The sequence below is a fragment of the Martes martes genome (assembly GCF_963455335.1).
Source record: "Martes martes genome assembly, chromosome: 8".
Taxonomy (NCBI): Eukaryota; Metazoa; Chordata; class Mammalia; order Carnivora; family Mustelidae; genus Martes; species Martes martes.
In genome coordinates this window covers 87,904,692-87,965,639 of record NC_137895.1, presented here as the reverse complement: position 1 = coordinate 87,965,639, position 60,948 = coordinate 87,904,692, and the positions used below count along the sequence as shown (strand labels likewise).

General features: G+C 43.9%; 1 protein-coding gene and 1 pseudogene across 5 annotated transcripts; one reads left to right on the top strand and one right to left on the bottom strand.

Annotated features, from left to right (window-relative positions):
- Positions 1-346: 346 nt before the first annotated feature.
- EIF4B (eukaryotic translation initiation factor 4B) lies at positions 347-33,402 on the bottom strand. 4 transcript variants are annotated; one of them, XM_080811119.1, is made up of 15 exons: positions 33,136-33,402; positions 23,668-23,805; positions 22,406-22,614; positions 18,837-18,953; positions 16,907-16,961; positions 16,276-16,410; positions 11,352-11,489; positions 11,075-11,248; positions 7,137-7,365; positions 6,164-6,261; positions 4,433-4,646; positions 3,839-3,894; positions 3,181-3,289; positions 2,827-2,899; positions 347-2,461 (listed from the first exon to the last, which is right to left on the bottom strand). In XM_080811119.1, exons 1-15 carry the CDS (start codon positions 33,146-33,148, stop codon positions 2,381-2,383), a joined length of 1,839 nt encoding a protein of 612 aa, XP_080667245.1. In that variant the 5' UTR covers positions 33,149-33,402; the 3' UTR covers positions 347-2,380. The 4 variants fall into 4 exon arrangements, with proteins under 4 accessions (XP_080667245.1, XP_080667246.1, XP_080667244.1 ...); XM_080811120.1 differs by having other exon boundaries at positions 3,181-3,286; positions 33,136-33,379; XM_080811118.1 differs by having other exon boundaries at positions 3,181-3,286; positions 6,149-6,261; positions 33,136-33,319.
- LOC308348403 (large ribosomal subunit protein eL37-like) lies at positions 26,707-27,000 on the top strand (annotated as a pseudogene). Its single transcript has one exon. The product of its transcript is annotated as a large ribosomal subunit protein eL37-like (transcript).
- Positions 33,403-60,948: the final 27,546 nt, after the last annotated feature.

Below are 60,948 nucleotides of genomic sequence, written 5' to 3'. Positions count from 1 at the left end.
TGGGTTAAAGCCTCTGCCTTTGGGGGTCCTGGGATCCCCACATCCGGTTCTCTGCTCTGCAGGGTGCCTGCTTCCTCCTCTCTCTCTGCCTACTTGTGATCTGTCAAATAAATAAATAAATAAATAAATAATCTTAAAAAAAAAAAATGTTAACACCAGGCAAAAAGGCTGGAGGGGAGTGGGTGCAAATTCCCAGTTCTTGGGTCTCAATAAACCTAGCTTCCCTTGGTAACCCCACCCTCTGTTCTTGCACAGAACAGACTAATGCAGACAGGACTAGAGAGATGGGGGTGGGGAGGCAACAGAAAGGCACAGGTATGTGGTCAAAAGAATTTCAGCATTAAGGTGAACTTTAAAGATCAGATTTATTTGGAGAAAACAAAAACAAACAAAAAAAAGCCCACAACCCAAAGGATGGGATTCCCAGGTATTAAGTCTACAGATTACAAATCATTTTCATAGAAGATATTTTGTACAAATTTTACATTTATTAAGGAGCGGGACAGAACCCGTTTCTGTGGAAACGGGGGCAGGAGGGGAGTGGGAAAAAACAGCTTTTTTGGATACAACCATTTGGAAGGAGTAGACCCGAAGAGGGCAAAACCTACCTTTTCAATGGTATTGAAACAAAAAAACCCAACAACAACAACAAAACACCAACCCCTTTCAGCCTTGGATATTTCTCTAAAAGCCACTTCCTGGCTACTGGCCAATCCAAGCCAATTATTTAAAGTTACTTCACTTGGTAAATCTTTTATATCCACGGGGTAAAGGACTCATTAGCTCACTGCTGCAGCACTCCACTGACATGTCTGCTGGCGGGGCAGGGTCTAACCTAGTACTGATGGGAGAAGGGCTCGCGAACAAGAGACCAAGGTGTCATACGGTCCCAGTATTACCCAAAGGACACTGTCCCCTGGACTGACAGTACAAAGGTGCACATAAAAGGAGGCAAGTTAAGCTATTGTGGTGCAACAGAAACCAGGACCTTGTTAAACAGTTCTCTCCATTATTTGTTCTCTCAAGGGAAGCTTAAGAAAAAAAAAAAAAAAGAAACAACAAAAACCCCCCTCAAAACCACCAAAAAACCACACATTGGTCGAGGCCACATTATAAATCCAAACACTGGTATGGGATTTCAGTGGAGAGAAGGAAAACTTAAGAACAAAACCAAAAAGCCCCATCGAGGTTGTAAGAACAGCTCACAATGTCCCTATTTTTCACCCTCACTCACCACCCAAGACCATTAATTCCAATTTTCTGAGGTGTAAAAGGGGTCAAAGAAATAGAAACAGGAATGCAGGAAAGGAGTGAGAGTCCAAAGACATGAAAGAGCCAAGATTTGCTGGAGAAGAGCCTGTGATTCCTTATTTGCTTCTGCTCCCTGGGGCGGACAGAGAAAGCCCAGGTCAGGTGTGTGGTTTAAGCAGAAGCTGCTTTGGGGGAGGTAACAGTGAAGAGTAGCATGAGGACAGGAGACCAGGACGAGAGCCTGTATTTTCAAAGCTTCAAGATTTCAACAGACTGTGGATATATGTGAACTTTCAGAAAGGATAGTGTTTAAGAAAGGGCAAAACCAGGACACAGTAAAGACTTGGTAATTCCCACGATCCTGAAGTGCTTCCTGCTCCAGTGTTCACTGGAGGTCATGCCATTTCCCCCAATCATCGGTGCAAAATAATTAGTCCCTTCCCCATAGCCTCTTTTCAAACTACGATTTCCCCGCTTATTTTGGTCACCAAGCAGTCCTGTTCTTTAGTGGTCCAGAGACTCACTCCCAACTACGCCCCTGGGGGGTAAAAATGAAGGAATCCCCCCAGGTGGCCCCAGGAACTCCGAATTAAGTAAGAGGAGGGGCAGGCAGCCTCCTAGAGACTAGAACTTCAGAGACTAAACCTACCTTTCCAAGGATGGAAAATTTATTCAGGTAATGTTTGAGAATTCATATATGCCACAACAGGATCATAAGAATTAAAAGGTAGAAATCTCACACTCTTCCTTAAGCCTGCCCTACTGCTCAACCAGGTTCCAGACACTGCATCGCTGTCACTGCCAGTCTGCTAAATGGAGGCCCCCAGGCACTAATCACACAGGCAACTGCATGTGTCGCAAAAATGCACAACCTCGCCATGAAAAGCTGTACGTCTCTTTCTCTCTGGCTACATTGGCGATTCTCCAGTTAGTTCAATACTTTAAAGGCTGCAGCAGCATGCAAAAGAATTTCATTTCATTTTGTTTTTTGTTTTTTGTTTTTTTAAAAAAAAGTTAAGAAAGGTCTCCAGGAGATGGTGAGTTTTATTGTCTTGTCTGGATAGAGGTTTGATTTGCTCTCGAATGTTCCAGGGTGGAGAGACTAGGAGAAAGCACAGGATGCAGAGGTCTATTCGGTGTAATCATCTCCCTCGTTCTCATCTTCGCCATCAACAGAGAGAGCAGCATACTTGCTTGCAGAACTGAACTTCTGGAATAAACGAGAGGGAGAAAATCACCAAGGCCTTGAATTCTCACATCAAAACCCAAGAAATGGCATACGGCTACTTGGGCAAAACGGAGGGGACAGCCCAGGCCATACCCACTCACTCACTCAGCATCTCCCACTGTAGAGTAGCTAGGGTGAGTGGCTCAGAGGCCCATGTACTCTTACTGAAGTCCCTCCACCACCTTTCATCTCTGAGACGGGATGAGAGGCACGAAAGGGAGAATACGGGAACAGTCAGGTGCATTTGCTATCTCGAACAAACAGCAGTGCCTGACTCCCCCCCACTCCCCGGGAGCCCCGAACATAAAGGAGTTCAAGGGCAGACAGAGGAAGCACCCAACACTTACGGAAGCTGGATTTTCTTCAGGTTTCTTTGGCTCAGGTGCAGATCGGGAGTCTTGATCCTTTTTGCCATCTTTCCTGCAGAGGCGTTAAGGGTAAAACCACATCTTTAGGAGAGGACTGTCCCGACTCCCACAGGTAGCCGGGAGGCACTGAACAGGTACCTCCAGTCAGCAGTCCTTGTTATCCGGACTTTCGTTTCTAGATTCTTAGAACTGTAACTGTCCATACTGGTTGACTTTCCTTTGTTTATAGCAGAAGATCTGGCAATGCTTGGAGGACCAAGAACAACTTAACTACAAAGACGCACGTACCTAGCATTAGATGAAAGATTACAAATGATGAGAGAACACTCATACCTATCTGACTCCTTCCAGTGGTCCTTGTTCCCTCCGTCTCCTGGGCCACGGCTGGAGTTCCCACTTTGGCCTTTTGGGACACTCACCCCATCTACTTTGTTTTCATCTGCTTGCGTGGAAACACAAAAATAAATGAAAAACAAGTAAAGTAACCACTCTCTTTGCCCTAGGTATCCCTTCGGCTGTAGAAAAGCATGCCTGTGTGTACCGAGGGAAATTCAGCCTCACCCCAACCCAGACTTCCTTCCCAAACCCTTCTTCCCACGTTCCCCTGCCCCTAAGTAAGACCCACTAAAAAGTTCCACAGTAGGGTTATGCCATCATTAACAGCAAAGTGGAAATGAAGGACTGTGACGCTGTGTAGTGACCTTGGCCTTAGAGATGGTGACATTTCTAATCTGGACTGAGCATGTTAATTTCCTTCCGATTCTTTTTTTTCCCCTTTCAAAGAAATGTTCTACCAGGAAAGGGCAGGGCACCATGCCTTCTCCGAAGAGACCACTCCTGCCCTCTAATGGTAAGAAAAAGCAGATAATCTAAGAATCTTAGAACACAGAAACAGATGCAAAGTTACACTAGAGTTCTGCATTTCATGAGTCCCCTCCAGGCCTTTATTGAGGCCTCTAACTATGTGAACACTGACTTCTGTTGGTCTTACCTCTCCTTGCTGGTCCTTCCTCAGGTGGTTGAGCTGGAACTACTTTCCCCCCACCACTAGAAGGAAAACATGTAATTATATTCGTCAGTCTTAGGGAAGGAACAGACAAGAAATGTATAATCATTCTCCAAATAGTAAACTTTACAGAGAACCAAAAATATATACTTAACATTGTGGAACATTAAAATACAGGAAAGACAACAATGAAAGCAATTATGTGAACACTCACGAAGTATGATGTCCTATAGGATCACCATGCATGCAAGGGGAGTATTTCTATTTTACAAAGAAGAATCCTAAGACTTAAGGAAGAAACGGACCCCCAAAGCCATGCTGCGAACTGTGGCAGCAGCAACTTCTGATTACTAATCTGGAGATTTCGAGTAGATGTCAACCAGTTATCAGAACTCCAGAAAACGGAATAATGGCTTCAATGAGCCCCCTCCAGCATACCACTGATTCTGAACTAAGAGCAAAGATAGCATAACTTAAAAAAGATGCTGTAAGGCCAACAGCTAGGGCCCTTTCCATTATGACATCACCATGCTTAAGATTCTACAGCTAAGCAACTGTTCTACTCCCAAGCTGACTCACCTGGTAGGGGATGGGTGCTCTGTGTCTGAGCTCTGCGATCGAGCAGGAGGGTTGGAACTTCGCTTTACCCAAGCATTCTCCTTTGGCGGAGGGGCTGGCATTACCTTCAGAGGCTGTTCAGATTTGGAAGGCTTAGAAGTTGGAGAGTGACAGTCTTCCTCCTTACTGGGTGCTTCATTTTCTAGAGACTTTTCACTCTCTCTCCTTCGTGCATCTGTGAAGTCAGAATAGGAAGGCTGCCTTATCAGGAAAAGCTATTACACAACATCTATTCAGGATCTCAAGAGAATGGAAAATGGTTCACACCCAAGCTGACCTCTTTTCACCATTATTCTTAAATACAGACCTGTATCTGGGGCCCAACAGATGAAATTATCCCCAAATTGGTGGTTACCAAATGTCACGCTGAGAAAAGTGACATTTTTTACTGATTCAAGAAAAAGAGGAAAAATCATGGCTCTTCAAGGAGAGCCACCTGACCTTTCCTAGGAACGAGTACTCTATTTTAGGGTTACAGTCTTTCTACGTTTTCAGTGCACTGTTAAAATGTCTGTACTTGGAGAGTATGTATCCTGTGTGGAAGAGGACCTCTGATGAACCTCAAACCCCAGGAACCACTGATCAAACTTCAATTTGGAGGCTCAACACAAACACATGCACGCAGATAGACACTTACAAAAAAACTCAGAACATACTTCTTTTTTAAGGGCACCAAGTGTCTCCTCAAAACTTGCCCAATTAAAAAAAAAACAAAAAAACAAAACAAAAAAACAAAAAAACAAAAAAACAAAAAAAACCCCAAAAAACTTGCCCAATTCTTTGTTCTAAGTGCAGCCTCCTCAGGTACATAATCAACCCAACCATCACACTCTCACCTGGCTACAAACAAAGGCATTACCATCCTGTTACTAAAAGGCTACCCCAGTATGAATAATTTCCAGAAACCTTCTAAAACACCTGGATGAATTTTTAAATCATCTCAGCCCAGAGCCATGCTTTGAAATGCTCAAGTACAGGGGCTCCTGGGTGACTCAGTGGGTTAAGCCTCTGCCTTCGGCTCAGGTCATGATCTCAGGGGTCCTGGGGATTGAGCCCCACATCGGGCTCCCTGCTCCCTTCCCTTCCCTCCCTCTCTGCCTACTTGTGATCTCTGTCAAATAAATAAATAAATAAAATCTTAAAAAAAAAAAAAAGTGAAATGCTCAAGTAAAAATCAATTTAGAGGTGGGAGGAAAAAACTTAAAAAACACTGGTTCGCAGTAAGGGAAGGGAGGTGTTATGATTTAATCACTTGGTTTCCAAAAACATTAAACATGTTTGTGACCAACTGATAAATTCAAGGAAGGAAGGAAGGAAGGATCAAGAGCAGAAGATCATCGCTTGAGACATTGCTCTGGTCATATGCTGACATCCAAAAAGGCTGGCGAGAGAGCTGTGTGACGGTGACTGTTCTAAAGAAAACTCTGGAACATCAAGACATAAAAGAAAGGGACAAACCTAACAGTCAAGTATACTCTTCAGTGGAAGATTATTAAACAGATCACCTAAGTCTCTTCTGGTGCTCATATGTCAGATTTTTCAGACCAGGACACGTCACATTCTGATCAATCTATGCTATTCCAAATAAAGCTTCCGTGACTCAATTTAAAACCCCAAAGTCTCTGCATAATTTGGTTATGGCTCGTTTATGGAAAGGGGCAATAACATGATACCCACCCTGGTCTGACTTACTTCTGCCAGATGTGGCCGAGGTCCCAGTCTGCGATGACTCACTTCCTGTCCTGGACCGTTCTCGTTCCTGAGTCTCTTCACTTCGCCAGCTTGGGTGTCTGTACAAAGATTTAAAAAATAGAAAACAACTTATGTCCAGCTCAATGAAGGCCACCCTGAACCCATGCTGACCCCTCAATAACTATCACTAATATTCTACCACGCTGTGTTTGTGGGTGGTGTGGGTGTGCACACCCTGTCTCTCTTTCTCAAACCATCTGAAAGCTGCCAACACTAAGATACTTTGGCTCTAAACACTTTAAGGACCAACTAGGGTTAAGAATATTCTCCTATATAACCTACAGCCTTACCCTTACTGGTAACCCAACTCTACAAGCCACTCAAAACTAGGCCACTTTTCAGAATGTTATTACAAGAGGTTTCTACCCTATTGGATCCAATTCTACCTTTTAATAACAAATACTTCAGTAATAACTCCTTTAACATACACCCAAGTAAAATTAAATGAAAAATATCTTACAGTCGATGTGTAACATAAGTGAAAACATTTTCTCTCTACTCTACCCCAGTAACCTGGGTAGGAGGCACATCCACTAACCTCACCATGGTGGGATTTTACTCCATACACTAAAGCCAGATTTGGTAATTTTTTTCTGAGTCAGATAAACTTTACTTATAAAAAAGGAACAGGCCATAATTTGCCCACTCCTATATTAAATCACTACCAATTTATACCTGTCAGAGGTTAAGGCCGTTTAAGCCCTTTTAAAAACTGCTAAGGCCAGGCAACAAACTCGTAGGGTTGACTGTCCATATACTGCAGCGCCCCTAGTGGCCCAGCCCATGTAAACTAACCGTTAGTAAGGGACAACCAGCAACATCTACAAGAAATTCCCAAGGGTGCCCTAGGGATGTGCTGCCCCGCCCATCAGGTGCCACCCCGCAGGAAACCTGTAATCCAGGAGAATCTCACCTCTCCCGGGGCCGACGGTCTAGTTTTGGCTCATCCAGCTGGCGCTGCAGCTTCTCCTGCTCCTTCTGCAGCCGCTCTTCTACTTCTCGCTCTCTAGCAGCTGTGTCAACAGGCTTTGCCCCTCCAAAGATAGAGGCCGCTCGACTGGACTGGGAGGTGCTAGCAGAGGAATCATCTTCCTTAGGAGTACTCCGAGGCTTTAGATTCAGTTTGGGTCTTTGGGGGGGACCTAAGTTAAATAAAACTCTAAGTAACAGTTTTTCAAAATCACCAGAAGCTGATGGCTCAAAGCCAGATGCCCAGACACAGGTCTAAGGAAATGCCGCATGGGATTCGCAGTATTGGCCTAGCCAACACAGCCAAGGTCAGTCTCTCCACTACCATACCCATGAGGCAGCGCCACACTGAAGGGAAGACTGGGAAAGGTAAACAGTCGTATTACACACAGTGAATCACCACAACTACTATTACCTGCAAGAAATGTCCAATTATGATAAACTTCTGAATGGAAAGTATCTTGGTCAAAATGTGGTCTGGAAGATGGACTACTTCAGGAGGCTAAGAAGAGCTCATGACAGTATCATGGGAAAGACTAGTTCCTACACACTTGTCTCTGTGTAGAATGTAAATCTGACAGTGATTCACAAAGCACTGACCAGCTGATGTAAACGCTAAAGGAATGTGATTTCCTCTTGGATCCAAGCTGTCGGAATCAAAATAAACTTTAGTGTTTCAAGGGAATCGTATTTCTCAAAATCAGTGTTTATCCTTCAGACATACAAAAGATAAACAAGATAAAACCTGCATGTCCCAACCACCCACCTGGCTTAAGTAATAAAACATTCTAAAATCCACACAGAAGGCTCCTGAGTATCTTTCCCCTCACGACATGCCTAGCTGTGTTCTGTCCTCTCATAACCACTATGCTCAAATCTGGGGCTTATCACTCCCATGCAGATCTTTATACTTTTTACTACGGAACACATATATGTATGTATCTGCAAAAAGAGGATCGTTTAGCAAGATTTACAATTTTTATTTTTTTACTTATTTTTTTTTTAAGATTTTATTTCTTTGACAGACAGAGCAAGCAGAAGTAGGCAGAGAGGTAGGCAGAGGGAGAGGGGGAGACAGGCTCCCCGCTGAGCAGAGAGCCCGATGCAGGGCTCGATCCCAGGACCCTGAGATCATGACCTTAGCCGAAGGCAGAGGCTTAACTCACTGAGCCACCCAGGCACCACAAGATTTACATTTTTAAAATACAGGTATGTTAAAGATTTTATTCCTTGACTTGACAGGGAGAGAGAGCCAGAGAGTAAAAGCAGGGGGATTAACAGAGGGAGAAGTGGATCCCCACCGAGCAGGGAGCCTGAAAAGGGGCTCAATCCCAGGACCCCAGGATCATGATCTGAACCAAAGACAGATCCTTAACTGACTGAGCCACCCATGCACCCCAAAATTTAAATTTCGGTAAGGTTTTTTTTTTTTTTTAAAGATTTTATTTATTTGACAGAGATCACAAGCAGGCAGAGAGGCAGACAGAGGAGGTGGGGGAAGAAGGCTCCCTGCTGAGCAGAGAGCCCGATGTGGGGCTCAATCCCACGACCCTGAGGTCATGATCTGAGCCGAAGGCAGAGGCTTAAACCACTGAGCCACCCAGGCGCCCCTCAGTAAGGGTTTTAAGCTGGCAATTTATATAAAACTTCTGAGATACAGCTTTTTTAAAAAAAGGATTTAAGTAATCTCTATATCCTATGAGGGGCTCGAACCCAGAACCCTGAGATCAAGAGTTGCATGCTCCATCAACTGAGCCAATCAGGACCCACCCCCACCCCTGAGATCCACTTTTAATATGTGTAAGTTTGCGAAGGGCCCATTAACTCCCCTTTTATAGGGTAAAACTGGGGATCAGAAAGAGTAACTCATTTAAGCCATACACCTAATATTTGGAAGACCAAAGGATGAAATCTGTATTATCAAACCAACTCTATGTTCCTCCCACTATAGTACACATAACGTCCTTTTTTTCTTCCTCTGATAATTTCCGTTTGTTTCAGCTACTCAAAAAATGGTAAGCACCTACATTACAAATACTGCGCTAAGGCCAGATAGATATATGACAGTTGGGTAGTTTTTAGTTCCTGCCTGCAAGGAGCACAATTTAATGGGAGGATCAGAATAAAAAAAGAGAACACAGTATGCTAAGCTCTACAGAACAGATTTATTCCCCCTGGAAGTTCTTAGACTGGGGCTGTTTGGGGAAGCTTGTGAAGGGCTTCAAAATGGGAACTCCTGAAAGTCTAGAAAACTTAGCAAGCACCTAATGGTAGGTAGCACTAAAGAGGTAAACTACAGGCAGAATAGTGAAGACCCCTGCATGTCGGGGGCACAAACAAATGGCTATCTTTCAGGCCAGGGAGAGACTAGGAGCAAAATAATCTAATTAGCTCTTGTTCTAGAAAGACAATCTGTGCTAGTGTGAAGACAGAATGAGTCAGGGAAATTTGTTAGTAATGTGGGTATAGCAATGAAGTCTGAATAAAACCAGTGGCAGTGACTCTGGAGCTGAGGGGGCAGATCATAGAGGAGGAGGCGCAGGGCAGGATCATCAGAAAAGAGAGATGAGGTGTGCAGTTACTGAGGGAGGGAAGAACGACGTGAGAGAGGAAAAGGTACGAGTCAAGGAGACCCAAAGTCCACACCCAGAACTCCACTTTTCTCTCTAGTAAAGTGGAAAGGAGAAACATTATCTAAACCAGATAGAATTCTTAAGACTGTATAATATCTGTGGGGTGCCTGGGTGGCTCAGTCAGTTAAGTGTCCGCCTTCAGCTCGGGTCATGATGCCGGGGTCCTGGGATGGAGCCCCAAATAGGGCTCCCTGCTCAGTGAGGAACCTGTTTCTTCTTCTTCCTCTGTCCCTCCCCCTGCTTGTGCTCCCTCTCCCTCTCAAATAAATAAATAAAATCTAAAAAAAAAAAGACTGTGATACCTGTGAGAGCACTCAGCTCACTGCTGGTGCAGAGTAAATGCTCAGTGTTAGTATTTCTAGGATGCAGCATGGGAAGAGAAGAAACTGCTAATGGCAATGACAGCAGTGCTTTAAAAATGAATTGTAAGTTTTGTTTAAAAAAAAAAAAACTTGGCACACAGGGCTAACATTGGGATGTTAAGGCTAGGCAAGCTGCTAAAAATAATTAAAGAGAGGGGCGCCTGGGTGGCTCAGTGGGTTAAAGCCTCTGCCTTCGGCTCAGGTCATGATCCCAGGGTCCTGGGATCAAGCCCCACATCGGGCTCTCTGCTCTGCGGAGAGCCTGCTTCCTCCTCTTTCTCTGCCTGCCTCTCTGCCTGCTTGTGATCTCTGTCTGTCAAATAAATAAATAAAATCTTTAAAAAAAAAAAAATAATTAAAGAGAAAAACTGGGTCAGACATCTTAGTTTTTGGATGATACTAATGAAGTCAGATGCAAGTATCAGCCATTTATTGATACTTTTTGAGATTTGTAACACAATAGTTTTCTATGTCATAACACGAGAGACTTAATTTTAGAACAGGTATGCTGATACCTCACCGTTAATTAACAATGATTGTGGAGTAATGGCACCGAAATCACCAACATTCAGTTTTTAATCCTGCTGTGCTAATCACTGCCTAGGAGACCATGTGGCAAATGTTCTCCTTTTCTCGTCTGCATATTCCATCAATTTTAACTGAAAAATCTCTATGCTAAGGCAACTTAGAAGAACTCAACTTTGCTCTATTTCCATTATGTCATCTTTGTCCCATGGTCTTTCTGCTGTGCTCTGCCACACCTTTTATAACATATAAATTCCATCCTGTTTCTAAAACCCACTTAAGGGGTTTGAGACATAACTGAAAATTTTCTAACCAGTTTCTCCAGTGGTCTGCTCTATTAGTAAGCAAAAGAAAATGATTACCTCTATCATCACGCCTATAGTCATCCCGAGAGTAATCATCTCTGGAGCTCCATGACCGATCATCTCGTCTGTCATATCTGTCTTCATAGCGGTCCCCGCCTCCTCTGTAGTCATCATCCCTACGGTACCCACTACCAAATGCTCTTCTGCCACTGCCTATCCTGGAATCGTAGCCTGTAAATATATCCCAAATTATGATCATCACACTGGAGGGAGCAAAGGCAAGAAAGGGGTTCTTGAAAGACAGCAATTTCACTTGGTTGTGTTTTGTAATGACCTCTGTCGTAGTCTCTGCTGCCTCGGTCATCATAGCGATCCCGGCCCCCGTATCGATCCATATCTCGGCGTGGGCCATCACGATACCCGTCCCGATACCCATCGCGGTATCGATCTGAATCATAACGATCTCGATACTCTAGAGAGAAAAAAGACAAGGTAATGTCATTCCCTTTTCTTTGACACCATTAATAGGAAGAAGCTTGATAGCCCATGAAGTCAATTTGATTTCATGAGTTCAGTCACTACTATGCTTATTTTCATGAAAGTAAATCATTTTATGGGATGCCTGGGTAGCTCAGTTGATTAAGAGTCTGCTTTTGGCTCAGGTCATGATCCCAGGGTCCTGGGATCCAGTCCTGCATCAGGCTCCTGGCTCAGTGGGGAGTCTGCTTCCCCACCATAGCCTGCCGCTCCCCCTCTGCACACATAAATATGTAAAATGCTAAAAAAAAAAAAAAAAAAAAATTACTTTAAATCCAAAGTGGGAAAATGTGAACTGAAATAAGTTTTTTTGGTATTTGATTTTAAAAATTTTCTCTGGTTATTCAATAAACATTGCCAAGCTAATAATTTAGGAATTAAGAAAGAGAAAAATCTCTATATATCTCATAATGAATTTCCAGCATTAAAGACTTAGATACACTAGAAGATAAGTGGAATCTGTCTTTTCTGATTGGTTCTAAAGAACCAAAGACCACTTAAAAAAAAGTTAGTATAAGAAAACACACAAACCCCAAAGCTGAGAGGCAAACAAAATGGGAAAAATATGTATGACACAGTACAGCAGATTAACTGGCTATCACCTAAAGAAGAGAAACTGTAATTAACAGGCTGTTTCCCACCACCAAAATGGCGAAGACTAAAAATAAGAGGTACTCTGATATTGGCAAAGTTTAGGGGAATAAGTCGATTCCTCTGCTGCTGCGGAGTCTAAAATAGCACAACCACTCTGAAAGTTATTTCAGAAATATACACTAACAGCTTTAAAATCACGTATACTCTCTGGGCCAACAATTCAATTTCTAGGAATTTATCCTGAGAAAACAACTGGGAATATTATAAAGACACATGTATAAGGAGGCTCACTGCAATATTTTTTTAAAAAAGATTTTATTTATTTATTTGAGAGAAAGGGAGAGAGTGCGTGCGCATATACACGAGCAGAGGTTAAAGTGAGAGTGAGAAGCAGACTTCCCAGTGAGTAGGGAGCCGATGTGGGGTTTGATCCAGGACCCTGAGATCATGAACTAAGCCGAAGGCAGATGCTTAATAGACTGAGCCACCCAGGTGCCCTTGCAATGTTGTTTGTGATACTGAAAAGTGTTGAGTGCACAACCTATGGATTAAATAAATCAGGGGGCATCCATACAAAGCAACCATTAAAAATGGAACAAGAAAAGTACTGACTGTACGTGTTCATGACACTTGAAAACTGTATTTTACACACATACATGAATAACAGTATCACAGGTGCCCAAATACCAGAAATTTGTTTAAGATTGTTGTAGAGCTCAGGTGGCAAACTACACAATGTAATAAGGCATTTATAAAAGGAGGTGGGGGCTAATTAGCTTTGGCTAACTTGCTAGATCTTCCACTTTTCTGAGAAGCTGGAATCCCTATTTTTACATGAAAAAAACCTCAATTCCCAAACATGAATCAATTAAAACAAACAAAAAAACCTTAGCAATATTTTGAGTTTAATAATTTATGCATGCAGACCAAACAAGGATTTTACTTTTACTACTACTTCCTTTAAAACAATGATTTAATTTTGGAAATGATTATCATTTTGTCTACATTCCCTGTTAGCTTAAATTTTAAGTTAAAGGACATGCTAATGTTGGCAAAACAATTATACAAAGGAGAGAATCTAATACAGAATTCAAAAACCAAGAATCAGCCTTGTGTTTATTTTGAAATACGTATCTGATTTCTAGAGCAGAGGAACTATACACTTACTTAGATAATAATAAAATAATAAGCTTGCTCTCACTCAAACAGTTGGCCAGGAAACATACAAATGTCTGCTGAGATTTTTACAGTAACATTTAGTTAACTACCCCCACCCCCAAGTCTTTTATGGGCCTAATACCTGGAATAGGAGTCTCTAAAACCTTGGCAGAGCTGACGTAGGGGCCATCACCTAGTCTCAAAAACTTGGCAGCTTTGTAATTCACATTCACCCTTTCTTGTTATCCATCTTGCTTGCTCAAAGTTCAAGGTTTCTTTTTTTGTTGTTTTTAATTTTATTTATTTATTTGACAGAGAGACAGTAAGAGCACAAGCAGGGAGAGTAACAGAGGGAGGAGAGGGAGAAACAAGCTCCCCACTGAGCAGGAAGCCCCACATGGGGGTTGATCCCAGAACCCTGGGATCATGACCTGAGTGGAAGGCAGACTCCCAATGGAACTGAGCCACCCTGACTCCCCACCCAAGCTCAAGGTTGAGAAAATAGTCCTGTTCTTTAATTCAAAACAGGACCCTTCGTCTGACTGCTTTCTCTTTCAAGAGTCATTTCTTCCAGTTAACAACAGAACCTCTTGCATAAATGTTGACATGAAAGGTAGTGCTCCCCAAGACTTTGCCTGGTCACAAAATCTTAATTGAAAAGTCAGATATAAACTTGATTCCTTCTTCCTTCTCTGACATCTTCTTAGGTTAGGGAGGACTCTTCAAAAACAGAATTCTATCTCTTGGTGCTTCCTCAATTTTATCTGGTACACACCTCACAAGGTGTCTCACAAATTAAAATACTTATGAACTGAGGTTGTTCTTTTTCTTTTTACTTATAAAAATATTTCTAACACACAACGAAGTAACAGACTTATGTACCTGTACTTATTAGCTTTGGGGGATGCCAACAGCTTGCCGTGTTTACTTCAGTTTTTAAATTTAAAAGTAGCAGGTTACAAATATAGCTAAAGGGCTCCCTTTACCCTCACCCAAGCTCATGGTGGTGGTTTGTTACATTACTATGCATACGTTTTTATAATTTACATATTAACACTGTATGACAGTTTTCAAATTTTTACACAATTTTGCCATTTCCCCTCAACATTATAGGTTTTGAATTTCATCTGGATCATTATGTGTATGTTACGTTTCATTATACGGAAAAATTTCTGTCATTTCTTTACTGCATTCGTGTTCTTTCTTCACATATTTCAATAAAGTTGCTGATTTTCCCCATGAAAGTTTTGTCTATCTTTTGTTGGATTTAGGTGGTGTATGTAAAAGTTGTTGATTCACCCCAACTCTTACCTAAGGACATTCTCTATTTCCCTTCTCCTTTCTCTAAACTATAGTTGATTTATTTGAGCACCATTTCTTTCCCCCAGTATAAAGAATGTCCAATGAGGATACAATTTTTGTCTGTTTTGTTCACTGCTATATCCTGAGCTTAGAACACTATTTGGCACATGGTAGACATTTATTATTATTATTCTTTTTAAAGATTTTATTTATTTATTTGACAAAGACAACACAGGAGAGCACAAGCAGGGGGGAGCAGAGAGGGAGAAGCAGGCTCCCCGCTGAGCAGCAAGCCTGACTTGAGGCTTGAGCACAGGACCCTGGGATCATGACCTGAGCCAAAGGCAGACACTTAATGACTAAGCCACCCAGGCGCCTGACATTTATTATTATTATTATTATTATTTTTAAATTTATTTATTTGTTAGAGAGAGAGCGAGCGAGCACAGGCAGACAGAGTGGTAGGCAGAGGCAGAGGGAGAAGCAGGCTCCCTGCCGAGCAAGGAGCCCAATGTGGGACTCGATCCCAGGACGCTGGGATGACGACCCGAGCCGAAGGCAGCCGCTTAACCAACTGAGCCACCCAGGCGTCCCGACATTTATTATTTTTGAAGTGAATGAATTTTCTATTATTTTAAAAGGTATATTAAAAAATTCCATTTTAACTGTTGGCTGCTAGTAATGCAACCAATCTTTTTGTACAATGCTCTTAACCCAGCAATCTTTTTTTTTTTTTAAGATTTTATTTATTTATTTGACAGAGAGAGACACAGCGAGAGAGGGAGCACAAGCTGGGGGTGGGGGGTGGGAGAGGGAGAAGCAGGCTTCCTGCCAAGCAGGGAGCCTAATGTGGGGCTTGATCCCAGGACCCTAGGATCATGACCTGAGCCAAAGGCAGATGCTTAACGACTGAGCCACCCAGGCGCCCCACTAACCCAGCAATCTTTTTTTAAAAAAAAAGGTTTTATTTATTTGACACAGAGAGAGAGAGAGAGAGAGAGAGAGAGAGATCGGTCGAGAGATCACAAGCAACCAGAGAGGCAGGCAGAGAAAGAGAGGGAAGCAGGCTCCCTGCTGAGCAGAGAGCCCGATACGGGGGCTCGATCCCAGGACCCTGAGATCATGACCTGAGCCAAAGGCAGAGGCTTAACCCACTGAGCCACCCAGGCACCCCTTAACCCAGCAATCTTGCTGAACTTTTGTTCCTTTCTTTATAAAAGGTCAGTTGGGTTTCTTTGTAAACAACTGCTCCTATTTTTTTTATTATTTTTTTTGGAGGGGCACAGAGGTAGAGAAACAATCTTAAACAGGCTCCACGTCCAGCATGGACCCTGGCAAGATGCTGGATCTCATGACCCTGAGATCATGACCTGAGCTGAAACCAAGAGTTGAAGGTTAACTGAGCCACAAAGGTGCCCCTAAAACTGTTTCTCAAAAGAGAGAGAAATCTTGATTTATTCTTTATCTGGCAAGGTCTTTTTTTTTTTTTAAAATTACAAACTTATCAAATTCTTTTGCCTCTATCAATTCCTTTGGGTATTATAAAATTTTGGGGGGGTATACTGCTCCCTCCCTTTATACTTATGTGGTCATTTACATTCATATACTTATCCTATTACAAAGTCCCCAGAACACAGAAGAAACTCACTTGATAAAAATGAACTTACTGTCTCCAAAACTATCATCACCTCTCCTCGGCGGGTAGTCATCGAAGCTGTCTGTGGCAGGACGTGCCCTCCAGTCTGTATCTGTTTTGTCAGAATCCCGATTTCTATCTCGGCCAAAAGAACGATCATCCCTGTCTATAGATATAAATTTAAAAACCACAAGTTAGCACACAAAAACTTCTGCCTAGTATTTCTCACACACCCAGACCCCACCCCCGATAGACTGGATAAATGAATCAGGCCCTTCTTGTTCTGCTAGGTACACCTCATCTATTTATTACGTATTCGTGTTCACCCAGATCAATCAGGGTTTCCCCTCTTCAATACTATCAGTGCTCTGGGCAGATCATTCTTCACTGTGGGGAGCTGCCCTATGCATGTCCTATGATCGACCACAGGATTCTACCCAGTAGGGGTCAGCAGTACTCCCCAGTTCTGATAACTCTAGATGTCTCCACGCACTGATAAACACCCCCTGTGGGGAAAAATCATCCTTAGTCGAGAACGAGTGCTCTCGTTTCAGGCAGGCCTACTGCTCTCCAATTCTATGAAAATTTTCTGGGAAAGGGTGCCTCTGCTTTGTCATCTCAGGACCAAAACAAAACAGGAAGATTTCTATCAGCTTTCTTACCTTTATCCTGTGCTTGATCAGCAACGTCCACTCGAATTCTCCTGTTACCTAGAGACTGAGAGCATAGGACCACATTAACCAACCTTTTGCCCCATTATGCACAAATCCCATGAGTGACCTTGAACGTCTGGGCATAGCAGAAGCACTGGGGGAAGGAAGATAAAGGAAAAACACTGTAATCTAGCCAACACTCCAATTTGTTGGCTAAAGAATCCTTTATAAAGACTTGAAAACTGAAATAACCCCTTAAAATTAACAAATTTAAATTGGGCTTATATCAACATCACATCAATTATCTTACTGTTTTTATAAAGCTATATTTCACAAAATATGCCTTTTAACTATCAAAGGCAATTTATCAAGTGTAATAAACTGAAAATAATTCCCAGGCAACTAGCTAATAAAAGGCATATTTGGGTCCAGAACAATGATTCATTCAGACATTTGTGGAGCTCCTACTATGCACAGCAAAGGTGCAACAAGTTCTTCCACTCAATATTACCTTTGGATAAATCAGTTTGATAAATCAGTTCCTCCAGGACACCCTCTGACTTCCCCTTCCCACATCATTATTTATACACTTTGAACCCAATTAATTCTACTGCTGATTTTTCCTCATTTCACAGTAGAATCTACAGCTGAAGAAGGGTAACAGCCAATTTTAGTTGAAAACACCCGGAATTATATTAAATGCCACTATGATGCAATCTCTAGAAACAAAGTAACTCCTAAGTCTGGACCATGACAGCATTTACATAATAGACAATTCAGTAAACTTCAAATAATAAAACTGTATGGTATTCTTCCCCTTATCCAGCCTGATGTTAAAAATTAGTAAGGTTAATAAAACCTGAAAATGATCTGAGAAGAAAAAACTTTGGAACAACTTTAAGCTTTTCATGTATTTCATTTTTTGTAATTTACTTCAGATTATCATGGTTGTACTCAATTACGAGAAAGGAGGAATACTGATCTCAATCTCGTCAAATGGCAGATCTGGACCATAGAGTTTTGGCACAAATGGCCCTGGAAACTGCCTTCTCAAGAAACAGTTAAGGGGTTTCTGGAATTAAAAGAGGAAAAAAAAGCCCCTTTCTTTCCCAGATAGAATTAGTTTGATTTTTAGTCACTAGAGGTTAAAAAACAAAACAAAACACAAAAGCAGGTCTTATACTAGAAACTTCCATAACTAACAGGTAATTAAATCTTTAAAGTATCCTGCTTGGGCTAGCTTAAGGATCACTGCATGGCAGAAATTACTCAAGTAACTTTAATTTGTCAGATTTAATCCCTGTATCCCCCTAATGTATTAATAGCTCAATATCCTCTCCCTACTAATCTCCTGTGTGTCTGGAGAGAAAAATATCTATGGGCAATGTTAAAAAGCAGAAGCACTAAATGTTGATTGTCATTTTCCTGCAGGAGATTCCTAGGAAAATGTATTACAAATGACATTCAACTGAGAAATGTTTCCAAACTCTCTTAAAATTATCAAAAACACTGTTAACTTCCCTGAAAACCAGATAATGCCTTTAACACTAAACTGATTAACATCATTTTTCTATTTGCTTTGATCTGGTCAGATTATTTTAAAAAGCAAAGCCATTAAAAAAAAAAAAGGCAAAGCCATGAGAGTTGAGACAAAGCTGTGAATGAATGAATGAGAGCTTCTATTAAAGACTTGGTTGTGGTGGGTTTCTTCCATTATTTTCCACCAGAGTACCTCCCTGAGTTATTGGAGCCTACTGAATTTGCTAAAGCAAAATGAGACCTGCTAGATTTTTGAATGTCAGGTGTTACACTGTGCTTTTCTTTGTAGATATTACAACAATCTTTGAAATAGCTAGTGACCCAACCAAAAATATATTGATAAATGTTAAGACTGGTTAGCTCCCACCTCAAACTCCCCACCTTCTTTTCTTTTCTTTACCTCTTCGTTGAGGCTCAGGGCACTGAGCAAAGAATCCAGGTCCTCAAACTCGGCATAACCAAAACCTTTCAACCTCTCTGGATTGCTGGGTTCACGAGGTAAACGCACTGCACTGATCTGAAGGAGTAAAGAAACATATTTCCCAATTGAGTGTTCTTGTTCATTTGTCTCCCCCCCCCCCAAACCACTGCATATGCAGTGAATTTCTCTGAAGCACACACAAGAACTGGGACATTTGGGTGGCTGAGTCCATTAAGCGCTTGACTCTTAATCTCAGGGTTGTGAGTTCAAGTCCCACAATGCACTCTACGCTGGGCCTAGAGCCTACTTAAAACAAAAAAACAAACCACAAGAACCTGGCTGTCTCCAGAAGGAAAACCGGTGCAAAGGGACAGAAGACTGACTTCGCTGTAAGCCATGGAACCTTTCCCATTTGAATAATATGAATTTAACCCTTAAAAAACCCAAAACACAAAAAAAATGAACATGAGTTCAGGGTAGTCCTTGCATCCCTGACTTTTGCCTCATTCTACAAGTCAAGTTTTCAGTTGTTTTTCAATAAAAATCAACTATCCATTCCACAATTAGTTTATTTTAGTCATCTCTTCATGCCTATATTATAGTTGGTTTTATTTTTTTAAAGGATTTTATTTATTTATTTGACGGAGAGAAAGAGAGAAATCACAAGTAGGCAGAGAGGCAGGCGGTGGTGGTAGGGGAGGGAGCAGGCTCCCTGCTGAGCAGAGAACCTGATGCAGGGCTCGATCCCAGGACCTTGATTTCATGACCTGAGCCGAAGGCAGAGGCTTAACCCACTGAGCCACCCAGGCACCCCCTTATAGTTGGTTTTAATACATATTTCCAATTCTATTTCAGAAATTCAACTCTCTGTTTCTGCCAGGTTTCTAGGCAGTATACTTCTTGGAGACCTTACCTGAGAAATGTTACTATTTTCATATATTAACAATAGCTTGGCTGAATCAAACAATGGATTGTAAACCCCTATCAGGCCTATCTCTTCTGTTGAGTTCTAAGACGGCAAAACTGGTGAACTCTTAGTCTTAAAGCACAGAAAAAATTTACTCTAACCTGGTTTTGAGGTTACCCTGTGTTTTCTAATTGCAGGACTCCTTCAAGTTTCCTAAAAAAGCTTTCCCTGGCCCTAATTTGTATTTATTATTTACAACAGGTATGTACTCTTCATTTCCAATTTTAGGACCATTTCCAAATACTTTTAGCTATTTTCTGGCCAGCTTTTTGATGGCTTCCATATATTTTCTTACCCTTTTACTTCAATCCCTCGGTATTTTGCATGTATTCAAGTTATATTCTTCTGCAACACGGATGTAATACTTTTCTCTGTCTCCCATGACACAGATTTTGCTATAGCCTCTTTTAAATTATAGTTTAAGCCACCTCTTCAATAGAGCAGGAAAAGGAAGAAAATATGAAAGAAGTAGTTCCAGACCAATTCTAGAGCATTAACAGTGAGAAGCCTAAATGGGCCAGAGGTTATTCAACACTACACAGAAGAGGCCAAGAAAGTGAAATAAAAAAGAGGTCAGCCTTCTAGTTGTACTACAAATTCGTATAGAGAGGAGATTTATAGGTGGCAGTCAAAATATAATCACACTGTGGGGTGCCTAGCTCACTCAGTCAGTAGGGCATGGGACTTTTTTAAAGATTTTATTTATTTTAGAGAGAGACAGAGAGAGAGCAGCATTCAAGCCAGGGCATAGGCAGAGGGAGAGAATCTTCAAGCAGACTTCCTATTGAGCACAGAGCCTGACATAGGGCTCAATCCCATAACCCATGAGATCGCGGTGCCAGCTGGAACCAAGAGTCAGATGCTCAACTGACTGAACCACCTAGGCACCCTGAGCATGTGACTCTTGATCTCAGGGTTGAGTATGAGCCCCACACCGGGTGCCGAGATACTTAAAAAATAATAAAAACAAAACAAAACAAAAAACACACAACAACGAAACCACCACCAAAAAAGCTACCCGTAAGTTGGTAGCCCAGTGCAGAGAATAGACTCTATGGAGTCAAAAGCAAAGTAAGAGTGAAGGAGACAGCAGATCTTTAAAGGAAACACACTTTTTTAAGGGGGGGGGGGGTAAACTCTACTCCCAATATGGGGCTCAAACTCACCACCCTGAGATCAAGAGTCACATGCTCTACTGATTGAACCAGCCAGGCACTCCAAGGAAATGTACTTTTTAATGTGTTCCCACTGGCTAAAACTCTGGAGAAAACCCAAAAGGACTGGAAATTGTGACTCATTCTGATTTTTTAAGTCTTAAGTACCTTTCTTTAAGATTTTGTTTTTTAAATAATTCCTACCCCCCAGTGTGGGGCTTGAACTTACAACCCAAGATCAAAAGTCGCATGCTCTACTGACTGAGCCAGCCAGGTGTCCTAAATATTTTTATTTATTTTTTAAAAACATTTTATTTATTTATTTGACAGAGAGTGAGCATTAAGTAGGGGAGCAGCAGGCAGAGAGAGAGGGAGAAGCAGACTCATTGCCGAGCTGGGAGCCCAATGCAGGGCTCAATCCCAGGGCCCTGGGATCATGACCCGAGCTGAAAACAGATGCTTTTTATTTTTTTTTTTAAGATTTTATTTATTTGTTTGACAGAGAGAGAGACAGAGCGGGAGAGGGAACACAAGCAGGGGGAGTGGGAGAGGGAGAAGCAGGCTTCCCACTGAGCAGGAAGGCTGAGGCGGGGCTTGATCCCAGGACCCTAGGATCGTGACCTGAACCGAAGGCAGCCGCTTAACGACTGATCCACCCAGGTGCCCCTGAAGACAGATGTTTAATGGACTGAGCCACCCAGGCACCCCATGTCCTAAGTATTTTTTTAAATCAAAGTTTGGAAAAAGGACTTCTCCTGAGGACCTGTATACTCACTTTTCCATCTTTCTGGAATCTTCTAGATCGGCATTCCAAACATCCTCCCTTACGCTTTTTAAGCATGCCTATAAACACTGTGAATTCCACTATATGTGGCACCAAGCTCACAGAACCTTTAATACATTTCAGCATACTCTTGTTAGTATAAATTACACATTTTCCAGTTAAAGGTATTCATATTCAAAATTAAAAAGTGATTTTGATAGAAGCCTGAGTGTCATTAACAGAATTGAGTTCAGATAAACTTTCTGCCTTACAACCTGACTGGGTTATTATTATTATTACTTTTTGAGTAATCTACATGCCCAATGTGGGACTCAAATTCATGACCCTGAGATCAAGGGTTGCATGCTTCACTGACTGAGCCAGGCAGGTGCTCCTGGGTCTATCACTTATAAGGGCCTGTTTCTCCCTCTGCTTGTGTGCTCTCTCTCTGACAAACAAACAGATAAAATCTAAAAAAGAGTGTGGGACAAGAACATTCTCAAAGGGCCTAAACACCCGTTTCTTCCACATCTAGATTCAATCTCAGACTCCTTCCTAGCTTAGAAATTCAGAGATAGTCACAACCAGTATCTCTCTCTCCATATCTAGTTAATATCTAGTCACTCTCCATATCTAGTTAATTGCCTTAACCCTTTATACTTACATTTAATCCTCTAAAGAATTCCTTAATGGATTCTTCTGTCACATCATAGGGCAGGTTCCCTAGAAAAGCAGTATAGGGTGGCGATTTCGGAAGACGGCTCCGGTCGATATTGGGTTCCCGAGCAGCCCGTGGAGCAGTAGGCAGGATAGAACGGTCAATTGGAGGTGCCCTATACACATCGTCATCATTACTGTGCCAAGTGGTTGAAACTAGGATAGGAAAGTGAACAGAAGAAATTAGAGCTAACTTCCCTTACTGCTGTTGTAGACTAAGAGAATCCATGCTAACTGCCAAGGATTAAATAAGCTACATCAGGAAAGAACTGTAAAGTGCCCTTGGTTAAGTCCCTTTTTATCTAAGAGAAAGTGCTTCTGAAATGTCAGCATCAGGCTAGCAATGCAAAAAGACTCAGTATTCACTGCCTCTTGGTTTTGAAGTATTTTGAGGCCTTTAAAGGGCCAGGCTTTTGTTAACAATATCATGGTAACTCTCATTCCTTATGCAGCAAAGAAAAAGAAAAGTATCAAGTACCTATGAATGTTAGGATGAGCCAGGTATTTTATATTCATTATATTCCAGCTTATCTTTTTCCTAACCCTGTGAGATTGTTCCCACTGTACAGAAATGGAAATGCAGATTTCAGGAATATTCAATAACTTGCCCAAGATCACAAAGATGGCAGAGCAGTAGATGATAATCTTAGTAGAGGCAGGACTCAAACCCTCACAGTCCAAATGTATTTAAACACTGCTGACAACTCTCACATTCCTAACTTTTTAGGTGGACAGTGTTTTCTTAATGGTTTATCCTCCTCTTAAAAATGAAACAAAACAAACACAATTCTGTCCCATTCCTCAGACCATTTTTGTTTATCCATGAATTCCTAGAAAACAGCTCCCAGAACAAATTATCCCTTGACTCTGAACATAAACAGCTTATAGATTACATGTATCAGGACGTCATAGAATTTTAGTAATCTAGTCTTCAACTTTTGAAATGAAAATGAGGGTTAAATTAATACCTTGAGAAAAGCCTGTTAATAAGAGCCAGAACTAGTACTAAGCTCTCCTGAATCACTTCAGTCCCTAATCATCAACTTACAGCCTGAACCTAAAAATTCTATGGAATACACAAATATAAGACTCAGTGTTCTATAAAATGAGTGAGTTCCTTTCAGATTACAAGTGTGAACCATTACTATGGAATGGGTTTGGCCTCGAAGAGAAGGAAAACTCCAAGCATGATGGGGGGAAAAAAATTACCATCTCCTTCCAGGTCATCTGTTTCATCAGCCCAGCTGACTGGTTTGGGGACATAGGTGCTTCCTCCCCCAGTCCCTCCATCCTCAGCCAGGAAGTCTGTTAGGGAGATAGTTTTCCCCTTCTTATTCTTCTTTTTTGCTGTTTCAAAAAGGCAAAAGAAAGACTGTCATTCCTTGGGTATTAAAGAGTTGTACAGTGCACTACTGTTAAAGAAACCAACATAAAGGGCCACCAAAGGATGTAATGGTATATTACACAAATATAAATAAGGACAAAGCACAACATCCTGGCACAGCAAGAAAACCCAAAACTGACAAAATAAACTGTTTATGTACGGGAAAGGGTCTAGAAAGATTTCAACATTAAGACTGGGGTGGGGGTCAACTTTTTAATTTCTACTATATTCACTCATATATCATGGGAAATTTTTTATTTAGTAACTACTTGTGTTTAAGATAGGTGGCTATATCCATTACTCCTGGTATACAAAGAACTAAAACAAAACTCCCACCCCTAATAACATTCTTTTTGGCATTTATGAGGATTGTAAAATGATCACATGAGGCAGGAATCATTACTATCAATTTACAGAAAAGAAAACTAACTCTCAGAGAGGTTAAATGACTAGCCTACAGTTACAGAGATATTAGATAGCAGAGCTAGAATTAAACCCAGGGTTTTGGATACCAAATCTAGAGCTCTTCCCACAGGAGCCCCAGACTCTAAGCTTGTTATTAGTTCTATGGAAGAAGGGGGGGTATCATAACCATAGTAAACTGTGTTACTGTCATTTGAAAGTGTTCACACAATAAGACTCTACACAGAGCTGGCTCTTCCTGCTCTCTATGGAAAAAAATTCTCTCCTTCCCTACCCTAACACCACACATGAAAAGGAGATAGGGTATGGAAGGGAAAACATGAGACCCTAAGAACCAACACGTATGAAGGTTTTCTATGGTTATGAAAGCTTTACACATTTCCAAATGGCTCTCTCTAGTGGCCTGACCTCGGGTCTTTAATTATCTAGTTCTCAGGACTTTTTCCTGAGACGGCTCCAGTCAGCAGCTACAGAGAAGAGCAGAAAGGACTAACTGAGGTTCTAAAACTTGCTCCTGAGAGCAGCCCCTACATGATAAGAAAAAAGCAAGCAGTTTTGCTGTAACAAAGACCAGTTTTGTGGCTTTTATAATCCTAAGTTCTCCTCCATGTTCCAATTCTCATCTAATTTTCAACCCAAGAAGACTAAGAATTTGTAACATGATGCAACCATTTAACTGAAGGTTCCTTTCTCACCAGGACCCTTTCTTTTAAAATCCAACTTTCAGGAGGAGCCTGGGTGGCTCAGTCCGTTAAGTGGCCAACTCCTGATTTCTGCTCAGGTCATCATCTCCAGGTGGTGGGAATGAGCTCCTCATCTTTGGGCTCTGCACCCAGCAGGTATTCTCTCTTTCCCTCAGTCCTCCCCACTTGATTATTTTTTTTTTAAATTTTATTTATTTATTTGACAGAGAGAGATCACAAGTAGGCAGAGAGGCAAGCAGAGAGAGGGGGAAAGCAGTCTCCCCACTGAGCAGAGAGCCCGATGCAGGACTCGATCCCAGGACCCTGAGATCACGACCGGAGCCGAAGGCAGCAGCTTAACCCACTGAGCCACCCAGGCGCCCCAGTCCTCCCCACTTTAAACGAACAACAAAACACCCAACTTTCTGGAAATAAAGATGACTTGCTTGCTATGAATGTTATGAACACACTAAGAACCTGGAGCATATGGTCTCAATGAGCTGACCAAATGAACTTGGCTGCAAATAATATGGAGAAAGATGGTACTGAATGTAGTCTTCATGATTCTTTGAAGTGACTTATTACCAGTCCTACTCTGAAATTCTGATTAACCAGGTTATACTTTGGATCTATTCTATGCTTTGAAAGAAAGCAGTAATGCAGAGGTTGGGTCCTACGGCATTGATACTGCCCCTAGGTTTTTTTTTTTTTTTTTTTTTTAAAAGATTATTTATTTATTTATTTGACAGAGATCACAAGTAGGCAGAGAGGCAGGCAGAGAGAGTAGGGGGAAGCAGGCTCCCCGCTGAGCAGAGAGCCGATGTGGGGCTCGATCCCAGGACCCTGAGATCATGACCTGAGCCGAAGGCAGAGGCTTTAACCCACTGAGCCACCCAGGCGCACCTACTGCCCCTAGCTTATATGCAAAAGCCTAGGAGAAATTTAATAAGTGAACACAAACAAGACACAGAGCCAGCCTCTGAGGTTGAATGCTCACAGTGTACAGGCTTATTTTCACCTTTTCCACATCCTCTAATTCAACATAATGGGGACTAATATGATGCTAGCTAGAGATCCTTACCCTCATGGGGCTTAACCCAGTATCCAAAGCTAATACCCAATTATTGATCTGTCTAGTCACCGGGGAAATAAAAACAGAACTGATGGCTAGTCCATACAATGAGGTGAAGTTCAACATAAAAATAATAATTTGATAAGGCATCCCTGTCCCCTTCGTCCTATGTAAGTATCTATTACCAAAAAGAGCAGAATCTGGAACTAACCTGTCTTTGGTCTGATTTTGGCTTATACCAACTTTCTAGATCAGGGTTTCTCAAATTGTATCCCTTAATTTTTTTTTTAAACCCCGGACTCTTGACCAACAAATTTTCCTCTCCTTTAATGTTACTGGAACTTTCAAAATAATAAACTAAACATCATAACTTAAAAAAAAAAAAAAAAAAAAGAGGCACTAAAGCATTGTTTGTTCAGAATGTCTTTTTAAAACACATATCTTGGGGCGCCTGGGTGGCTCAGTGGGTTAAAGCCTCTGCCTTCGGCCCAGGTCATGATCCCAGGGTCCTGGGATCAAGCCCCACATCGGGTTCTCTGCTCAGCGGGGAGCCTGCTTCTTCCTCTCCCTCTGCCTGCCTCTCTCCCTACTTGTGATCTCTCTGTCAAATAAATAAAATCTTTAAAAAAAAAAAAAAAAAAAAAAACACATATCTTCAGCTCTTTGGGGCCTGCCGTGGAAACAAGATGACGAAGGGGACGTCATCGTTTGGAAAGCGTCGCAATAAGACGCACACGTTGTGCCGCCGCTGTGGCTCGAAGGCCTACCACCTTCAGAAGTTCACGTGTGGCAAATGAGGCTATCCTGCCAAGCACAAGAGAAAATATAACTGGAGAGCCAAGGCTAAAAGACGAAACACCACTGGGACCGGTTGAATGAGGCACCTAAAAATTGTATACCGCAGATTCAGGCATGGATTCCGTGAAGGAACAACACCTAAGCCCAAGAGGGCAGCTGCTGCAGCATCCAGTTCATCTTAAGGATTTCAATGATTAGTCACAATAAACATCGTGGTTTAAATAAATAAATAAATAAATAAAAACACATATCTTCATTTCTCCTCTGATTCTGTTGCCGTCTCATCCAAAAACTTCTGAGAAATCACGGGATGATGGATGATCTTCATTTAAAGATAAAATTCTTTCACAAGATCTGTAACTTACGTTTTTTAAAATCTAGCAGCAGCAATAACTTAGTACAAATAGAAACAGATTTAAAGGAAATAGCCCTTAGGAAAATCAGTAAACTAAAGTGGATGCCAATGTTTGTTCCACTCTATTTTACTCGAATAACTGAGAAATGATGTTATCTAAATCCTCCATGCCCTTTGCTACTCTAGAATCTAGGCCCATTACATGTTTAGGATTTCAACAGTCTTCTCTGGATTAAGGAAAGCATTGTTTAATGTTCCAGGTTTATCAATTCCTTGCCACATAATCTAACTGGTCCAACTCTTTAACTTCCTTTAAATCTGATGTGAATTGGTTAAAAAGTTTAACCAACCACTTCATGTAACAAACGGTAAATATCTCAATTATTTAAGGTCAAAACCACATGGACTAAGGGAAAATGCACACATATCCCAGGAATTTTAAATCCTCTGATTTAGTTACTACTGCAACTTACTGAACAAGTAGCAGGTATTTGTGAAGCTTTTTATATACTTGTATAGGTTAAATAAGAGTTTAAAAGATAGCATTTTCAAAAACTTTTAAGTCTACAAATCCTTAAACGAGAGACAAAACACCTGTGGTCCTTAATAAACTGGGTTTTTTACAACTAATACCAGCTTAACTCTTTATAGTTTCTCAACTTTCGCACCATTGACATTTTAGGCTGGGTCATTCTTTTATTTATTTATTTTTTAAAAGATTTTATTTATTTATTTGATAGGTAGAGATCACAAGCAGGCAGAGAGGCAGGCAGAGAAAGAGGAGGAAGCAGGCTTCCTGCTGAGCAGAGAGCGCCTGATGCGGGGCTCCATCCCAGGACCCCGGGATCATGACTCCAGCCGAAGGCAGAGGCTTTAACCCACTGAGCCACCCAGGCGCCCCAGGCTGGGTCATTCTTTGTTGTGCAGGGGCTGTCCTGTGCACTGTAGGATGTTTAACAGCATTTCCAGCCAGTACCAAAACCCCCACCCTGCTGTGACAACCAAAAATGCCTTCAGACACTGTAAATGACTCCTCTGTGGGTGAGACAAAATTGTCTCCTGGTTGAGAACCACTGGTTTAAGTGGTGGTTTCACATCAATACATAAAAGGACAAATAAAAAGGGATGTTAGCCCTATATAAAACACACTACTGGAAGTGGCTGCAATAAACTGAGTCTTCAGGATTTATTAGGCTGCAGTATATAAAAAATAGAGGGTTCATTTAGTTTTCTTAGAACGTTTTCCTGTTACCACTGTACTTTATTAGCAATAAAAGCACCAACTGTCAGATACTGAAGTGACAAAATCTATGGACTGGCTACTAGATCTTAATTTCAAAAGAACTTTTTTTTTTAAAAAAAGATTTTATTTATTTATTTGACAGAGACACAGCGAGAGAGGGAACACAAGCAGGGGGAGTGAGAAAGGGAGTGGCAGGCTCTCTGCTGAGCAGGGAGTCCCATGCAGGGCTGGATCCCAGGACCCTGGGATCATGACCTGACCCAAAGGCAAACACTTAAGGACTGGACCACCCAGGCGCCCCAGGACACTTAAAAAAAAAAAAAAAAAGATTTTATTTATTTATTTGAGAGACAGCACAAGAGGTGGAAGGGTCAGAGGGAGAAGCAGACTTCCTGCTGAGCAGGGAGCCTGAAGTGGGGCTCAATCCCAGGACTCTAGGATCATGACCTGAGCCAAAGGCAGACACTTAACGGACTGAGCCACCCAGGTGCCCCTCAAAAGGACACCTTAAAGCACCATTAGCAATAAAGCTTATTTGTACAATGCATCCCTACTTCTGTATCTTTAGCTATTATTTTATTTAGGAAGGAGAATTCACAAAGCTCTTAACAATCAGAGGGGACTGTGTCAAAACTTAAGTTTCTTCATTTTAGATCTTGCCAAACTAAGTCCCACTTATTTTACAGGATTACCAATTCTTCTGAATGTTAGTATCTAACGGGCTAAAAAGTTAGAAAGTATCATAAAAACCTGTACATGATTGCAGCAGCATTATTCATAATAGGCAAAAACTGGAAACAACCCAAATTTCCATCAAATGATGAATGGATAAATAAAATGTAGATGTCCATACAATAGACTTCGCAATAAAAAGGAACAGAGCACCCATACATCCCATAACATGGACGAACCCTGAAAAAATGTTTATGAAAGAAGCTAGTAACAAAAGTCCACATGCTGTATGATTTCATTTATATGAAATGTTCAGAATAGGTAAATACAAAGAAACAGATGGGCGGGTGGCAGAAGAAATGACTTCTAATGGGGCAAGACATTTCTTTCTGGAAAGTGAATCCTGCCAAATCCTCCAGAATTAAAAATGAATTAATGATCAACAAGTATTTCCTTAAGGAAACAATATGGTCTGTATAAATACAATGAGCCCAACCAGAGTGCCTAGAACTAGACTAATTATGCTGCCCCCTTTTGTTTTTTTTTAAGATTTTTAAAAATTTATTTGACAGAAAGAGAGAGAGCACAAGTAGGCAGAGCGGCAGGCAGAGGGAGAGGGAGAAGCAGGCTCTTTGCTTAGCGGAGAGCCCGATGTAGGGCACAATCCCAGGACCCTGGGGCCATGACCTGAGGCAAAGGCAGATGCTTAACCAACTGAGCCACCCAGGCACCCCTATGCTGCTCTTTAGAGCCAAGCCATGAGGTTTCATACAATGCAATACCATGGTGTCGACAGGTCTCACCGTTAGTGCTACAGCTGAGCACAGTAGAGAATAAAACCAAGTCAGAATATGCTCCAACACCTTGACCCACCAGTTTAGTTCCATGACCCAACTTCTTCAACTTGATGTAACTGGAGAAAAAGGCCATACTGCCTTCCCCTTACCTTTCCATACTCAATTTGTTCATTTACATAAAAAATATAAAACAAGCACCCAACACACATCATGCTAACCACTACAAAAAGTACTTGGACCTTCTCGGTAAGAGAAGAGCTATAAAAATTCAAAACTGACTCTGGTGTGGATACTTGTTAGTGGCATACACATACTTAGAAATACGCACTTGGGGGGTACCTGGGTGGCTAAGTTGGTTAAGTGATTGCCTTCAGCTCAGGTCATGATCCTGGAGTCCCAGGACTGAATCCTCCATCGGGCTCCCTTGCTTCTCCTGACACGCCCCCCCACTCCCCGTCATGCTCTCTCTTTCAAGTAAACAAATAAATAAATAAATAAATAAAATCTTTAAAAACAAAAAACCAGTATGTTCTACTTCTGGGCAGCAGGGGAAACTTTATGTGAAAAGCATATAATAAAACTCTTTTAAACTATAAGGACCAGCAATGTATGAAAACAACTGTTGGATACTGTCCTCTCCCCATGAAAATAATCAAACGAGATGCCACGTATGACATTTTGAAGCGCTATGCAAATGAAAGGCCTTCTGTGCATACCAGCACTATTTTCCAATTTGAAAGCGTTTGTCTAAAAAAATGTTAACCTGTATCAAAGACATTTGATTCCCTTTAAGTAAGCAGTTCAGTAGCCTGCTCTGGGATACTTTCAGTTCTTGAAAATCAGTAATGGGTCAACTGGATTACTGGTATTGCTGCAAAGAATTTTTCAGTTTCATTTACAAGAGTATTGTTAAGTTCTATCATGTATTTTCACTGAGAAAATATAAGATCAACTTTCAACAAGATACTGGGCACCATCAATAGGTATTTGAAAATATATGAAGAATTTTACAGTCTCATTAACACAGCCAAATCTGGGAATATTGGCCACTGAACAAAATCAATGAGATTGGAAAAGATTTAAATGGGAAAAGAAGTTTGATAAATCCCAAATTCCTCAAAGGCAGACTGTCAGATGTAACCTTGTACTCTAATACTATCAGTGTCCCTTACAACAATGTAGTAAGTCCCTTACTACAATGCTAAGATTTATGGAACCAAAGTAAAGAAAAGAGATGAGGGGCTCAAAGGGGGTAGAGTAAATGTGGAAGAGCAGGAGAAGGGGACATCAAGCAAATCCCTTTAACCAGTCCTGATTTCACTCAGTTCTGTAAAATGAAGGGCACAGACCGCCTAAGTGTTTTCCACCCTTAAAAATCCCACAAATTATAGTGAAAAGGGAATGCAGGCTTTTCACTAAATTATGGCACTAAGCCGTCAAGACAGCAAATCCAGGCCTAATAAGTACCCTACACATGATAACATGGAAGCCAACCTTGCTATTTCCAAGTTGATAATGGAGGGCAGTCAGGAGTCTCAAAGATTTTGACCTTGCTCTGCAACCTGCAGCTATGTGACCCTTGCCAAATTAATTTCATCTTTCTCATCTGGGAGATACCACCATCTGCCTACATTATCTCAGAGGATCAAATGAGACAACATACACACAAGAGCCTGGTCAACTGTCAAGCGCCACACCAATGAAAGGTATCATGTTCAAATGCACCTCAACTCCTTCAACGTTTTTCAAGAACATACATAATTCTTAGTCTCCTCCTATGTAACAGAGGAAATAAATTCTTTTTTTTTTTTTAAAGATTTTATTTATTTATTTATTTGACAGAGAGAGAGAGAGAGACAGAGAACACAAGCAGGCAGAGAGGCAGGCAGAGAGAGAGGAGGAAGCAGGCTCCCCGCTGAGCAGGGAGCCCGATGCGGGGCTCGATCCCAGGACCCTGAGATCATGACCTGAGCCGAAGGCAGCGGCTTAACCCACTGAGCCACCCAGGCGCCCCAGAGGAAATAAATTCTTGATGAGAAGTGAGTGTCTACAGATAGCAAGGGTTCAAGCACTGTTTTGTAGAATGCATGATCATGACAGAGAAACTATCACCCCCTAAACTAAAATAAATGGATGCTGAAAATGTTCCAAAGCCCATTGCCAAGTCCTTGAGAAATGCAAGCTGACCTGTAGGACACGGATATTCTCAACTCCAAAGTCATCTAAAAACCCCCAACTCTATTCACTAGTATTATTTTAAAAGCACTCCCCAGTTGTGCAGTTATTAAAAAAAAAAAAAGTAACTCTACTATCGGAGCTATCAAAATAAACCAAAATGGAAGCTGTCAAGGGTTCTGATCTTGTTCACCGTTTTATCCAACCCCAACACCTAGAACCATGCTTACCCTAGTTTGCGCTCAGTAAACACGTACTGATTGAATTAAAAAAAAAAAAAAAGGCCTAGAGGAAATCTAGGTCTTCATCCTTGCTTTCTCTCCTCCAACACGTGGGCGCACCACACTGGGTTGCCCACCCCCACCTAACTCCAGCAGCTTCAACCTCCAAAACTAACACATTCATCCTTGGAAGAATATAGGGGCCGGGCCCCACTCTAAAACGGGAAGAGCAGAAAGTGGAAGGACATAGGGAAAGCAACACATGCGCGTAAAACCTTCCCATCTGGGCCCTCGCGCGTGCTTTTAAGGCGCGCCGGTCTCCGCTACCCTTGGTCTCTCCCACCGCGCAGGCGCGTCGTCGCCTTCCCCCCGCCCCTCCACCGACTCGCGCTCGTGTTCTAACTGCCCCCCCCTTTATTCCCCTGCCCCCACTCCCGTCCGCAACGGCCTCGCGCCTGGGAGACGTATTCTACTGTGCACCCGTCCGCGCGCCAACCGCCTCCTTCCTTCCTCCACGCGGGCACAGTGCTTCACGTCTATGAGAAGGCCTCACGCCTCCCACAGATCTTTCTGCGCCTCATCACTCTAACTCAAGCCAGAGTCCATCATTACTCCCCGCTCCAACCTCGCGCTGACGGGGTGAAAAGGGTGTGAGGGGGAGGGGAAGGACACCTTCCCCTCCCCCCAAACATCCCGAGGCGATAACCTAACATGGCCAAGTCGCCAGCCTGCCGCAGCACCAAAGTCCGAAGGAAAGCGGTGCCGCCCGCTCCCCGACTCCAGGGAATCAGTGGATCAGGCTCGGAGAGTGGATGATGAGCCTGGTCCTTGGCCGCGCTCGGCCGCTCACTCACCTGAGGCCGCCATGTTGGGAGAGGGAGAGAGAACGCAAAGGACCCGGATGAGGCAATCACGTGATTATAGCGGGAGCGTCGGGCTAGGAGATGCGAAACTGGGAGGGGGCGGGGAGGTGAGGAGGGAGACAGGAGGCGGAGCGGCGCTGCTCTAGGTTCGTAAAGCAGCGCGAGGAGGTGGCGCGGCGTCGGACGGGAAGACTTGCGCGACATGTGGCGAAAGGGGTGGGGCCTCGGCTGTCGCGAAATCCCTCACGCTTTACGAAGGGCTACGCGCAGACGAGGGGGAGGGTTTCACGACCGGCCAACTTCCTGCCAGTGCGGTAAGCGGAAGGGGCGGGGCCAGGCATGCAGGTTCCAGTACTTCGGGGCGGAATGGAGGTGGGTTGGAACCCGGAATAGGCGTCCCGCAATTCACTTTATGAAAGGGAAGATTCTAAGTTTCTTCTCTTTTGATTTTCCACGTGTGAGGACGTATGTGGTTAATTTAATTGAGATTTTTTTTAAAGTCGATTTCTGTTGAAGCAAAACAAGCTCAATATCTTGTCTAAGGATGGTTTTAATTGGGCATGTTTAGAAGGAATAAGGAAGTAACAAATATCGAACATTTAATTTCCATGAACTTGTAGCTCAATTAGTCCTTCATTTCATCGACTACCTTCAGTAAAATCCCCGCGCTTAGGATTTCACAGCCAAGTGTTACTCATGCTTCCCCTACTTTATGCTACATTTTATTACGTATTATTTGTCATATACTGTATTAGTATGTTTTTTAACGAAAATTTTCATTGAGCGCCTACCATGTGTTAGGCATTGTTACTGGCATTTTAAAATACAACAGAAAACAAAACTCCGAAGGACGTTATAGTACGGTGAGGGAAAGACAGACAATAAGCAGTGAATGAATATTAGAGATGATAAGCACTCTGCAGGTAATTAAGGCGCTTTGATTAAAAGATGATTGGGTGCAACTTTAGGCTACCTGGTCAGAGAAGGGCTCTGAAAAAGTGACATTTAAGAACATCCAGAGCGGCGCCTGGGTGGCTCAGTCGGTTGGTTAAGAGTCTGTCGTCTGCTCAGGTCATGATCTCAGGGTCCTGGCATGGATTCCCAGGTCAGGCTCCCTGTTCAGCAGGGAGTCTGCTTCTCCTTCTCCTTCTGCCTGCCACTCACCCTGCTTGTGCGTTCTGCCCCCCTCTCTCCCTCCCTCCCACTCTATTTTTCTCTGTCAAATAAAGAAAATCTTTAAAAAAAAGAACAGCAGATCTGGATTACAAATTGCCAGTCCTGTGAACATCTTTAGGAAGAGCTTTAGGAAAAGGCAGAAGATGCATACCTGGGTCATAAGCTCCAGGACAAGACCACCTTGACAAGTTGAGGATTTTTTTTTTTTTAAAGATTTTATTTATTTATTTGACAGAGAGAGAGATCACATGCAGGCAGAGAGAGAGGGGGAAGCAGGCTCCCCACAGAGCAGAGAGCCGGATGTGGGGCTTGATCCCAGGACCCTGAGATCATGACCTGAGCCGAAGGCAGAGATTTAACCCACTGAGCCACCCAGGTGCCCCTGGCTGCTGTAATTCTGATGAGAGAAGGTGGTGGCTTAGATGTGAGTGTAGGGATGGAAAGAGACAGATGCAGATATATTTTGGAATTAGACTTGGTAATTGGATAGATGTAAAGGGCACAGGAGAGGGAACTATCAAAGATGACTTCATGTTTTTGGCATGAACACCTGGATGATACCATTTACTTAGATGGCCAACCCTGAGGTGGGGCAGGTTTGGAGAGGTATATAGGCTCTGTTTTGGCCTTATTAGGTTTGGGATATGTACTAGTCCAGTACTTGTTATGTTTCGATGAATTTGCTTATCACCTGGGAAATTTGTTGAAAGTTAGATTCTAATGCAGTAGGACGGTAGTAAGGCTGGAGATTATGTATTTCTTCTGGTTTGGATCACTAAAAGGGGATGTTATTTGAAAATTAAGGAGAAAAAAAAAGCGTTGGCCATTGGGGACAGACTTCAGAAAGTCACAGACAAGCTAAATGAGGTAGGAACATGTGGGGTAGGGAGAGACTTAGTTACCAAGCACCTAATATATCCCAGGGTTATATCAAGCACTTAACAAGCTAGCTTATTTAGTCTTCACAATGGCCCTCTAAGGTAAATATATTTTTTTCTTAAAGACTTTATTTATTGGTCAGAGAGAGAGCGCGCACAAGCAGGGGGAGCATCAGGCAGAGGGAGAAGCAGGCTCCCCATTGAGCAAGGGGACCGACACAGGACTTGATCCAAGGACCCTGGGATCATGACCTGAGCTAAGACAGACACTTAACTGACTGAGCTGCCCAGACCTCCCCTTCTAAGGTAACTATTAACCTTATTTTTAGATAATGACTCTGAAGCTCAGAAACAATAAGTACCTAACCCAAGGACACACAGCCAGCAAGTGTCAGAGTTGCAGATCCAGAGCTATCAGGTTCATGTTCTTTTCAGTTTCCCAAAGACTTCTTACTTTTTTTTTTTTTTAAGATTTTATTTATTGGGGCGCCTGCGTGGCTCAGTGGGTTAAAGCCTCTGCCTTTGGCTCAGGTCATGATCCCAGGGTCCTGGGATCGAGCCCCTCATCGGGCTCTCCGCTCGGCGGGGAGCCTGCTTCTGCCTGTCTCTCTGCCTACTTGTGATCTCTGCCAAATAAATAAATGAAAATTAAAAAAAAAAAAAGATTTCATTTATTTATTTGATAGAAGACACAGCGAGAGAGGGAACACAAGCATGGGGAGTGGGAAAAGGAGAAGCAGGCTTCCTGCTGAGCAGGGAGCCCGATGCGGGGCTGGATCCCAGGACCCTGGGATCATGACCCGAGCCAAAGGCAGACCTTAACACTGGCCCACCCAGGCGCCCCTCCCAAAGACTTCTTTAAAAATAAGGAAAACTGTTAAAGACAAAATAAGGAAAACTGTTAAAGACAAAATAAGTCTCTGGTAACACTTTGTGGCATTTGTTCTGAAGAAATCCAGAAGGAATAAACTGTTAATTACCCATTGCTATGTAATGAATGACTCTAAAACTTACTGGCATAAAGCAATAAACATTTATTATCTCAGTTTTTATGAGTCAGAAATTGGTTATCAAAAATCACTTGCTGGGAGGCATAAAGCAGATTTTTTATCCTAAAGCGGAGGTCTGAACCCATTGCCTTGCTGATTACCTTCCATGACTCTATGTGGCCTAGGCAGACTCTGAAGGTTGTGTTTACTCCAGCCACAAATTACTGGTTCACATTTATTTACTACTATCCTCCCTTGTCTACTGTTATGTTCCAGCCATGGATATCTTATGCTTCCTAATGTTGAGTCTTTTTTTGCTCTTTGCTCTTCTCCCTGCCTGGAATACTCTTTCTCTTTCACTACTAAATGGGTCAACAATAAAATCTACTTTTCTGGGGCTCTTCAAATGTTGTTACCTTTTCTTTTTTTTTTTTTTAAGATTTTTTTATTTGAGAGAGAGAGAGCATGAGAGGGGAGAGGTCAGCAGGAGAAGCAGACTTCCCACTGAGCAGGGAGCCCGATGTGGGACTTGATCCCAGGATTCCAGGATCATGACCTGAGGCAAAGGCAGTCACAACCAACTGAGCCACCCAGGCGCTCTGTTGTTACCTTTTCTAGGAAGTTTTTTCTGAGCTTCTTTCTCTGAACCCCACCAGGACCGTGCCTGCACCTTCTTTTTGACACTTGTCACCTTCCTCCTCAAACTGCCTTCCTTCCTGGTCTACCAGCTTCTCCATGGCGGCATCCATGTTGGTTGTCTTTGTGCTTTGTATGCATCAGCACGTGGAACACTGTTGGTGCTCAATATGTATTTGCTGGTGCTGAAGTCAGACTTTCAACGAATTTATATCCACTGAGGAGGTTTTCAAGAAGTTATCATAATACATACTGACTCATATGCCTGGATTTATTTACTGTTCCTTGAATGGGAAAACATAGCCTTTAAAAGCAGTGGCTTCTTTCATAGGAATACAGCAAAAAAGACTTCTTCCTTTAGACTAGTCAGAACTAGAAAGATGTTTGGAAGTTAAGTTAAAAACAAAGCAAACAAGGGGCTCCTGGGTGGCTCAGTTAGTTAAGCATCTGCCTTTGGCTCAGGTGGTGATCCTGGGGTCCTGGGATTGAGCCCTGTGTTGATGGGCTCCCTGCTCAGAGGGGATTTGGCTTCTCCTTCTGGCCCTCTCCCTTCTCATGCGTGCGTTCTCTCCGTCTCTGTCTCTCTAATAAATAAATAAAATCTTAAAAAAAAAACAACCAACAAACAAGCGGATGCATGTAAGTTTATATTTTCTGGAGTCCGAATTTACTAAGCTAATTGGCTTAATTTAGTATTTGAGGCTCTTATGATAATTTAATTGAAATTGTTTAAATTTTCCTTTGAAAACTACACTTTTTATAATACATATAAATAATCATATATGGAAGCTTGACATTTTTCTTTTTTTAAAAGGTTTACTTATTTAGAGAGCATATGAGTGGGGCAGGAGGGACAGAGGGAAAGGGAGAAGCAGACTCTCCACAGAGCAGGGAGCCTGATGCAGGGCTTGATCTTAGGACTTCGGGATCATTACCTGAGCCAAAGGCAGCTGCTTAACCAACTGAGCCACCCAGGTATCCTAACAAAAAAAAATTTTTTTTTTGGTCATTTTATGAATCTGTGATGCTAATTATGGATATTATGGCCTTCCTTCTGGTGAAGTGGGCCAAGACATTTCTCAGATAATCCATTAATAATGGAATATGATTCATTTACCAATTACTTCTATTTAGTTAAGCTTGGATAGCTGAAATAATCAAATTATCATTGTTTGTTGCTTTATGTTGTCACAACCCAAGCAAAATATATCAGTGCTTCAAAGATGTGTATTTCTCCAAAATAGAAATCTTTTTATCACTGAGTTTTGACTGTGTAAGATTAATTTTAAATATATATCAAGATTATATAGGAGTTCTGTTTCTGGTCTGGTAATAGCTTCCCAGAGGATTAACTTTCTCATAAAAATAAGCTCTAGACAAAAATTAACAACAACAACAACCCACAATTATCTGAAAGCTGTGGAACAAAGACAAGCAGGTTTGGAGGGGCGCTAAAACTTGGAAAAAGGTACCAATATGGGGTGTTAGAGCCTGGTGTGATCTAGGGTGGCTGAAGCTTCGCTAGAAAACCTACCACATTTCTGCCATTAAGAAGGTATTGCCCAGGACAGTCTCTGCTCTCACAAAGTGAGAGGGAATCCTGTAAAGAAGAGAGAGTTCTGGGGTGCCTGGGTGGCTCAGTGGGTTAAACCTCTGCCTTCAGCCCGGGTCATGATATCAGGGTCCTGGGATCGAGCCCCGCATTGGGCTCTCTGCTCAGTGGGGAGCCTGCTTCCCCCTCTATCTGCCTGCCTCTCTGCCTACTTGTGATCTCTCTCTCTCTCTGTCAAATAAAAAAATAAAATATTAAAAAAAAGAAGAGAGAGTTCTGGTGTTGATTCTGCCCAAGTCTGGCTTGTTCTTGAACCATGAATGCATAAAGCAGGCTGTAGACAGCTGAAGAAAGAAAAAAGAAAGGAGGGAGAACTGAAGTAAAGTCTGAGCTGCTTGTCTATTTCAAGTGAGAGACAGTTTGCAGTTTTGGTCTAACCAATTTCATGGCTTGCTAAAATAAAAACGTGAACATCTTTGGAGGATACATTAGCTTCTTGTTTCCGCTGTAAGAAATTAATCACAAACTTAGTGCCTTAAAACAACACAGATTTATTCTCTTATGGCTCTGGGTCAGAAGTCTGAAATGGGCTGTACTGGGCTAAAATCAAAGTGTTGGCAGGATTGCATTCTTTCTGGAAGCTCTCCCAGAGAATCTGTTTCGTTGCTTTTTTCAGCTTCCATATAATGCCTTGACTCATGGTCCCCTTCCTCCATTTTCTTTTCTTTTTCTTTTTTTTTTTAAGATTTTGTTTATTTATTTGACAGAGAGAGAGATCAGAAGTAGGCAGAGAGGCAGGCAGAGAAAGAGGGGGAAGCAGGCTTCCCGCTGAGCAGAGAGCCCGATGTAGGGCTCGACCCCAGGACCCTGAGATCATGACCTGAGCCTTAGGCAGAGGCTTAACCCACTGAGCCACCCAGGTGCTGCCTCCATTTTCAAAGCCAGAAACACCAGCTTGAATCCTTATATTAATCACTTTCATTTGACTTATCTTCTGCCTCCCTCTTTAACTTTAAAAAAATTTTTAGGGGCTCCTGGGTGGCTCAGTGGGTTAAGCCTCTGCCTTCGGCTCAGGTCATGATCTCAGGGTCCTGGGATGGAGCCCCACGTCGGGCTCTCTGCTCAACAGGGAGCCTGCTTCCCCCTCTCTGCCTGCCTCTCTGCCTACTTGTGATCTCTGTCTGTCAAATTAAAAAAAAAAATCTTAAAAATTTTTTTTTTAAATTTTAAATTTTTAAGAAGATTTTATTTATTTGAAAGAGAGAGTGAGCGGATGAATGAGAGTGAGAGTGAGCATGGCGGGGTGGGGGGAAGGGTGCAAAGGAGAGGCAGAGGGAGAAGCAGCCTCCCTGTTGAGCAGCACCCTGGGATCAGGACCTGGGCCAAAGGCAGACACTTAACCAAGTGAGCCACCCAGGCATCCTCTTTCACTTTTTAAAAAAAAAGTAATCTCTACTCCCAACATGGGACTTGAACTCATGACCCCCAAATCAAGAGTCACATGCTTTACCGATTGAACCAGCCAGGCACCCCTTCCCTCTTTCACTTGTAAGGACCCCTGTGATACATTGGGCCCACTTGGATAATCCCGTATTATTTTAAGATCATCCAGTTAGCAAACTCAATTCCATCTGGAGCCCTAATTCTCCTTTGCCTTCTGACATAACACGTTCCTAGGTTGTGGGGATTCAGATGTGGACATCTTTGAAGGGCCATTATTCTGCCTACCACAGAGGGGTATAACAGTATCCGAAGTCTCCACAACATGACATTTACAACGCACAGGATTAATCAAAATTATTTAACACCTAAAGAACCTGGAAAATGTGACCCATTCTGGAGGGATAAGACAAACAACAGTGGCTAACCCTAAACTGACCCAGATGTTGAATGCTCAGAAGAGGACTTTAATGCAGTTGTTATAACTGTGTCCACTGAAATAAAATAAGATATACATATAATGAATGAAAAGGTAGAGAAATATAAAATACAAAAAGAACCAAATGGAAATGTTAGAATGGAAAAACACAGCATCTGAAATAAATTTCATGAAATGAGATTAACAGCAGGATAGAGGTGATAGGAGTCTCTATACTTGAAGGTAAATTAATAGAAATGACCAAATCTGAAAGGGAGGGAGAAAAAGATGGAGAAAAAAGTGAGGTGAGCCTCAGGGACCTGTGGGCTATATGAGAAGATATATTATTGAAGTCTCAGCAGGAGAGGAGAGACAGATGGAGCCGAAGAATATTTGAAGAAATTTCCCACATTTGTTTAAGATTCAAGAAGCTTATCAAACCCTGAATAGGATGAATACAAAGAAAATTGCATTGGCTTATCATGGTTGATACGACGAAAGACACTGGTCAGGAGAAAATCTTGGAAGCATTCAGAATAAAGTAACCCATCACATACAGGGGAGCAATTTGAATGGCCATGGGCTTATCAAAAACGATGGAGGACAAACAAGATATTTAAAGTGCCAGGTGAAGAAAATGGGTCACTCTGGAATTCTATACTTCGTAATGAATTGCTGACACACACTCCCCCACACAGACGAAACATACTAAGTAAAAGAAGCCAGTCACCAAACATATTGCATAATTTCATTTCTATGAAGTGATTAGAATAGGAAATATAGCAAATCTATAGAGACAGAAAGTGGTCGGTGGCTACCTATAGCTGGGGTGGGGGGAGGATGAGAGGAATGGGAGATGCCTACTGAAATGTATGGGGTTTCCTTGGTGCAAGGAAAATGTTCTGAAATTGATTGTGATGACACTTTAACTCTATGAACTTAAAACTCCGCTGAGTTTGCTGAGAGCTCTAAAATCCACTGAACTGTATACTTTATTTCTTTTTTAAAGATTTCATTCATTCGTTTGAGAGAGGGAGAGAGAGTGCACAAGTGGGGGGAGAGGCAGAGGGAGAGGGAGAAGAGCAAGCAGACTTCCGGCTGAGCAGGGACCCTGATTCCAGGGGGCTCGAGCAGGGAGCTCGATTCCAGGACCTCGAGTTCATGACCTGAGCTGAAGTCAGATGCTCAACTGACTGAGGCACCCACGTACCCTGAATTGTACACTTTAAATGAGTGAATTGTTCTGTATGTAAATTATATCTCACAGCTGTTAAAAAAAGTGAAGGCCAAATAAATACATTTTCAGATACAAGAAAACTTAAAGTTCATTGTTGGTAGACCTACATTACAATGAAAGCCAAGGGAAGTTCTTCAAGCTGAAGGGAAATGATACCAGAGGGAAATTCAGATCTTCAGGAAAGAATGGAGAATATCTGAAATAGGAAATCGCTGTGTGAATACAAAAGTCTTTTTTCTCCTCTTAATTTCTTTAAAATACTTTTGACCGTTGAAAGCAAATGTTAGAAACTTGTGGGATTTATATTGTATTTAGATTAATGTGTATATTAGAACTATAGCATAAAGGGGGATGTTTCTTCTAACTGAGGAGATACAATTTAAACTCTAAGTAGAAGTTTCTTCTAACTGAGGAGATACAATTTTAACTCTAAATAGGCTCTGAAAGGTTAAGGATATGTATTCTAAGCTGTAGGGCGAGCATTAAAAATAATACAAAGAAGCATAGCTAAAGATACAATAAGTTAATACGGGATTTAGAAAAATAATGAAATAGTCCAAAAGAAGGCAGAAAGGGAGGAACGGATGAAGGTAATCATTTTGAAAGCCAGAGGGCAAAACTGAGATGTATAAAACAAGCACTTTTAAGGGACAACACATACATCCAGTTTCCCCGAAAAACCTTTTGCACTGGGATTCGCACTGTCCAGAGCCTAGTAAGGCAGATTCTTACTGCAGCTGTGTTCCTACCCTGCTCTGCAGAACAAGGGTAGAGCAAAGAAGCACAATGCAGGGGCAAATAAAATGACAGAAGATAGAAGAGTCTTCCTGATTGTGAAGACTTTGATATCTGCAGAAGGTTGTAACATAAAAAAGTTTGGGGGGCGCCTGGGTGGCTCAGTGGGTTAAAGCCTCTGCTTTCGGCTCAGGTCATGATCCCAGGGTCCTGGGATCGAGCCCCACATCGGGCTCTCTGCTCCTCGGAGAGCCTGTTTCCTCCTCTCTCTCCCTGCCTGCCTCTCTTGCCTACTTGTAACCTCTCTCTGTAAAATAAATAAGTAAAATCTTAAAAAAAAAAAAAAAGAAAGAAAGTTTGGAATCTCTGCCTCTGGGGAAGAAGCAGGCATCCCCTCAGGGTGTGCCCAGGAGAGTGGGGAGGATAAGGCCAGATCACTCCCTAAATTCTGTCTGTAGCAGCTACCTTGGGGAGGAGAGGAAAGGTAGGAAGACACCTGCCAGTGTTAGCTTCAATGGTCAACTACTCCGTGGTAGCATTCCATAAGGTTCTCTCCCCAGCCCTCCTCTCTTTTTTGCACTCAAAGCTATAAATGCAGATGCCTCCAGGAGCCAGGAAGATAAAATGAATAATGTAAGGCAGTCTGGCAGGCACTGTAGCAAACTGCCTGCAGAGCACGTGGTCCCCATGGCAGAGACATTGACTGCTTACCCGGTACCTGTGAGCTCCCCATTTCTCAGCCCCCTGCTGGAGGGTATGCGACTAGATGAGACAGAGGGATTGTTGTGGAAGTAATACATGTCACATCAGGTGGGAGGCACGGAGAAGCTAGTGCGTAGTCTGATCTGAATAGCTCCCGCTCCCTGCTGATCATGAAGAACACACGCGGAATAGAGCCATGAGGTGTGAGCAGCCTGGAACCCTGAGTCATCGCTAGGAGGGAAGCCACGCTGGGGAGTGGCCCAGTTCACCCTGGACTTCGCTTGAACAAGAAACAAATCTTCATTCTGTTAAGGCCCTTCTATTTTGGTATTGTAGCCTAGCCTACCCTATACACTGCCTTTACAGGAGGCAGGTACAATTCAGCCCAGACTCTTACTACCAAGTGAAATGTGGGCCCGGCATCAGCTAGATCTTCCAGTTTTTACAAGATAAACCAGAAATAAGCATTTTGGGGGGTGAAAATTCCAAAATCTAAAAGTGGACTTGGGGACACCTTGGGGGCGCAGGCAATTAAGCTTCTGCCTTTGGCTCAGGTCATGATCTCAGTGTCCTGGGATTGAGCCCCGTGTTGGGCTCCCTGCTCACCAGGGAGCCTGTTTCTCCCTCTTCCTTTGTTCCCCGATCTTGCTCGCTCTCTCTCACTCTTATTCTATCTCAAATAAATAAAATCTTAAAAAAATAAAAGTAGACTTAATTTGAGCAATTAAAACACTGTGTAGCCCAAATAAAACACACCTGGGGGCCAATTTAGCCCCTGGGGGCACTAGTTGCAATTTGTGGTGAACATTTTTTTTTTTTTTTAATTTGAGAGTGAGATGGAGAGAGAGAGTGAACAAGGGCTAGGGGGAGGGGCAGAGACTCCCCACCCAGCAGGGAGCCCGATGCAGAACTCCATCCCAGGACCCTGAGATCATGATCAGAGCCGAAGGCAGACACTTAACCGACTGAGCCACCTGGGCATCCCTGTAGTGAACATTTTCTTCCTAGTGACTCATCAATTCCCAAAGCTTCTGTTGTTGCTCTTGTTCAGATGGGGAAAAGACCCGATCTTTGTATCACAGCCCTTGATGAACTCAAAAGTTGCCTCCATCTCTGGGTTTCTCACCTTGGCCTAAATTCTGGAGGCAGCTCTTAATGTGTTTTTTAAGCAATCCGTACTATCTGGCCCCCTGTAGCTAGCACCCCATAGACGCAAACTTGTAAAAGGCCTAATGGTTCTCTCTCGTGGTCTTGACCCCATCTCCTTTTCCTGACATGTTTCATGTTCAACCTAATCATTTCCTTATTATTTCTGACCTAGAGATTTACTTTCCCCAATGTGGCCGCACATTGTGCTCCTCACATCTGACACTTCGGTGTCTCCCTTAAACTTTTTTCTCTCAGTTTTTTTTTTTTTAAAGATTTTATTTATTTATTTGACAGACAGAGATCACAAGTAGGCAGAGAGGCAGGTAGAGAGAGAGGAAGGGAAGCAGGCTCCCTGCTGAGCAGACAGCCCGACTTAGGGCTCAATCCTAGGACCCTGAGATCATGACCTGAGCTGAAGGCAGAGGCTTTAATCCACTGAGCCACCCAGGCGCCCCTTCTCTCAGTTTTTTTAATTTTTTTTTTTTTTTTTTTTACTCTTCGGAGATTTTGGATTCTGCCTTTCTCTGCTCTATATGTTTGCTTTGGACTAGTCTTGGATTTTCGGTGGTTTCTTAGACATCTTAAATTCCAGCTGTCCCAAGTTGAACACACTGATTTTTTTCTCATCCCAACTCCCCTATCTCTGTTACTAGGACTACTATCTTCCAAGTCACAGTCTCAAACCCTTGATATCATATTAATCTCCCCATCCCAAACCAACCCCAATAGTCATTGAGTGTTCATACTGTGTGCTTTGTTCTGAGCAGTGGAGATATAATGGTGAATTAAAAAAAAAAAATCTGGGGGACGCCTGGGTGGCTCAGTTGGTTAAGCCGCTGCTTTCGGCTCAGGTCATGATCCCAGAGTCCTGGGATCGGGTCCCACATCGGGCTCCTTGCTCGGCAGGGAGTCTGCTTCTCTCGCTGCCTCTGCCTGCCTCTCTGCCTGCTTGTGTGTACTCGCTCGCTCTCTCTCTCTCTGGCAAATAAATAAAAATCTTTATAAAAAAAAATCTGTACCTTCATGGAGCTTACATCCTATTGGGAATGGACAGGCAATGAACAAATATATATTAGATCAGTTAGTGATAAGTACAGTGGAGAAAAAGAAAGCAAGGTCAAAGGACTAGGGGGCCATGGTGGGGAAAGGTGCTATTTTATGTTTGGTAGTCATGGGATTTGAGAAGAGATGAAGGAAATGAGGAAGGGAGATGCCAGGTGTCTGGGAAGAGTGCTGCAGAGCCACAGAGCCTGAGGTAGAGGTGTATCTGGCGTGTTTGGGGTCCAACAAGGAGACCCCTGTGGCTGGAACTGGGTGGGCAAGGGAGAGGGTGGTAGGCGTTGTTGCCCATCTATCCCATCCTTCTCTTCCGATCCATCCTCATTGCCTCTGCTCTCACATGGTGCCTGGAGCAATCTTCCTAAAACTGAGATCTGCGGTCATTAATTTTATTTTGTCTCCTTGGCTGGGGAATGGGATGCCCAGATAGCTGGTAAAACATTATTTCTGGGTGCTTCTGTGAGAGTATCTCTGGAAGAGATTAGCATTTGGATTGGTAGAGTGAGTAGAAATCACCTTTACTGATGCTGGTGGGAAACATTCAAGGAGGGCTTAGATAGAACAAAAATGCAGCTGGGAAGATAAATTTGCTCTCCTGCTGGTGCTAAGTCATCCATCTACTTCCAAACTCAGATGTGTGTGCTTCCAGTTCTCAGCCTTTGGACTCAACTGAATTATACCACCAGCTTTCCTGGTTCTCTAGCTTACACATGGCAAATCATGGGACTTCTCAGCGTCTGTAATCATGTGAGCCATTTCCTAAATAAATCTCCTCTCTCTCCCTTTCCTCCCTCCCCTCTCCTATTGGTTCTGTTTTCTCTGGAGAAATCTAATACACATCCTATCTCTTTCCAAGGCACTAATCCCTAGCTTTGAAAGCGCTTAGTAATCTGCCTTCATCTTGCTTCTCTAACTTTGTCTGTCACTCCCAACTTCTGCCTTACCATGAGATTTCCCAATGTTACTCACTGTTCCCTTCACTTAGAATAGCTGTACCTTCTCAGTCTTGCCAGATCGTTTGCAGGAGAAGCCTACTTACTCCAACCAGGAGGTATTTTATACGTGTTTGTGTTTCCTCTCTTCCAAGAGCATGTACCCTGTAATTTTCTTTTTTTTTTTTTTAAGATTTTTTTAAAAATTTATTTTTTTGACAGAGAGAGAGAGAGAGAGAGATCACAAGTAGGCAGAGAGGCAGGCAGAGAGAGAGGGGGAGGCAGGCTCCCTTACTGAACAGAGAGCCCAATGTGGGGCTCGATCCCAGGACCCTGAGATCATGATCTGAGCCGAAGGCAGGGCCCAACCCACTGAGCCACCCAGGCGCCCCTGTAATTTTCTTTTTGATGAGAATTTCTGCTTGAGAGGTATAGATGCCCCCCGCCCCCCAACCTACTCTATGAAAGATGGTATAGTTCCCACTCCCTGGGTTGGTGATTGTTAGTCAAAGGAGAGACGGGTAAGGACTTTAGCTAAAGATTTGCCATGCGATGTTTCAAATGTGAACCCACCTCTGGGGCAATGCAGGAGGGCAATCCAGGGTTGTTTGCTAGGATAGCCTTGTTTGACAATAGCAGGCTCAAGTTCTCGTCCTTTCCTTCTCACTTACCAGGTCAAATTTTTAAAGAAATTTATTTATTTATTTGAGAGACAGAGAGAGCGCATGCACATGGCAGGGAGGGTGTGCAGCAGGAAGAGGCAGAGGGAGAGGCAGAGAGTGTCTTATGCAGATTCCACGATGAGCTCGGAGCCTGTTGTAGGCCTCCATCTCATGACCCTGAGATCATGACCTGAGATGAAACCTAGAGTCACTTAACCAACTGCCACTGAGGCGCACTCAGGTCAAACCTTTTAATGTTGAAGTGTGTTTAAGAAACAACTAGGGGCCAGAACTCAGGCCCTTGGGAGTTTACAAATCTATGGTTAGTTGTGTGCTCTTGGTAGGTACTGATAAAGAAACAATTCACCTGATTAATGTTTTTATTGTAGGTCTGTGGATAAATGAGAAATGAATCATGAAGTACTCTCTAATAGACAAACCAAAGGTAATGGTAACGGGTAGCTGGGTGCTCAGTCTTAACCGACGGACTCTTGATTTCGGCTCAGGTCGTGATGTCAGGCTGGTGAGACTGAGCCCCACATTGGGGGCTTTGCTCTGGGTGTGGAGCCTCCTTAAGATTCTCTATCTCCATCTGCCCCTCCTTCTCTCTTAAAAAAAAAAGGTAAAGGTAAATGCAATAGGGGAAGGAGCTGGGGATGAACTCATCAAGAGGCTGGTCAAGTTACACTCTTCCCATCTTGACCTTGCCTTGCCTGGTTTGGTCTCCTCCCCTTTCTCTTTCCTTCTGCAAATCCTGCCCTTCCTCCGAGGACCAGCTAAGACCACTCCTCCTCTAAGAAGCCTTCCTGGATTACTCCGGACTCTAATAACCAGTTTTAAATACCAGAATTAATAACCTTTGATGTACAGTGTAGATCTTAATGGTATACTGGAACTCTTTGCTTTTGTGTTGTGTGATATCCCAACTGAAGTCTAAGACTTTTAGGGGCCCTGGGTGGTTCAGTCGGTTAAACATCTGCCTTTGGCTCAGGTCATGATCCCAGGGTCCTGGGATTGAGCCCCGCATTGAGCCCTGCATCGGGCTCCCTGCTCAGAGGGGAGTCTGCTTGTCCTTCTCCCTCTGCCTCTCTCCCTGTGCCCTCCTTGCTCATGCTCTCTCTCTCTCAAATAAACAAATTCAAAAAAATCTTTAAATTCTAAGTCCTTTGAATAACAAAAAATAGCAAAATAAAGCAGCTGATATTTATTAAGTATTTATTATAAGATTTGTACTGTGATAATACATCTATATATTTTATCTAATTTCATCCCCTCAGCAATCTTATGGGGAGGTGTGGTTATTATTGCCATTTTATAGATGAGGTAACTGTTGTAGCATAATTTTCTGAAAGGTAAAATAATGACTTTCACACAAATGTAAAGTGAGCACCCACTGAAGATTTTTTATTTAACTCACTAATTAAAGAGGAAATCTGCAATTTGTTCAAACTGATTACAAAGAGAATCTGAAGAGCAAACATTTATAGGCCATCAGGAATGCCAAAATAATTTTGTTAATAGGTACAAAACTGGTTAATATCCTGAAGGTACTAAAATGTGGTCTTTTGAATCATCTTCTCTACTGGAAAGAAACCATTTTATTCTTTTTTTTATTAAAGATTTTTATTTATTTATTTGACAGACAGAGGTCACAAATAGGCAGAGAGGCAGGCAGAGAGAGAGGACGAAGCAGGCTCCCCGCCGAGCAGAGAGCCCGATGCGGGGCTCGATCCCAGGACCCTGAGATCATGACCTGAGCCGAAAGCAGAGGCTTTAACCCAGTGAGCCACCCAAGTGCCCCGAAACCATTTTATTCTTGCTGGACAAAGTTCATTTGTGTTTCTATGGACAAAATCATTTGTATTACTATTGGTTTGTCCAATTTGCTGAGCTATAAATTAGTCTAGTCAGAAATGATCAAAGGTTATGCTGAACATATGGATTATCTTCTTGGTATATCTGAAAGTAATATGAAAAATCTTGAAAATGAAGTATTTAAAATTTTTTTTTAAAGATTTTATTTATTGATGGGGGGAGGAACAGAGGGAGAGGGACAAGCTGAGCATGGAGCCTGATGCGGGGCTCGATCCCAAGACCCTGAGATCATGATCTGAGCTGAAATCAGGAGTCCAACGCTTAACCAACTGAGCCACCCAGGCTCCTCTAAAATAAACTATTTTTATTTTATAATGGCGCAGACCCTTATAGAATCAAACAATGTTGAAGGGTTCCTAGACAAAGCCCAGCATTCCACTGAATGGCACTCAGTAAACTTTGGTCATTGCCAAGTCTTTCAGGGCTTTCCTGAGAGTTCTTTTATACTTCAGCATCTAGTGCCTATCTGTTGTTCAGTAAGTGCAGACTGGTAACTGAGGAGGATTATTGAACAATGGAGTATAGAGCTTGTGGTTGATTGGAAAGCGTGACCAAAACATTAGCTCCTTTGTCAAGAGGCAGAGTCTGGGGGCGCCTGGGTGGCTCAGTCAGGTAAGTGTCTGTCTTTGGCTCAGGTCATGATCCTGGGGTCTTGGGACTGAGTCTGGAGTTAGGGTCCCTGCTCAGCGGGGAGTCTGCTTTTCCCTCTCCCTCTGTCCCTGCACTTATGTTCCTTCTCACTCTTTTTCTCTCTCTCTCTCAAAATAAATAAATAAAATCTGAAAAAAAAAAAAAGAGGTAGAGTCTACTTTCCTACTCCTTGAATCTGGAATTACCTTGCGACTTACTTCCAACAAGTATGTCAGAAATCACAGTGTATGGGGCACCCGGCTGGTGCAGTTGGTTAATTATCCAACTTTTGGTGTTGGCTCAGGTCATGACCTCAGGGTCATGAACTTGAGCCCTATATCTGGCTCCACACTCAGCAGGGAGTTTGCTTGACACTCTCCCTCTTCCTCTGCCCCTTTCCCTGCTTGTTCTTTCTTTATCTCTCTCTCAAGTAAATAAATAAAATCTTAAAAGAAAAAGGAAAAGAAATGACAGAAATTCTGGAGTCCAGAATTCCAGAGACCTCACAGCTGCCACTTTCACTCTCTTGGAACGTGCTGTTATTATGTAAGAAACCCAGGGTATTTTGGCTGGGGAGCCATATGGAGGAGAATCAAGGCTGACCGTCCCAGCTAACTGCCTCCACTAAGAGTGAGGCCATCCTGGACCATCCTGGTCCAGGTGACTGCAGACACTATGGGCACCTCCAGGTGAGACCAGCAGAAGAACTGTGCAGCTGAGCCGAGTGAAAATGACAAAGCTGTGAGCTAGGGGCGCCTGGGTGGCTCAGTGGGTTAAGCCTCTGCTTTCGGCTCAGGTCGTGATCTCAGGGTCCTGGGATAGAGCCCCGCATCGGGCTCTCTGCTCAGTGGGGAGCCTGCTTCCCCCCCCCCCTCTGCCTCTCTGCCTACTTGTGGTCTCTGTCTGTCAAATAAAAAAAAAAAAGCTGTGAGCTAATAAATGGGTATTATTTTAAGCCTCATAAGTCTGGAGGTGTTTTGTTAGGCAACAATGGCTAAGCTGGTGCGATGCTGTCTGTGTAGTCATAGAATGTCAGCCAGCAGGAGGGAACAAGGGTTTCTTCTTTGAGGGTATGGGTTGCTCACCGTAGCTGAATTTCCTGGCTCAGCTGCCCAGTCCCCAGCTGGTCTGGACCCCTGTGCTGCTCCTGGAAGGAAGTGTCACTACCTGGTTGTATGGTTTGGCCCCAAACCTCTTAGGTACCCATGCAGCACCTTTGACAGGCTCATTCTCAGCACTGGGCTGAGACTTGAAGGGTCACCCCTCTTCAAAAGAAGAGAGTCAACAATCAACCCTCTTCTAGGAGCTTAATATCTGAACAAGGACAGGAATGTCCAAATTAAAGTAAAAAGTTACCATCATCATCAACATCCACCCTTCCTTTCCTTGAGACTGTAGGACACTTTTACTTCCCAAACCTCTTTCTTTTTTGCGGGAGGTGCCTGGGTGCTCAGGCACCCAGGTTGGGCACCTGCCTTCGGATCGGGTTATTGTGGTCCTGGGATCTGGCCCTGTGTTGGGCTCCCTGCTCGGTAGGGAGCCTGCTTCTCCCTCTCCCTCCCATGTAAATGAAGAAAATCTTAACCAAACTACTTAAACCACCACCAACAATGAAACCTCTTTCTACTTGCTTGTTTCAGTCCCAGCATAGCCCAGTGAATAACAGGGCAAGGTGAGGAAGTCAAGAGACCTGCCCGGCACCATGCAGCAGCTTAACTGTGGGACGAATCCAGGCCTCCTGTTGGAGTGCCCAGTGGTCCAATGCTGGGTACTTCCCCGAGCAGCTTTCATGGGCAGCCTTGTATTTGTGATGATTAATTTTATGTGAACTTGGCTGGGCTAAGAGATGCCCAGATCCGTGGTGAAACATTATTTCTGGGTGTGTCGGTGAGGGTGTTTTGGAAGAGATTAGCATTTGATTCAGTAGACTGAATAAAGATCGCCCTCACCAGAGCAGGTGGGCTTCATCCAATCTCTTGAGGGCCTGAGTAGAACAAAAGGGTGGAGGAAGGGTAAATTCGCTCTCTGTTTGAACCGAGGCACCCATCTTATCCTGCCCTTGGACACTGGGGCACCTGATTCTTGGGATTTCAGGTTCAGGCGAGGACTTCCTCTGCTGGGCACCAATTCCCAGGCTTTCGGACTTGGACTGAATCACACCTCCAGCTTTCCTGCCTTTCCAGCTTGCAGACAGCCGACTGTAGGACTTCTTGGCCTCCACAAATGAGGGAGCCAATTCCTATTATAAATCTCCTCTTATGTATATCTCTATATATCCTCTTGAATCTGTTTCCCTGGAGAACTCTGACAGATAAAGTAATTGTTGAACAAATATTATCCATTCAATAACAATACGAATTAACCAGGGAAGACATTAGTTCATAATAATTCTAATTAGCCAATGAATAAATATCATATCTAAAAAAAATTCAGTCTCTCCAATGGCATACCCAGAGTATTTGACAGTCTGAAGGACAAAATTATGAAGGATCATTATTTTCTTGATTCACTTTTCAACTTTAGAACAATTAACAGTTTAAACGTATTATTAAAAAAGATTCTCGGGGCGCCTGGGTGGCTCAGTGGGTTAAAGCCTCTGCCTTCGACTCAGGTCATGATCCCAGGGTTCTGGGATCGAGCCCCGCAATCGCCTCTCTGCTAGGCAGGGAGCCTGCTTCCCCCTCTCTCTCTGCCTGCCTCTCTGCTTACTTGTGATCTCTGTCTGCCAAATAAATAAATAAAACCTTAAAAAAAAAAAGAAAAAAAAGGAAACATCCATTGAGATCTTTAAAAAAAAGAAAGATTCTCAACTGTTACAAACTTCTCTCAAATTGCACGGGTGTAGTGGAAAATGCTGGATGTTCACCTAATTAACTTCCATGTAGAATACGGTTTGTTAAAAAAAATAATGAAAGTGTGTTCATTTGAAGCTTACACATTTATTATCAAAACTCAACAGGAATCGTAGCAATTTGTTTAGAACTTAGACCCACAAAAGATTTTCCTACGAGTATTGTATCACTGACCTTGTTTAGAATTGCCCACAAATGAAGATAGTAAAGTTAGACTTATCAGCCCGTTATACTGTTGTTTTTAAATTCCTTACAGACGATGCATCACCTTGCTGCCTAACTCAGGGTGGACAGGTCCCAAAGCTCTGCCCTCCTTACAAGGTCCTTGTTAGAGAGAACATGGGACGATATTTTCAGGGGCCTCAAGTTCAAAAGCCCTCGGGGTTCAGAGAGGAGCTCTGTGAAGCGGTATAAGTCACGGAGTGCCTGTCCTGCCCGGGAGGCGTTCGCAGCCAATTTTCCTAACAGCCTGTGACACCCACAACTAATAAACAATCCAAACTTAGATCTGGGCTGACTTCAAAGCTCTCTCCGCTAGGCCATTTGGCCTCGCCCTAAGCCTGTTTCCTCTCCTGCTTGAGGGAAAGAGATGTGCTAGAGCTCCATCTCTAGGGGGTCCTCCCAGTTTAACAGGTTAAGCATGCTGAGGAAACATTTACAATGCAAAATCACTTTAAAAATAGCCTGGGAAGCGGGGAGGCGCCTGGGTAGCTCAGAGATTCTTCGGCTCAGGTCATGATCCCAGGGTCCTGGGATTGAGCCCCACATCGGACTCTGCTCAGTGGGGAGCCTACTTCCCCCCATCTCTCTGCCTGCCTCTCTGCCTACTTGTGATCTGTCTGTCAAATAAATAAATAAAATCTTAAAAAAAAAAAAGCCAGAGGGGAGGGCGCCTGGGTGGCTCAGTCAGTTGAGTCTCTGACTTCAGCTCAGGTCATAATCTCAGGGTCCTGGGATGGAGCCCGTGTCTGGTTTTCGCTCAGTGAGGGACCTGCTTCTCCCCCTCCTTCTGCCCCTCCACCCCACCCCCTCTCTCCCTCTCTCTCTCTCTCTCTCTCTCTCAAATAAATAAATAAATAAATAAATAAAATCTTTAAAAAAACCCCAAAAACCCAGCCAGAGAGATGTTTTCTGCAGTTCAGTTTATGGTAGCAGACAACTAAAAACAATGTAAACATCTAAAGTTAGAGGGGGCATGGTTAAATAATTTATGCTGTACCCATTCCCTGAGAGAATACTATTTAATCCCCAAAACTAATATTGTTAGAATCTATGTAGATGAGTATTAGTTGACAAGGACAGAAATGCCCTTTCTATATGTTGTGTGTAAAGAGGAAATAAAATACAGCAGGCACAATGCAATCTCACGTTTGTGAAATGAAAGCAAGTGTCCGTTAAAAGGTCCTGAAGGACACACATCGGGGGGGAGTTTTAAAATTTTTTTATTTAAAATTAAAAAAAATTTTTTTAAAATTTCTGTTCCTCTGTGTTTTCTAATTTTCCATATGTTCGAATATGAATATGTTCTGCTTTTAAAAAAATTTTATTTATTTATTTGACAGAGAGAGACACACACAGCGAGAGAGGGAAGATAAGCAGGGGGAGTGGGAGAAGGAGAAGCAGGCTTCCCACCGAGCAGGGAGCCCGACATGGGGCTCGATTCCAGGACCGTGGGGTCATGACCTGAGCCAAAGGCAGACGCTTAACCACTGAGCCACCCAGGTGCTCCTATGTTCTGCTTTTGTAATGAGAGAAAACGACATTTATTTTTAAAGTGTGGTGACAGATGGACAGAGATCAAAGACTGTTAATAGGGGAAAAAAGAAAAGAAAGACTGTTAATAGGATTCAACTAATCTGGAAAAACATTTGTTGGAAGGCTCCAGACTCTCTATGCAAGATGAAAGAGGGTGAGAGGGGTTTTTGGGGAAGAACAGGTGAGGGGCAGAGCAAGAAACCGGGGATGGCTTGGGGAACAGGGAAATGGCACACCTGACATTCGTCTTGCTGGCTCCGGGACCGCTCGACCATGGCCATTTGTCACTCTACCCACACGTCTAGATGGCCCTCCAGAATAAGCCAGAAGGGTGGATGAAGCTCTGGATGGGCTTTTGTCCATTGATGTTGCTTGCCGACCCTCCAAAATGCTGTGCTTCTTTTCTTTTCTTTTTTTTTTTTTTAAAGATTTTATTCACACAAGTAGGCAGAAAGGAGGAAGCAGGCTCAGTGCGGGGCTCAATCCCAGGACCCTGGGATCATGACCTGAGCCGAAGGCAGAGGCTTTAACCCACTGAGCCACCCAGGCGCCCCTAAAGGGCTTGTGTTTCTATGAAATTGGTGAATGCCGTCAGAGAAGCCGACTACTAGCAGTTTTGGCCAAATGGTGGTGCTAAAAGACAGAAGATCAGAGCCTCGCAGTTAGGAGAGACCAGTTGGCTGCAACTAGAAGGCCGCCAGGGGGCAGAGGAAGGTTTAGAGGTGGCTTCTGCAGGGCCATCTCGAGTCACCGGTCTACAATGCCCTCAGCAGCTGTTCCATAAAATGGAGCATTATGGTAACGAAGTGCCAGAAACGAAACAGAATAACTCAAACGGGTGTGGATCTTGGAAGTAAACGCTCCAAGGAACAGCTCAAGGCACATCTTCAAGCTCATCTCTCAGCCCCCTCCTCTGAGTTTCACCCTCTCACCGGGCTTTTTCCTTCCCTCCCTCTGTCCCCACTTCCTTCCCCATATTCACTCGGCACTTTCGGGGGTACCATAGCATTTAGCCAGATCCTGGGCAGGTAAGGGAAAGATCCCTGAGGATGCGGTGAGAAGGAGCTAGATAAGGGGCAATGTGTGTGCATAGATTAGATATGTCGCGTGTGTTGGCAGAGAAGACCATGCTCTCAGGTCCTTGGGCTGGAGAAATGGGGCTGGTTAAAAGAACCAAATAAAGCCCTAGTGCGGGTGAAGGCTGGTTAACAAGGGGGGAGACTGGCAAAGATGGGCCTGGAGAGAGGCAGGGGACTGATTGTGTAGTTTGGGCATTTGTGGGACCACTGAAGGATTCTAAGTAGGTGAGGGACAGGATGAGATTGATTTTTAAAGAAGACCTCACTGGATGGTGTGGGAGAAAGGCTAAGGTAGCTAAGAGAAGACCTTCTGCATAAAGAGGTAGGTGCTAGGAGTGATGACTGGAGACAAAGGAGTGATGACTGGAGCCTGTGCATGGTGTGTGGATGGGGAGAGGTTCTATATTTTGGAAGTAGAATTAGTAATTTATTAGATGCGGGAGGGGTGGGGTGAGAGAGAACGAGCCGTCAAATACGATTCCCTGGTTTCCGGCATGAACCAGCAGATGGATGATACGACATTTACCAAGATGAGCAACAATTAAGGAGTTGGTGGCGGGCTAAGAGCCATCAGTTTTCCGTTTTGAATGGGTTAAATCTGAGATGCCTAAGAGACATCGAAAAGTAGGCATCAAGTAGAACGTTCCACAGACTGTTTTGGAGCTCAGGAGAAAGATCTGGACTGGGCATCTAAAATTTGGAAGCCTTTGCTGTCTAGAAAGTGCTATGGAAGCCAGGGCAGTGGAAGAGATTACTCAAGGGAATAGTACACAGTAGCGGGAGAGGAGGGTCCAGGACCCAGCCCTGAGGAACCTCATGTTTCTAGCTCAGATAAAGGAGGGTGAGCTGGAGACAGCCACTGAGATGCTACCCCTGGAGGAAAAGCGGAAGTGAGGTGTCAAGGAGAGCGGGGACGGAGAGTGTTTGAAGAAGGAGGGAGTGTTCAGGCACTGAAAGTTCAGCAGTCGAGGAACGGAAGTTCCTTCTGGCAAGTGTCTATTGATTTTAACAATGCAGAGTCCCAGGAAGGCTGGCTAGTGCTGAGGATAGTGCAGGAGCCTGGGCCAGCCTGGAGTGGGAGGAAGAGGGGAGCCTATGAATGGGGAGGAGCTGCAGCAAAAGGTGGTCCAGGGAGCCTGTTTTTTTGTTTTTTTTTAAGATTTTACTTGAGAGCCAGAGATTGAGAGAATGAGTGGGGAGGGGCAGAGGGAGAAGCAGAGTCCCTGTGGAGCAGGGAGCCCAACAAGGGACTCGATCCCAGGACCCTGAGATCATGACCTGAGCCACCCAGGCGCCCCACGGAGCCTGTTTGAAGGTGGGCAAGGCTAGAACATGTTGGAATGCTAATGGAAGGATCTAGCAGAGCGGGAGAGAACACTGGTGTAGCGGAGAGAGGGTCAGCTGAGGTGTGTGGGAGGGGCTGGGGTCCAGCCCTCTGCTCTTGCTTTCCCCTCTGCCTACAATCAGTGCCTCTCCTGCCTTATCACAGGCTCACCTTGTATGATCTTCCAGAACCAGCTTGGAAGTCACTGCCCTTGGGACTTTTCTCTAGTCCTACCAAGCAACTTCGTCGCCCTGCCAGGCATGGCATGTTTACGGCTGGATTATAGCTTCTGTCATTTATCACTGAGGACAGGGATTGCCACAGAAGTGTCTCTAGGCCAGCACTGTGTCCTACACGTAGACAACAGGCCCTCAGGCATGATTCTGAATGGACGGCCAGATGGATGAATGGGTGTAATGTTAGCACTCTGGACGTTCTGGTGGCGGGGTGAGGGTGCTGGGGGGGGATGGATGCTGACTGAGAGAACTGGCTATTTTAACTGCTTTTTCTGTTCTCCCCCCCCCCCCCAGGAGCGGAGCCCTGACAGTTCCCAGACTCCCTATATTATCACCCAAGGAATCTAGCTTCTAGGATCAGCCCAGTGTAGAAGAAGAAACAGGAATGGAGTCAGAGCCCTGCTCCCATCAGGCCATCCATACAGTAAGCCGGGAGGTCAGAGGTGAGGGGGGAGTGGTGGGATGGGGGTGGGGGACAGGGTAGGCACCTGAATTCCTCTCTCCCAGTACACAGGGATCCTTAGGTATTTTTTAATTAAGCTGAGGAGAAGCAACGGGGACCCTCTGGAATGTAAACATCAGATAAGACCAGGCTTCCCTCCTCTCCAGGAACTTCCATTTTCTGTCTTCTAGGATGAATACCACATTCTTTCCCAGGAGCTAGTTTCTGCCCCCCGCCCCCCACCAGTTCCTGCAGGTCATCCTCTCCTTGCGGGGGGGGGGGGGGGAGGTGGCAGGAGCAAGTTCTTTCCATGTCCCGTACCCCAGCCTTTGTCTCCCTATTTGGGTCTTTCTGTAACCCCCAGTGGCTTCCTAGTCTCAGGCAGGACCTGTGCCTCTGGACCTGGAGGGGGACCTCTGATTTTAATCAATATATGAATATCTCTTAGGTTCATGCTATGGCTTTCTGACCAACGGTAGAGCCCACACCATCACTGGGCCAATCCGATGTCCATTCAAATAATTAATGCCAGTCATCACACGGCGCGGAGCACCCCGAGTACTGAAAGAACAGCCTGGGCCGGGGGTGCTACTAAGAGGTGCCCAGCAGAGAGAGTGTCAGCAGCCAGCCCGTGCCACAGCTCCAGGGAAGGCTTCAGGGAGGAGGTGTGGGTCGCCTCATTGAGGGAAGTGTGGGATGCAGGAGAGAGAGAGGCACGGGGCGGGAGGCAGCTTTGGAAACATTGCCTGGGATCAGCTCAGCTGGAGCAGAGGGTTTAGAGAAGGAGGAGACTGGAGAGTTAAAGAGCGAGACAATTATGGGGGTGATGGGAGAGATGGAATGCAGGGATAAGGAGACTGGATTTTATACCTTCAACAATGGGAAGCCATTAAAGGTGTTTACCATGGGTGGGGGGCGGGGCGGGAGGGACTGGCGATAGGGGAGCAGAGGCGGATTTAAAGATAATTCTGGAAGCCAAGTGGGGACTGTTGCTCAGGACAGAGAGGCGAGGGGCCTGTGCTCTCTTATCTCCCTCCCAGCTCCCCCTCAGCTTGTGCTGTTGGCTCAGCCAGCCCAGCAGTCCCTGGAGTAAAGATCTGGAATCTGGAATCCGTGGGACTGAGGGAGCCTCAGTGTGGGGACTCTCGGACACTGGGTCCACACTTGGCCAGGGGTTCCGTCCACAATAAAGCCTTGACCTTAAAGCCTTTCCTCCCTTTCAGGTAGCACAGTTCAGGATGAACTGTTCTGGGCCAGAGTGCCTGGCCTCGTCCAGGGAAGGGTTCAGGTAACTGTACGCACCTGGCTCTCACCTCAGCCTCAAGTGCAAAGGGAACGGTTTGGAACCAGCTCACTGGGTCCCTGGGGACACTGCAGAGGCTTGGTCCACCCACAGATGTGCCCCAGAGTATCCCCTCTCTCTCCTAGTGATTGCTAAACCCAGGCTTCACTGACCGCCCACTTTTCCTACCCTCTCCTCCTCCCTCAGGGATCAGGTCTGGGGAGGAATCCGCTGGAATGCGGAGCCTCACTGAGTCCTGGGGTCTCAGAAAATGTCTCAGAAACAGGGGGATGGAGGCTGTGACCTCTCCAGGATTGTTCTTAAAGGGACATTGGCTGGACTCCTGGGCTTCTGTGTCCGGGAATCAGGGACTGTGCCATTTAGAGCTTCTCTTACAGGAAAGGACTCATCCTTCTCTTTGTCCCAAGGCAGGCCACTTGCCTTTTTTCATGTCCTCGTTCTCTCTGTCTCCCTCCCCAATCCATTTTTCCTTTGGGACAGGACTGGAAAGGTGGGGGATGCCAGACTCAGCTCTGAGCTTGGTGCAGGCGTGCTGTCTGCAGGCCATTCTGTCTTGGGGCAGGGGTGTAATTTGGCCCCTCTATGGCTCTGGAACAAGAGATGAATCCATACATCTCTTATCTCTCTATCCCTATCTACCACTATAACTAGCATGCTTCCAAATGTCAAGGAGGAAGAGATATTTTTATATTATTAAATAGAAGTCCTCACCTCCATGATCCCTAGGTCCTCTCCAAAATGGCCCCTGCTTTACTTCAGGAAGGGGATTTCACAATGGATCAAGGCAGGTGACCCTCCAAGCCCTGACTTGCAGTGTTCCCATCACCACTCCCTGCCCCTGTCCTCCGCCCTCCTACATTCCACTCATCCTTAAGTATCAGCAAGATGCCTGCCACCTCCAGGAAGCCCACCCCCTCCTTCCCCTGCATGCCCTCCTTCTCTGTAATCCTTGGTGCAGCTCTCCTCTCAGGTGACAAAACAGGGCAGACTCTGCTGGACCGCGGTCTCCTGTGGCTTCCTGTGGTTGGGTTAGTCTGATTTGCCCGGAAACACTTGATCCTCTTCAAGGGCAGCAGCTGCATCTCTTCCTGGTGTGGTGGGGATGGGATGGGAGGCTGGCTGGTGTGACTGGTCAAAGGGAGAAGAGAGGTGTGTGTGTGTGAGAGAGAGAGAGAGAGAGACAGAGACAGAGAGACAGAGAGAACAGGGACAGAAATGCCCAAATGGAGAGGTTGTGAAGACACGCACTGTTCCCTAAACCCCTGCCAGCCCTTGTCATGACTAAGCCCCCACTGATTATATTCTGCTCTCTGGTGTATAATTTGCATTTTGTGTATTATGTGCATAGATGACTATACCTTCCCCTCCCTTAATGTGCGATGTGCATCACTCTGGATGCCCCAGGATGTTTCTTCTCTACATCCAGGGTCTGGGGCCACCATGCCTCCTTGAGGACTGGGTCTTGAGCTCCTGCCCTGTTGTCTTCAGACCTGCAGCGAGCATGGAATTAGATGAACCCATTTGGTAAGCTGGCAAAGGCTCTGAAAACACAGGCCTTGCCTGAAGTTCAGTTTACAGAATCCCAGCCCCTCTGGGTGGGCGTGGCCAGCTGCTCTGACTCCCTGCCCCATGCCCACACCCAGGCTGCCTGGCTGGGATGAGGATGAGGCTGGCTGGCCTCCAGACCCCAGGAGAGTTCCTGAGAAAGTCCCTCATTTGGGCAGAAATCGGTCTCCTGTGGTTTCCACCACTGTGGTCTGGTTGTACCGCTGGAGGTCGCGAAGATGGGTCCAATTTCACTCCTAAATGACAATCCTTCAGACATTTGGCATCACAGAAAGTGAAAGGGACCTCGGAGGAGATAGAAGGCTAAATGTAGAGGGGAATGGGCCCAGGGAGGAAAGAACAGTGTGAAAGTTGCCCAGTGAGTCAGCCTGGCCCCATCTCCTGCCGTTGCCCAGGACATATTTCTTCCCTCCCCAACTCCTTTTTCTCCAGGTCAGACTCTCCTCGCCTCTGAAATCTGACTTTAATCTGCTTGGTCCAAAATTGGACCAAGTCACTCGTATGTGCACATTCTGACTCTCCTTGAGCTCACCCTGTAAATTTACACATTGTCTTGCCCAGAGGGGCGTAGGTGGTACTGGGTGGTCAAGAAATACCAGATGAAGAAACCAGCAAAGTAACTGATACCCACGGAGTTCCTTCAGTGAGCTGCGTGCCTTTCCTCCCCGCCCAGGGCTCTGAGGGGGGTTCATTTCAATGAAGACAGGTGACATATGTCTCAAACTCTGACTCCCAGGTAACAAATATACCTCTGGGCTGCTGCATCGTTACAGTCTCAAACACTGTCCTGGTGTCCCGGCTGGTAAATAATAGTCCCTGCCTGAACTGTAAGTGTCCATTCCCCCCCACCCCCAACTCTTATCTTCCCGGGACTTGTCTTCCCGGGACTCCTCCCCGCTTCGGCCCTAAGGAGCAGGCACGCAGGCTCAAAATCCTTTCCCTACCAGCTTCAAAGCCTGGGCTTCTGCAGCTCGTGCCCAAACTCAGAACCGAAAACCCTTGCGTCCAGAGGACTTTTTCTTTCTTTCTTTTTTTTTTTTCCTGGCTTGCAGAGTTTAGAAAGGAAATGTAGTGCAGGTAATGTACAAGGAAAACCCCAGTGGCCCCTGGAATTATGGGCTCGGGCACACGAACGTTTATTTCTACGGTGAAACTTGGAAATAGTCACACTGAATTG

Bases quoted from the DNA above. Each gene is read 5' to 3' on its own strand.
- EIF4B (XM_080811117.1), bottom strand. The intron at 11,249-11,351 runs GTCATTACAAAA...ATATATTTACAG, and splicing joins CAGCAGAGACTACGACAGAG to GCTACGATTCCAGGATAGGC. The intron at 7,366-11,074 runs GTAATCATTTTC...TATTTAACTTAG, and splicing joins CTATAGGCGTGATGATAGAG to GTCCCCCCCAAAGACCCAAA.